Genomic DNA, 72,089 nt, shown 5'->3' with positions numbered 1-72,089 from the left:
TCTGTTTCTCTTTCTGTCTCTCAGTCAATTTCCCAGCACCTATTTCTCCACGCTTCTTCACGCACGATTCCGTTTTATTACATTTGTTCCGTTCATGGCCGTGTTTCTGAACCGTACACAACATCAGATAGTACGCAGCACCTGCAGAAATTGCACATCTGTGTACTCTTTTTCACACTGATCCTACCCCAGATGACGTTCACACACAACACTGCTTGTGTATTCACGTGAGATCAGAGTTGTTTGTGCATGTTTGAGTGCATGTATTTTTTTGTTATGAGTGTCACGCACTACAACACTTTTAAAGGATCACTTAATTAAAATTATGAAGAGGCTGTTTTAAGAGTGGCAAGAGATGATGATAATTTATTTACGTGAATTATAACGCTACACTACAGCTTTGTGTCTTAATAATGTTGTGCTACAGAGCATACCTTCATACCGATGTACTGCATAGTGAAGCAACCTTGGGATTTCGTGAAATGTTTTTGTCTATTTAGATTAAAGTATGATATTTTAGCACCTGTATTAGTTATTCATTCCTGTGTATCACTATAACATTATTTTATTATGAACATGTAAATGTTATGTAATTGTTCTAATTCTTTTGTCCATGTTAATGAAAAACAATATACATATGTAGTGGGTTCCATGGATGCACACACTTGAACTTGGAGGCAACATGTTTATTCTACAACCCCAACACACAGGATAATTACATAGGTGGTAACTAATACTGTTAATTAGACTACAACGGGATAACTACATAACCGGGTCAGGTCAGTAACATACTGCCTGACCCACGATGCCGAACGTGACGACCGAAGCCCGAAAAGCGAAGAGACGTAGCACCGCGGGTTGATTCCAGAAGACAGCCTCGATCAGCTCTCAGGACCTCCCTTTTATGCCCTTGAGTGTGGTCTGGCTCCGCCCTCGGTCACGCCCCTTCTGAATATGACGAGAAGGTTCTGGGCCATACATCACGTGTCCCTCTCGCCACCTTTTGGGCCCCCCTCGTTACCCTGTCCTGGTCACGTGCCCTCTCGGGTTCATGTACCCCGTTGATAAGATAGATGAGACAGCCATATATACTTGGCAAGCACAGCTAAGACACCAGTACATGACAAGCCACCAGTGCAAATAATGTGGGGTTTTTTTCATCGAGAGCATAGCATAGAGAACAGAATGCCTAATATACCGTTAGGAGATATAAAACATGTATAATTTGTTTCAGTGTTTTTTTTTAGGGACTGGATCCCAAGATCTACATAATCATTACAGCCAAATCCATAGATGCCACCAACACCACCACACATCACACATCACCGCTAATGCCCTTCAAATGTTTTATGATAGTGTAATAAACGACTCTGGACCACGATGTCTGGCTCAGTGTCCTTTATTATTCGGTTCGTGCTGTACACCCACACGGCTGTCTTGACTCGGTAGCTTCTCCACGGTGCTGACTCCAATGTCGGCCCGATCCACAACAGCAGCTCCGCTGCTGTTTCTCTCACACAGCCTCCCTTGGCTGTACTCTCTGCTGCTCTTCTCCCTCCGCAGCTCTCACAGCTTCTTGCTCTCTCTCTCTCTCTCTGCAGCTCCTCCTGGCAGCCACACCGCTGCCTCTAACACACAGCCTTCCTGGCTGTACTCTCCTCTCTCTTCGTCGCTCCTGCGACTCTCTGCAGCCACACCGCTGCCTCTAACACACAGCCTTCCTGGCTGTACTCTGGGGTCGGCCCCCGCTCGCCGGCGGTGCCTCCCTCCTCTCGTTCGCCCTCGTGGCCTCACCCTTTTCCATTCACCACCGGACTGACTTCCCCTTCCGGTTTACCCGCTTAAAGCCCCGAACCTTCCCCCCACGTCACATGACTCCACCCCCCGTGACGTCACCTCCGGAAGGTCGCTTACGCCCGCATTACACCACCCTCCCCCGTAGAAAAATCCCAGCCGACCTCGGCTGACCAATAGCAAATCGTAATGCGGCGAACCGAGCTTCCCCCCCTAAAGGACACTAAGCATTTAATGTAACAACAAGAACAACAACAACGCAAAGCACAACAACGCACATCCGCATGTCGTACACGACAGCCCCCCGGCCCCAGGATAGAGATGATGTAATTCCGGGCCGCTTAAGAAACCCCCAATAATTACCCAAATAACCGCGATGGACGCCCCAGTATTTACATTTGAACAGCAATATTATTTACACGTGAAAACAACAACAACAAAAAAATTTCTGCTCTTACCCACCAGCAGTCCTCCCTTGAGGACCAGCACAGACCTCAGACGTACACAGCATGTACCCACAGTCACTCTCAACAAACCAACAAAACCCCTAATCGCACACCCTCGCGTGGAGAGCCACGCTCCCCAGCGGTAACGTTTAACTCGCCGTAACCCTCACCGTGGTCGTCAACCCACAGCAACATCCATTTACCATACTCTCGGCTAGTGCCATTTCGGGGATGAGCAGCACTCGGCCATGCTCCTCCCTTACTATCCCATCAGCGATGGACACACACCAGCCTCTTATAGTCTGACGCTTTATAGCCAAGGGAAGATCAATCCCTCGGCAAGGCCAGATATCAACGACCCCCCCCATGGGGTAATGTTCTCTTATAGAGACAATAACGCCCTAACCCAATCCCGTGAGCCCCCGGCACACCAGGTTCAGTCTGCCACCGCACAACTGAACCATGACTCCCCGAGCCATATGAGCACACGGCCCATTAGTTTAAGACATACCACGGAGGTTTCGCCTCCGGGCTGTCAGGTCAGCCATCAGCCATAGGCCAACGTGACCACCACTCTTGCATCACCCAATCAACAATGGCAGGCATAACAGATGGAATATTTGCCCCACCGAGGTTTTCCCCGCGCGCTCACAATGGCGGCCCCCTTCGCCCAGCGCGTTCGCGCAATATCTCGCGCGCACTCAAAATGGCGGCCCTTTCCGCAAAGCGCATCGACGCCATACCCCGCGTGTGCGCAAAATGGCGGCCCAACGTGCGAACACGTGGCCAGTTTTCTCCATTCGTGCACCCCAGCTTCCCTTTGCTGGGGGTCACAAATTGCATCCCCCGTCTTATTGTAACAATCCCAACAACGATAGACGCACAGCCCCAGCTTGCTGCGCGCAGCAGTCATATCGGGGAATTTTTAACCAATATTTTACCAACCACATTGGTTACACAACCCAACTCGCAAAGCAACTCGTGGCTGCATGCGACCAACCGAATACGCGCCGCAACTTGGCGCCAATTACGGTCCCATTAGCATTAACCTTTGAGACACCCACAACGGCGTCATCACGCACCCTCAAAGCGCGCTCTCTCTCTCCCAAAGCGCCGTTACCCATAATATGCACAAAATCGCGTGTACATAACATCCATACGACCAAATAATAGGGTCCCCCTCGAATTTGTTACCAATTTCCAAACAGGTACGCACAATTAATAACATCCGAATCCCAATAGTCAATCAATGCATCGCACCCCATAACCGTACAGAACGGTGTAACAGCACATACAGTCAACATATCGCGATCACACGCGCACATTTAAGCACAATAGCAACCCGATCTGCAGGTAACCAACACACCATTAATCCAGTCGTAACATTGCAGCAACAACACCAATATTCTCTCTCATGCAACAACCACATCGCACCTAGCACCTCGCAGCACAATACACCAAAAAAAATATATACATTTTCCAATTAAGCCCATCGCACAAGGTAACCCACGAGATGATACAGCGCAAGATACCCGACGCTCCCGAGTTAATAATTAACTTCGACATCAATATAGCAACTCCACACCGCAGCGCACACACACAATTTAACACTCAGCAAGCACAGCATACTCTCCGTCCATTCTCAACACACGTACACACTTTAATTGACACCGAGCAACAAGCAGATAGCGCGTTCATCGTTATTACACACACATACCCACAGTCCGAACCGCGCTCCGCACAATCGAGTCATGAGAGAAAACAAAATCGCCCCCACCCGGCCCTCGAAAGATGGGTGAGGTGTGTGTAAAGGCCGGTTGCGTATCGTTACGACCCGCCCGGGGCTGCAGCAAGAAGAGGATGGCAGGGCGGCAACTTGAGTCGTCTCGCAGAACTCGTTCGGCGACTTGACTGCTCCGTTGTCACGCACCCGAGCCAGGACGGGAGAGCTCTCGCCCCAGCAGCTGTAGCGTCGTCGTCCTCTCCTCGCAGCTCCCCCTCGCAAACAGCAGCTCACAGCAGGCTGCTCTCCCCGCGGCACCTCCAGATGGCAGCGCAAGGCTGCCTCTCCGCCGCGATGTTGAAGATGGCGGCGTCTCCCCGCCGCGGTGAAGACCAGATGGCGGCTTCCCGCCGTTTCTCCCCTGCCACGCCCAAGATGGCGTCTTCGTGCCACGTGGCAGATGGCGCTGGCAGCGCAGGCAAGGCGTCGGCCTGCAGACCACCATCGGCTTTCCCCACTGCCGTCGTCGGCGTGGTGAGCTCACACGGTTTCGCCAGCACGATTTTCCAGGTCTCCAGCTGCGCCATCTGTCTCAATCGTAAGTCGGATGATGTAGCAGATGATGGCACAGGAATATTCTTTCTTCCGAGCCGTCTTGACAAGCCGTTTCACTTCTGACACCAGTGTAATAAACGACTCTGGACCACGATGTCTGGCTCAGTGTCCTTTATTATTCGGTTCGTGCTGTACACCCACACGGCTGTCTTGACTCGGTAGCTTCTCCACGGTGCTGACTCCAATGTCGGCCCGATCCACAACAGCAGCTCCGCTGCTGTTTCTCTCACACAGCCTCCCTTGGCTGTACTCTCTGCTGCTCTTCTCCCTCCGCAGCTCTCACAGCTTCTTGCTCTCTCTCTCTCTCTCTGCAGCTCCTCCTGGCAGCCACACCGCTGCCTCTAACACACAGCCTTCCTGGCTGTACTCTCCTCTCTCTTCGTCGCTCCTGCGACTCTCTGCAGCCACACCGCTGCCTCTAACACACAGCCTTCCTGGCTGTACTCTGGGGTCGGCCCCCGCTCGCCGGCGGTGCCTCCCTCCTCTCGTTCGCCCTCGTGGCCTCACCCTTTTCCATTCACCACCGGACTGACTTCCCCTTCCGGTTTACCCGCTTAAAGCCCCGAACCTTCCCCCCACGTCACATGACTCCACCCCCCGTGACGTCACCTCCGGAAGGTCGCTTACGCCCGCATTACAATAGGGTAATGCTGCTCGATAGTCAAAGTAATGTCCTGCTCAAATGAGCATTGAGGTGATGCTCAGACCCAACTTAGAGCTCTGACCCAGTGGTGGGAAATTCCTGAATCCTATGGCAGGGGCGAGTCTATACACAGAACAACTACGGTTGACTTCCCCCACAAAGTAGTGCTCTGGAGAGATGATAGGCTGAATCACCCCCCCCCCAAACCAGAATTTGAACTTACAACCTTATGATTCTTTAGTCTTTGGTTTTTTCGGTAAAATCACATCGGTATAAAAATAAAATAAAATTTAATCACGACGTATCGATCGCAACACAAGCGAGCGTCATCAGGTGGAACCGATACAGCAGGACAACTGCTGATTTAGGAGAAAGATCAGCTAACAACAAGAGCTTATGAAGGATAATTGGTTCTTTACCCTTCTATCTGGCAACAAAACTGACACCTTTTTACAAGGAGTCATGTTTGCATAGACCGCAATACCTGCAGTCATAATACAAACAAAAGAACATAACTCTGATAATGTGCACTGTCCTTAAAGTTGATTGATCCACACCCGAGACAGCTTTCCTTAGAGCCTAGTCTCATATGGGTTGGACCAGATGACGCCAAAAGGCGCACAACTCCAAGACAATGCACCATCAGAGTATGAGAGCTCGGGGCAAGCATCTACACTATGGGAACCTCATTTGCCAGTAAAAATATGATAATTGGTTCTTTACCCTTCTATCTGGCAACAAAACTGACACCTTTTTACAAGGAGTCATGTTTGCATAGACCGCAATACCTGCAGTCATAATACAAACAAAAGAACATAACTCTGATAATGTGCACTGTCCTTAAAGTTGATTGATCCACACCCGAGACAGCTTTTCTTAGAGCCTAGTCTCATATGGGTTGGACCAGATGACGCCAAAAGGCGCACAACTCAAAGACAATGCACCATCAGAGTATGAGAGCTCGGGGCAAGCATCTACACTATGGGAACCTCATTTGCCAGTAAAAATATGATAATTGGTTCTTTACCCTTCTATCTGGCAACAAAACTGACACCTTTTTACAAGGAGTCATGTTTGCATAGACCGCAATACCTGCAGTCATAATACAAACAAAAGAACATAACTCTGATAATGTGCACTGTCCTTAAAGTTGATTGATCCACACCCGAGACAGCTTTCCTTAGAGCCTAGTCTCATATGGGTTGGACCAGATGACGCCAAAAGGCGCACAACTCAAAGACAATGCACCATCAGAGTATGAGAGCTCGGGGCAAGCATCTACACTATGGGAACCTCATTTGCCAGTAAAAATATGATAATTGGTTCTTTACCCTTCTATCTGGCAACACAACTGACACCTTTTTACAAGGAGTCATGTTTGCATAGACCGCAATACCTGCAGTCATAATACAAACAAAAGAACATAACTCTGATAATGTGCACTGTCCTTAAAGTTGATTGATCCACACCCGAGACAGCTTTCCTTAGAGCCTAGTCTCATATGGGTTGGACCAGATGACGCCAAAAGGCGCACAACTCAAAGACAATGCACCATCAGAGTATGAGAGCTCGGGGCAAGCATCTACACTATGGGAACCTCATTTGCCAGTAAAAATATGATAATTGGTTCTTTACCCTTCTATCTGGCAACAAAACTGACACCTTTTTACAAGGAGTCATGTTTGCACAGACCGCAATACCTGCAGTCATAATACAAACAAAAGAACATAACTCTGATAATGTGCACTGTCCTTAAAGTTGATTGATCCACACCCGAGACAGCTTTCCTTAGAGCCTAGTCTCATATGGGTTGGACCAGATGACGCCAAAAGGCGCACAACTCAAAGACAATGCACCATCAGAGTATGAGAGCTCGGGGCAAGCATCTACACTATGGGAACCTCATTTGCCAGTAAAAATATGATAATTGGTTCTTTACTCTTCTATCTGGCAACAAAACTGACACCTTTTTACAAGGAGTCATGTTTGCATAGACCGCAATACCTGCAGTCATAATACAAACAAAAGAACATAACTCTGATAATGTGCACTGTCCTTAAAGTTGATTGATCCACACCCGAGACAGCTTTCCTTAGAGCCTAGTCTCATATGGGTTGGACCAGATGACGCCAAAAGGCGCACAACTCAAAGACAATGCACCATCAGAGTATGAGAGCTCGGGGCAAGCATCTACACTATGGGAACCTCATTTGCCAGTAAAAATATGATAATTGGTTCTTTACCCTTCTATTTGGCAACAAAACTGACACCTTTTTACAAGGAGTCATGTTTGCATAGACCGCAATACCTGCAGTCATAATACAAACAAAAGAACATAACTCTGATAATGTGCACTGTCCTTAAAGTTGATTGATCCACACCCGAGACAGCTTTCCTTAGAGCCTAGTCTCATATGGGTTGGACCAGATGACGCCAAAAGGCGCACAACTCAAAGACAATGGCAAATGAGGTTCCCATAGTGTAGATGCTTGCCCCGAGCTCTCATACTCTGATGGTGCATTGTCTTTGAGTTGTGCGCCTTTTGGCGTCATCTGGTCCAACCCATATGAGACTAGGCTCTAAGGAAAGCTGTCTCGGGTGTGGATCAATCAACTTTAAGGACAGTGCACATTATCAGAGTTATGTTCTTTTGTTTGTATTATGACTGCAGGTATTGCGGTCTATGCAAACATGACTCCTTGTAAAAAGGTGTCAGTTTTGTTGCCAGATAGAAGGGTAAAGAACCAATTATCATATTTTTACTGGCAAATGAGGTTCCCATAGTGTAGATGCTTGCCCCGAGCTCTCATACTCTGATGGTGCATTGTCTTTGAGTTGTGCGCCTTTTGGCGTCATCTGGTCCAACCCATATGAGACTAGGCTCTAAGGAAAGCTGTCTCGGGTGTGGATCAATCAACTTTAGGGACAGTGCACATTATCAGAGTTATGTTCTTTTGTTTGTATTATGACTGCAGGTATTGCGGTCTATGCAAACATGACTCCTTGTAAAAAGGTGTCAGTTTTGTTGCCAGATAGAAGGGTAAAGAACCAATTATCATATTTTTACTGGCAAATGAGGTTCCCATAGTGTAGATGCTTGCCCCGAGCTCTCATACTCTGATGGTGCATTGTCTTTGAGTTGTGCGCCTTTTGGCGTCATCTGGTCCAACCCATATGAGACTAGGCTCTAAGGAAAGCTGTCTCGGGTGTGGATCAATCAACTTTAAGGACAGTGCACATTATCAGAGTTATGTTCTTTTGTTTGTATTATGACTGCAGGTATTGCGGTCTATGCAAACATGACTCCTTGTAAAAAGGTGTCAGTTTTGTTGCCAGATAGAAGGGTAAAGAACCAATTATCATATTTTTACTGGCAAATGAGGTTCCCATAGTGTAGATGCTTGCCCCGAGCTCTCATACTCTGATGGTGCATTGTCTTTGAGTTGTGCGCCTTTTGGCGTCATCTGGTCCAACCCATATGAGACTAGGCTCTAAGGAAAGCTGTCTCGGGTGTGGATCAATCAACTTTAAGGACAGTGCACATTATCAGAGTTATGTTCTTTTGTTTGTATTATGACTGCAGGTATTGCGGTCTATGCAAACATGACTCCTTGTAAAAAGGTGTCAGTTTTGTTGCCAGATAGAAGGGTAAAGAACCAATTATCATATTTTTACTGGCAAATGAGGTTCCCATAGTGTAGATGCTTGCCCCGAGCTCTCATACTCTGATGGTGCATTGTCTTTGAGTTGTGCGCCTTTTGGCGTCATCTGGTCCAACCCATATGAGACTAGGCTCTAAGGAAAGCTGTCTCGGGTGTGGATCAATCAACTTTAAGGACAGTGCACATTATCAGAGTTATGTTCTTTTGTTTGTATTATGACTGCAGGTATTGCGGTCTATGCAAACATGACTCCTTGTAAAAAGGTGTCAGTTTTGTTGCCAGATAGAAGGGTAAAGAACCAATTATCATATTTTTACTGGCAAATGAGGTTCCCATAGTGTAGATGCTTGCCCCGAGCTCTCATACTCTGATGGTGCATTGTCTTTGAGTTGTGCGCCTTTTGGCGTCATCTGGTCCAACCCATATGAGACTAGGCTCTAAGGAAAGCTGTCTCGGGTGTGGATCAATCAACTTTAAGGACAGTGCACATTATCAGAGTTATGTTCTTTTGTTTGTATTATGACTGCAGGTATTGCGGTCTATGCAAACATGACTCCTTGTAAAAAGGTGTCAGTTTTGTTGCCAGATAGAAGGGTAAAGAACCAATTATCATATTTTTACTGGCAAATGAGGTTCCCATAGTGTAGATGCTTGCCCCGAGCTCTCATACTCTGATGGTGCATTGTCTTTGAGTTGTGCGCCTTTTGGCGTCATCTGGTCCAACCCATATGAGACTAGGCTCTAAGGAAAGCTGTCTCGGGTGTGGATCAATCAACTTTAAGGACAGTGCACATTATCAGAGTTATGTTCTTTTGTTTGTATTATGACTGCAGGTATTGCGGTCTATGCAAACATGACTCCTTGTAAAAAGGTGTCAGTTTTGTTGCCAGATAGAAGGGTAAAGAACCAATTATCATATTTTTACTGGCAAATGAGGTTCCCATAGTGTAGATGCTTGCCCCGAGCTCTCATACTCTGATGGTGCATTGTCTTTGAGTTGTGCGCCTTTTGGCGTCATCTGGTCCAACCCATATGAGACTAGGCTCTAAGGAAAGCTGTCTCGGGTGTGGATCAATCAACTTTAAGGACAGTGCACATTATCAGAGTTATGTTCTTTTACACTATGAGATCTCTACTATTATGTTCTTTTGTTTGTATTATGACTGCAGGTATTGCGGTCTATGCAAACATGACTCCTTGTAAAAAGGTGTCAGTTTTGTTGCCAGATAGAAGGGTAAAGAACCAATTATCATATTTTTACTGGCAAATGAGGTTCCCATAGTGTAGATGCTTGCCCCGAGCTCTCATACTCTGATGGTGCATTGTCTTTGAGTTGTGCGCCTTTTGGCGTCATCTGGTCCAACCCATATGAGACTAGGCTCTAAGGAAAGCTGTCTCGGGTGTGGATCAATCAACTTTAAGGACAGTGCACATTATCAGAGTTATGTTCTTTTGTTTGTATTATGACTGCAGGTATTGCGGTCTATGCAAACATGACTCCTTGTAAAAAGGTGTCAGTTTTGTTGCCAGATAGAAGGGTAAAGAACCAATTATCATATTTTTACTGGCAAATGAGGTTCCCATAGAGCTTATGAAGGGTTTTGGTGGGCTCAACCCCAGGGGTAAGTGGGCGGAGCATGAGGAAATTAGCATGTCAATGGTACAAGAGGGTTTAAAGGGAATTGTCGGGGGGGGGGGGTGGAGTGGAGGAGGGGTAAGGGAAGCAGCAAGCAACAAATCGGAAGGGAAGAGGAGCTTCGGATTCAGTACAGTACACAAAATCCGTGATCTAATCCCATCTGTGAAGGATGTCATTCCTGAAATGCAATATCCTGGAGTCTACAAACTAAGTTGCACTTGTGGTGATTGTTACATTGGGGAAACGAAACGACATATATCGGACCGTGTTCGCGAGGACAAGGCAGATTTGAAACACGGCAGAACTAATTATTTCGCCATGGCTGATCATTGCTATAACGCTGTGAGCTCTCATGATATTGTTTTTTTCCCGAGACCAAGGTACTCTACAAACCGTCAGGCTACTATCAAAGGTTTGTTCATGAAGCCATTCAGATATATAAACATAGACATAATTTCAACTGAGAAGATGGATACAAATTGAGCAATCATTGGAAGGATGTTATTGACCAGGTAAAATCTTAAATGCTTTATGGTGTTGCCTTCATATCCGCTTCCCCTTTTGCTTTTGCAGCTCCTCTTCCCTCCCCACCCCCCGACAATTCCGTTTAATCCCTTCCGATTTGTTGCTTGCTGCTTCCCTTCCCCTCCCCCACTCCACCACCCTGACAATTCCCCTTAAACCCTCCTGTACCAATGACATGCTAATTTTCTTATGCTCAGCCCACTTACCCCTGGGATTGAACCCACCAATGACGGAGACTTGTGTTGCCTCCGAAACGTCGTGATTTTTTATTATTTTATTTTTTATTAATTTTAATTTCATGACTTTACCGAAAAAACTAAGAGAACCCACCAAAACCCTTTTTAAGCTCTTGTTGTTAGCTCCTAAATCAGCAGTTGTCCTGCTGTATCGGTTCCACCTGATGATGGTAGCTTGTGTTGCGATCGAAACGTCGTGATTTTATTTTTATTTTATGTTTTCTACCTATGTGACTTTACTGAAAGAATCAAAGAGTATGGATTCCTGCAGTCACGTAAACCTCAAATCTAGAATGAACCTTCTATTTGCTCGCTGCTCGCTGTATCGCGGAGCCACCTGACCAGTGGCCTTGGCTATGATAACCACTGGATATTGGCCTACATACAAAGCTACAAACCCTTTTGTTGGCCTGGAGGAAATAACATTTTGTAGAATTCATATTTTAATTCCCCCACATAAAAGGTTCATGGTGCTGAGGTATTACGATCAATTTGGTGGAAATCGTGATGCAGTGGTTCATAGGGATCATACCAAATAGTCAAAAATTGTAATCGACTACTTTTTTCGTGGTCAGTTACCTCAGCAACTTTTAAATGTCGGCCTGGTTCACGAAGGCAGGAAACCTCCCCTACAAGCCACGCCCAGCGTGACGGGGCTAATGATGCAAATTAAGTCACAGGCACCGCCTCCTATCCAGCAGCAAATGTGGGAACAGAAGTTATTTTTTTGCCAAATATTCTCGTGCTATCTGATTGATTGAGCAACCAAATAGATATTCGGAAAAGTAATCAATTACTGTACTTAAATGATCGGATAAGCTGACTCTTGAAAAACTTCACTGGATGTGAATGTCTTCACCATATTTGTGCAGCATTTGGATATGAAATCACATTCAGATGAATCTTGACTTGAAGCTTTCGCGACTGCAGGAATTCATATTTTTTCGGTCTTTTGGTAAAGTCACGAAGATAGGTACAAATTAATCTAAATAAAATAAACAAAAAACTACGACGTTTCGATCACAAAACAAGCGATCGTCATTAGGAGGAAAAAATAGGGGGTAAGCTGCTGACACAGACTGTTTTAAAGGTTTAAAATGGGTGTAGCCCAAGGGTCATGAACGACGTGGGCAGGGCTAGTGATGTTAATGTAGGAAATTAGCATGGTAATGATTTTTCGGACAGCAGCCTCCACGATGAAGGCGCGGAGGTGGCTATGTTAATGTGAGAGATTAGCATGTTAATGTAAAATCATAGAGCGGCCTCTACGACGAGGGCGTGGAGGTGGCTATGTTAATGTGAGAGATTAGCATGTTAATGATTTTTCGGACAGCAGTTTCCACGATGAAGGCGCGGAGGTGGCTATGTTAATGTGAGAGATTAGCATGTTAATGTAAAATCATAAAGCGGCCTCTACGACGAGGGTGTGGAGGTGGCTATGTTAATGTGAGAGATTAGGATGTTAATGTAAGATCGCAGAGCCGCTGCCATGTCGAGGTCGGCACGCGAAGGTGGCTGTGTTGGTGTGGAAAAAATTAACCTGTTAATGTAAAACCGGAGAGCCGAAGCCAGGGGAAAAATAAAAACGAACATCAGAAGGTGGCATGATGGTAACATCACAGCCAATTATGACTCAAACTGGTTGATGGCGTCCTTCCAATGATTGCTGAGTTTGTATCCATTTTCTCGGTTGAAATTGTGTCTGTGTTTGTATATGTGGATTGCTTTGTTGCTAGCCAGTGGGCTTACAAAGTACCTTCGTCTTAGAGAAATATATTTCGTGTGAGCCAACCGCATTAAAACAATGATCAGCCATGGCCGACGTGTTGGTCCTGCCGTGTTTCAAATCTGCTTTGTGCTCACGAATATGGTCCAAGATATGTCGCTTAGTTTCCCCAATGTAACTACAGCCGCAGACACAGCTTAGTTTGTAGACGCCAGGGTATTGCATATCAGGGATGCTATGTTTCACAGATGGTATCAGATCACAAGAGTACACATTCAGATACTCAATAAATACACACTATATTGTTTAAATGCCACTCTGTTTTTATTGAACTGCAAAACATGTGATGCTTTCAAAATGTGCATGTAACAATACACACAATTTGATGTAAATTCACTATTTTTCATGTTTAATCTTATTTTGTTCCGGACAATGTATTTTGAGTGGCTAAGCATGATTTGTATGCTAAACGTGAATCCTTTGAGATTTGCCTCTGCTGTGCAGAGACATTATGGAAAAACTTTCCGATTTAAAACGTTTATCAGCGCTTGTGGTTAATGTATTCTGTAAGTCGTTACCAGTCAGAAATAAATATTATTTTTAAAGCACTTAAATATGAAATGAAAAGCATTCATTCGTATATGCACTGTACTTACAATTGGAATTGCAGCATAATATATTTTTGTATTTTTAAGAAACGTCATCATTATAGAATAATAATGTGTAATTTAAATAATAATTAAGTGAAATGTATTTAGAAATGTTGTGATTTGGTGAATCAGAAACCCATTTCCATTTGATAATTTCCATTTTTTTTCTTAAGTACTGTATCTCAGCAGCTGCAATATTTTTACATTTAGATTTAAATCTCAGCCCTATATTTCTATTCAAAGGCTACAGATAAGTGACAAGTATTGTATTCAATGCTAGTTTTTATTCAATCGCATTCCACAAATCATTTGAAATTGATTGAACAATTGTCTGCTTCGTGGGCATCACAAGAGACGTGCAAAAACACAACTCATTTCACATTAGTAATAGGTTTTTACCCTTTCAACTGGTACAAAACTGACACCTTTATACAAGGCATCATGTTTGCAATAACCACAACACAAGCAGTCAAAATGCAAACAAAAAGAAACAACTCTGATGATGATAATGATATGCACTGCAAACATGATGCCTTGTATAAAGGTGTCAGTTTTTGTACCAGTTGAAAGGGTAAAAACCTATTAATATATTGCCACTGGTAAAGGAGGTCTCATAGTGTAAATCATTTCACATTTCTAAAGTTTTCAAGTGAAGGGAAAAGAAACATGAAAAGAATGTCGAGACAATGTTAAAAGTGTGAAAGGTGGGCTTAGACGATGTCTCCTCTATGCATTCCGCCACTAGAAGACACGCCATTAGCCCCGCGAAGGGTAAAATGCCAAGACTTTAAAGGTCTGGCGGATGAAATGTGAGCGGGCGTGTGCTTGCCCGACCATGATGTTAGCACTCGTGCATCCACTTATTCTCCCATCCGAGAGGACCTGAGATCGTGAGAATGTATGCAAAGTGTGCACAATTCAAGGCCTTGAATGTGTTTTTCTCTCCGTGAAATACATGTGCCTGCTGTCTCTGTACAGCGGCTTGAGATGTTGCTTGATTTGACATACTACACGAATCCAAATTGCATTTCATTTCTTTGCCGTCCTTTACTTTTCAGTTTGAGGTTTCGAGCTGATTGTGTTTAACCGGTGAGATAACTCAACAGACCAGGATAGAGAGTCTCATTCGCAAGAGTGACCTTCGGCATCTGTCTGCCGATAGGGGGCGATGATTGCCGTCCGGGGTGTATTACTGTAATATCAATTGAGTAATTTGTGGTGTCATTTTTTTGCGAGTTTGGCCATTTGCGACCCTGACGCCCGGCACAAACAATGAATATCCTAACTCTTACGAATGACGTCAGGTGATCGTTGAACAGATTGCGCGTAGCGTAATTGGTTAATACACGCGCAGTAATAACCTGTGCAATGGAATGAACAAATAAAAGACATGTTGAATGCTATAGTCAGTCAGTAGCGCCTCGGTTAACGGTCACATCGGTTAACAGTTCTTTGAGTGAACGACTCAAAGTTGACGTTTTGTTTCGCCGCAAGGTTTACGCGTTCTGTGCACGCGGTGGGCGCCAATGTCGTCCAATCAGAGCTGAGCCATGCCCTCGGCCAATCAGAGTCGCCCATTTATAAACACGTAGACTAGTGGAAAAAATCCCCCTCTCTCTCGCAGACTTTCATGACATTACTATACGGTATTCGAGTAACACCTTACAAGTTTTATCCGTTCAGAGCTCTAAGTTCGGTCTGAGCATCACCTCAATGCTCATTTGAGTAGGAAATAAATTTGACTATCAAGCAGCTTTCCCCTATCCTTAAACCTTTGAATTACATTGATGCTGCCATCCCTCACCATGGCTTCCTTTCTTCTGAGTCATTGTGTAGTTCACACCTGACCTTCAAAATTTGCTCTTAGAGTATCCCTCCATCTGGCTTTAGATCTCAAGCTCTGGATGCTGCCCTCATGCGTGCCCTCAGTGTAAGCAAACACGTAAATATGCAAGTTGCTTCTGCAGGCATCTTCAGAAGTCGAACAGAACTCCTGAAGATGCCAACAGCAGGGACTACTGCACATTTATTATGCAGGCGAGTGAGTGCCCGTAGAGATTAAATGTCTCCGTCGCAAGTGACACCTGAGGTAAAAAAACAAGTACGGGGTGCCAAAGAACAGCGTGTAAAGTGCGTTCCCTTCCACTTACATCCGCACAAATGTGCACACAGCAAGTGAATTCACAAATGAGCGACGTTTGCTCCACGATGTTCATTTCGGGGGTTGTAACCACGTGGAAGCAGGTGGGGGGGGGGGGTAAAAAGTCCGCGTGCGTACAGGGAGGAGGCGGGGGGGCGTCAAGTTTTGACAGATTTTTGCGTACCTACTAAATGGATGGCCCCTAACGACCCGAAAATACATCGGCGAGCTCGAGCGCGATAACGCCACGCCCGTAAATAGGCAACATTCTGACACAGATACAACAACAACACAAAATCATGTCACTCTGTCCGTGCCGTCAATGCAATGCCGTTCGTCATAGGGCCCAGGTCACATGGACACACAGGATGAGCGATTTGCCCAACTGCATACAGCCCTGTGGCATGTAAATTACTGCCATGTGATGGTAAATTACTACCGTGGGATGAGAGTGCACACTTTCCCCCAACAGCACTGGGTTTTACTCCTCCGCTCCTCGGCTAGCCCCAATCACCTCCTGCCATCACCCTTACTCGTACATATGAAGCGTTTATTCGCGGGCTGTCACTGCGGACTGCAAATATGTCAGTCAACCCATGTCAGCAGGCCTTCGACACTTCACGTGGCCTCAAAGTGCACCTAGCGTGGCACAAAGGGCCCCGTGGTGACATCGCCGCCACTTCGTTGAGAACGGGCCGGTTGTTGTTGAAGGATTGCCGACCAGCCGAACACCACGCTCTTGTTCCACGCATTCACAAGATCAAGCAGACAAGGCCGCGATGCAGCCCATTACAGAATGACCTGTTTGTTAATGTTTAATGTGCACTATGGCTCGCTTGGTATCCGTGGATCTGGGCCAAGCAGGAACTGGGTTTCGTCTCAGGTTTGTTTTCAGCCAGGGAATACATCCATGCAGCCTCCTGCAAGAACAGGTTTGGTGACAGTCCAGCATGACCCATTGTTCCGCCAAGTATTGCTGTCAATTTCCTATTACTCTGGTTAATTATTCACCTTCTCGTCAGTCACCTGCCATTTACAAAACTCGACATGGAGCTCAATAACTCGCAGGAATTGGAGCCATGGCCCACCCACTGAATTCTAAATGAAAACATTGGTTGGTAACACTGCGCTACGAATGTGTTGGAGATTATTTGTTGTTGTTGTTGCTGTTATTTGTGTGCTAACGCCAACAGCAGTGACGTTTTTTTAGTTTGTGTGTTAAATGCGAGCGAATTCTTTGCCTACCCAAATGCCACGATACCGGGCCCCCAATTATCCGAGCAAGTAATTGCGGTGCAAATTATGTTAAAGACGCTGTCGGGTTGTTTATATATATACGGGATGCACCTCGGCGACTAATTTGCGAACTGTTTCATCGACCATTGCTACAAAGTCTGCCGCTGTTTGAGAAGTAAACACACAACCCTGCCGCTGCTCCAAGCACGGCGCAATGCAAAGGCAGCGCTTGGCAGTTTTTATTTTTGCCTTCATTTAATTGCACCGCTATTTGTTTCCGTGCCTGCAGCACGGGGCTTGTGTACCAGGCCACTAACAAGATATTCTCCGTGCATCTGTCACACTGACCCAGAACAAAGGGCTCCTCGTTGCAATTCATCACTCCGACATATTACACTTTAAGGACGTTTACGTGGCCCCCGGTAAGCGAAGCCACGAAGTTAACCCTAAAACAATTTTACGTGCCGCGCTTTGATATGCCTGCAGGGCGCAGTTCCACTACTTTTGGGCTCTTTAATTCCATTATCGCGAATTATTGGCGCACTTTACATGCCACGGCTGATAAAGTGCCGCGAATACTAAATAAGCAAAGTTTGAGCCGATTGATGCATTTTAAAGAGCAAACTCGTACACATGAAACACGCCCGCACGCACATCGGTCGTTAAACGATCACACCAACATATACCACTCGCGTGGCCTAATGTTTTGGAAACAATTTAAAGAACAATACAACTAAAACAGTCCGTCTTTCCGGCAATTTGTGCGCAAAAAGTTTTTGGCCAATTTCACCAACCGCAAGGGATAGACACGAGGGCTTTGTGTGCCCCGCGTTGCGGCTATAATAAAAAAAAAAGTGCCACATTGTGCAGCACATTGTGAAATTAACTTGTTTGTGAATCACAAACAATGCTCACTGGGCGGTGCACACATGGCACTCCAGCTAAACGACTTCTTGAAGATAAGACAGCGACGGCCACTTTCGCCAAACCATCTAATCAATACCCCTGCTCGATGAACTGCTGCTATTTTATGATCATTGCTCCTTTGAGTTGGGAAATCTCTCCCCTTGACTGCTACAATAACAGCCCGTTATTCATCCAGCAAAGTGTAGGAATGGTGGCCCAGTGGTTAGCGCACGGTTCTATGAATCCAGCGACAAGTCACGTTGGACGTAATTAAGCGATTAATATCGACAAGGGTGATTGTTTCGACGTTTGATTTTTGGGATATCATCTTCTGCATCATCATATTCACAGTATTTGCTCACTCTCGAAGACAGAGGACGACTGGGAGGCGCGAGGAACCACAGATGGGAAGGCAAAACCCAGACAGTGGGCCACCACTAACAATTGCCCAAGCTATGCAGTCCTCTATATATTAAGGTGTTATCGGTCAAGATCCGACAATGTCCATCCAGTGCTCGCCGAGCTGCATTGACTTCCGGTTGCCGATCGAATACATTGTACGGTGGCACCAATTACATACAAAGTGCTTGCCACAAATTAACCAAAATAACTTGATGATCTCGTCAAGGGGCATGAACCATCACGGGAACTCCAGCCATCCTCGCAGCAGATTTTGGCTAGCCACAGGACAAAGACGGCCACTGCATCGCGTGGCGTTCTCAGATGCGCTTCTGCCGCCATCTGGAACGCTCTTCCTTCCGATACTGGGACGCCTCCGGAGGCTATGCACTTTTACATCTAGATTGAAAACTCATTTCATTAGTACTGCTTTATTGTGTTTAGTTTGTGTCTTTCCCCCGCACCTCCGATAAGCAAGGTTGTCTACACACGGTGCGAAAGAAATTTAACATGGATACACTCGTAAACAATGGGAGGAAACCGGAGCACCCGGAAAAAAAACTCGAACGTGTGAGGGGGCAACACTCTATCCCATCCAAATGGAACCGGTGGAGTTCACATTTTGTTCGACTGCCCTTCCTTGGCAAGCCAGGGCATGGCACCTCCTCGACGCGCGCGGGAGTTTTGCAACGTTTACGTGATCCACCAACCTTCGTCCTCCACAGTGCTGGATTAAAGGCGTGCTTCGCACTGCGAGTGTTTGTGCCGCAGGAGTTCCCACAAGAGTAGTGCGTTTTGGTGGATAACCTGAAAGGAGCGTGCAAATAAATGTGTATACTGCCATATAATGTGTGGGGTAACTATGGAGTAGTGATTTGTGCATCCCACTATAAACCCGGCTACCTGAGTTAAATTCCGAGCTGTGGCTAACATTAGTGGAGAGTTTCATTTGAATCGGTCTTGGCATCCCGCCTTAACCATCCTGCACTGCCCAGCAGGGTGAAATATGGTCAAAACCCCCCATGACTGCCAAATGGCTGTAAATCGTGCATTGTTATTATTCATCCAGGAATATTTATCCGAGTGTTAAGACTCAGTTTAATACGTAGGCTTTCGCGACCAACATTTACAAAATTGTAAATGCTTTGGATTTACTCTCCAACACACCGGTGCGCTGAACTAATTGGCGCGTTGTTTAGGTGACAAACCTTACTGGCTGTCGGGTGGTGGAGAGTTACGACACATTTATACTTACGTGATCTACACCCAAAAACCGTTATCATGTAAATACTCGAATTCAGGATGTTTCTACATTGAGATGTGGTGACCTCTACCTCATTGATGGCGCGAGGCGTAAGCGGTCAACCAAAAGCCTAGGGCCCAAAATCAGTCAAGAGGCCCCCATTTTCGTGAGAAAAAAATGTGTACATAAACTCTCACCTCGAATTCAATCCTACTGATCATAACTCGTTAATGAACGTAACATAGCACAATCATAATCAGAGTTTTTATTTATCCTGGAGAAATCCGATGAGCTATGAAGCTCTTTTTCACAGGTCTCGCATCTATATTGTGTCTGCATTTCCATTCTCTAATCTCACGACAGCACATCTCTGTTTGTCAACATTTCTCTTATCTCCCTACATCTCTACATCTCGTCTTTATATCTTCTGTCACCTCACTAAGATCCTATGAATTGAATACTCTGTGTGTGGGGGGCGGGGTGGATGAGGGGCAATGGGCGAGGACGGGTACTGTTAAACAAGTGGAAAGAAACTTGACTTGCTGGAGAAAACCGATTCCACGCAGGAATAATAGCAAAACAATCCACTCAAGATTGGTCATCCACCTTGTCAGTGGCGGCTCCTGCAAAATCTCTCAGGGGGGGCAAATGTTTGGATGATTGATAAGGATAAGGTCCACCCATGCAATGGATAAATTAACAGCTTAAGCATGTAAAGGCAACTTAACTACTTTATTATTAATGAAAAATAAAGTGACTCTTACAATACATCTCCTTGTTTGTTTCTATACTCACTATTATTACACTACTTACATCACATTACTCGCTTAATATACTGCTTATTTATACTGAAATTTTGCTCTTCTCTCTTTTAAAGTAGCAAAGTGATCAATTACTCTCTCATTGAAAGCAAGCATGTTCCTGACTAGTTCCCTTTCCATGGAAAGCATAGCCATTGCATTCAGACGTTCCTGTCCCATTACATTTCTCAGGAATGTCTTGATTCTCTTTAAGGTTGAGAAACACCTCTCAGCTTCAGCAGTTGTCATGGGAGTGGTTATGAGGATGTTCAACAGAGCAACAGTCTCTGAAAAAGTATCCTGGAGGTTGTACTTCAGCAAAACCTGGTGCAGCGCTAGTGCACCACAACAGCCCTTGAATTCTGGACTCTCATAAATGACAGACAGTTCAGTCTTCAGCTTCGCCTTATTTAACATAGGGTATGCCCTGACAGTGATGTTCAGAGCCTCAACAGGGAAAGTATGGCCATGCTGTTGAAACATCTCTCCTTGTAGCAGCGTGGCACTTACAAGGTGGTCGGAAAAGGAGAACCTTTCTTTGGTGTGCAATACAGTATATAATTTAATGTTGGGTTTGTCTTTGGCAGTATATAGTAAGGTGTAGACTCGTGTGATGTAAGAGAATAAAGTTTAGATGCAAGCATATTATATTTTTTTTACGACGTAGAATTGTAATGTATTACTTACTGTTAGTAACTCAACGTATTGTAGAGTATATTTAGTATACTGATGATAATATGTAGTTTATACTTTAGTTGTTTACGTGGTGGTTTTAGTTACTGCAGCTACATACTATTAACACTCCTTCCCTTCATTAATGCTACCCTTATCCCCTCCCTTTGATGCTGCTAATCCTGCATAATGCAGGGGCATATGCAGTACTAGTCACATACCTGCATTTCCCATAAATATGCTAAATTCCTCTTGATATTTCATATTCTTTTGTTAAGGCTCCCCCTTTCTTCCCCCCTTCCAACCCAGCTTATATACATGCTCCAAGCACGTGTGCTGTTTCATTCAGACGCTGTCGCCTCGACAGACCTGGTTTTCACCTGAGGACGGCTACTTGCATTGTGGCCGAAACGTCGTGAGAATTATTTTATTATGTTTTATTTTTATTATTTTATTACTTCCCTTCTACGTGACTTTACCGAAAGAACCAAGAAGATGAATTCCTGCAGTCACGAAAGCTTTAAATCGAAATTCCACTAGGTGGCGACAAATAAAATTGTTGACTGAAACGTGCTGACGTATGATGACGTAAGCACGTTAGTGCGAGCCCTCCCGGAAGCCATAGAGAATGCATTGCAGCGCCCGCCTTTCTAAAAAAATCATCTTTGAATGTAAGTCTATGGGACCACTCTGGGCGATTCTCAGCCGGAGTGAAATCGCCCAAAAAGAGGCGGTACTCCACAGAACGTGATATGACGCTGATTGGACTATATCCAGAGGCACAGTAACGGCTAGCATAGCTCTGTGGTTGAATGAGATTGTTAATGTGATTGAAAAAGTCCCTTTCACACATTGGTGGTGCGTCGCCCAATCGCCCTAATGAAGAAACCGCCCCTGCACCTTGTACTGGTTAACTCATACCCCCCGTGTACTGAAAGGTCTCGCGTGTGCAATAATCTCTGCGTGAAACCAGCGACAAGTTCCTAATTTCCAGAAATATACCAGTTTAAGTAAAGCACGGCTTGTTAAAGGCATTCACTGGCTTAAGACAGGATTTGATTTGTTCAATCCCACACGCATGCGCCAGCTTTAGAAGAGCATTATATCATTAAAACTATAGACATGTTCAAACTTAAGACAATTATGGGCTCATGCAGCCGATAGACATGTGCAAGCTAAAGACACGCATGGGCACATTTAACCCAGACACGTGCTCAGACTAAATACAAGCAAAGGAGTTATGCAACCTAAAGATATTCACCAGCTTAAGTGGGGTCTTACAATAAAACTCTGAGCTATGCTAATCCGAACACCTAACCCAAACCCTAACTCTATTCCCTCGACCAAGACTCTGGCCACCACCCCACTGTAAAAAAAAATAATCTGTATATTGATATATATTAGGTACGAGACGAATGGGAAATCAATATTAGGATTTTACAAATAGCAGCATAATAACCAAAAACAACAAACCGAAGTTCTTAAAATAGAAACAAAGACAAGCATGGACTCTATAGATATGCTCAAGGTACAATCATGATCACATCATGCACAAACTAAAGACATTTCACCACATCTCTTTTGACATCAAATATATGCTGTGCTATTATTATTTTTTTTGTCATTGCTCGTGTTTACCCAGGAAAATATCACTCGTTTTCAGGAGGCTCACAGCAATTAGTGATGTTGCGACGTGTCATTTGAAATGAACAATTTACAGGTACGTTTTCAGCAATGGGATGTTTGGCCAGTACATTGTGTGTTGTTTTTACTGGTAGGGACCCACTGGTTCCACCAGCCAACAGGGGATTATTGTGTCCGTCCGTCGTGCAGGGAGGGGCTGGATGGGGAGGGAGAGGCTGGGTGGGGAGGGTGGGGATGGGCTGGGTGGGGAGGGTGGGGCTGGGTGGGGAGGGGAGGGGCTGGGTGGGGAGGGGCTGGGTAGGGAGTGTGGGTGGGGAGGGGCTGGGTGAGAGGGTGGGGAGGGACTGGGTGGGGAGGGTGGGGCTGGATGGGGCGTGGGAGGGGTGGGGCTGGGTGGGGAGGGGCTGGTCACCCCGTGGTGCCCTTATAAAACTCAACGTTTAACCTATTCACCCCGGCTTGTGCCCGCCCTCACAGTCAAGGATATTTGCGGAATACACCACGCCGCCGTTGACCCTGGCCATTGACCGAACAACCCAACGTTCCTACCAGCTCCCTCAGAAAGCACCCCGAGTTGGGAATTAAACCCAGGAACTTCTTTACGTGGGGGCACAAACAGCTACAACTGCACAGCCATGAATGCAGACCTACTAGGAAACACTAATTCCCCTTTTTCCTTTCCCAATATAAACGACGAAAATAACCACTACATATATTTAAATTTAAAGCTTTCGTGACTGCAGGGATTCATATTCTTGATTCTTTTGGTAAAGTCACGTAGAAGAAAAATAATAAAATAATAATAAACAAAATAAAAATTATCTGTTCTTCACCTGAGGACGGCTGCTTGCGTTGTGGCCGAAACGTCGTGATAATTTTTATTATGTTTTATTTAATTACTTTATTATTTCCCTTCTACGTGACTTTACCGACAGAACCAAGAATACCACTACATATATTTCATCATTAAATTTACAATGTACAGCTATGACAGACAACACACTCACCGAAGAATGCGCCATTGTTTGTGTTGTTTGTATTGCTGTTGCTAGAACTTAGCTTGGGGGTTATAGACAATAAACTGACAGACCATGTTGTCATTTGAAACGTTGCCTTTAATATATGTTACTTAAATAAACCAACAAATTTGATCTTATGAAAGGCTCACATCTCCAGCGGGGGTTGTTTTTGTTACGAGCAATTCTGGTTTTTTGAATTTGTGTGGAGTGTTTTACAGCTGTTTTTGTGATGTTTCCCTCTTCATGCCAGTCTTCTTAAATCAACTTAGAAGTTTGCACAATTTGCAGTAATTACATTGGGAACACCTCAATGTGTTCTCCTCATCACTTATCATGCAGCCGTTCACTTACTTTTTCTTTACATAAAAATGTAAATTTAGCCGCAGCAGCCACAAACAACAACCGATAACTTCTGAGAAAAAAGCGCAGCTGCCAATTATAGTGGCTGGAAAACAAGTGGCACAATCGGGGTTAATGCTTACCCTGGCAGCCGGTAGCGTTCAAATGTTCATCCCTGCCATATGGCCCAGGAGAAGGTGGGTGGTGGTGCAGTGGTTAGCGCACTGCGATCTGAACCAGGTCACCAGAGTTAAATTCTCAGCCATGGCTGTCAGTGGCGAGCATTACCTAAACCTGTCCTCGGCCACCTTCTTTTCAGAAATCCATAATGGCTGGTGAGGTGAAATATGGTCAAATCACCCATGACTGGCATGGCATGAAGGAGGTCTTCATTCAGTATTGGATTGACACAATTCTATGCATTATTTTTGTTAAATTTAATGCTGCAGATTTATACTGTATACAATGTTTGAAGGTTTGCGAACGGTAACTTTAGATAGCACATTTTTGGAGGTCATGATAGCATATAAAATGTACCTCGGTGCTATTGAGGAGTAGAATTAACTTGGAATTGTTTCCTAGCAATACATTTGTTTCTAAAGTTAAATGTCTGATGGGTGTATAAAATACAACCGTGATTACTGTTGTTTTTAAAATATTTATGGACTGCTTGAGTGAGATGCATATTTCCATCACCGAAATCAGTTTCACAAACCAGCAAAAAATGCCCTGAAGGCAAGATAACTTTTTGTAGGATCTTCTGAGGCCTCAAAATGACGATAATCCACAAAAACTGATTTATTTCTTCTTTGTTGCTCCAAGTGATTTGAACATAAACTGCCTATGGGGATGAAACGAGTTTGAAAATGTTGAGCGATATGCCACCAAGTAACGACATGTGATTTGCATTGTGACGGAGCACCGTGCGTGACATTACCACATTGAGAAGCATGCGTTTAGATTATTTAGATGATTTTGCTGCTATGAATGTCCACGTGATAATACGCTTTGTTGAGCTCTCATTTGTGGCCAGTTCACTTCTAAAAAATAAGCTAATAGCTCAGTGGGCTTTACCTGGTAATATACGATGAGTTTAGTAATATTTGCATATATATTTTAGGTGATTTGTTTACCTTTCCTATACTATGCACTCCCACCGTGTTTTTGTTGTTGTTGTTGTAACGTTCTGACCCGCCACTAATGGACATCTTGTGAAAACGAGCTTAATAGCTCATCGGATTCCTCCGTTATAAATAAATATTCCGATTCTGATGTGGTAATAGAGCCCTCTGAGGTGCTGTCCCATCTTCCCTGGCTGTCCCCTGGGTCTCGACATTGTTGAATAATTACAAGCAAATGACTCCTCCTGGCAGACTAATACCCAAGGTCACTCTTGCCAATGACACCATGCTGGTCTCTTGAGTTCTAACCTGGTTTAACAAAATAAACTTGATGTTCATGATTATTATTACGCTTGTTTAAAGAGTAAAGCCTCATGCCTCCTCTTAAGGAGGGTTCTACCAAGATTTGCAGTCAGGGGGCAATCATTGCTCTATATTTTCCAAATTAGTAATTTGTACAATAAAAAAACATCAAATTTGGATCATGACGCTAGCACACAATGGTCTACTCTTGCAAATGATATCATGGCCATTAAAACATCGACTGAAGCGGGAGGTGCGGTTTGGATAACACACCTTTTACTAATTATTGGGGCAGCAGTGGAAATCAAACCATGCAACTCTGCAACCAGCGGTGGACGTGCTACGCCTAGGCTTTGTCACATAAGCCATATTGTTATTGGTGTTGCTGGGCGCTGGTTTTCTTTGTCTCGGTGTAACAGGCCGAAGTATACCCACAGGCCGACGTATACCCGAGGTTAAAACGGCCTAGGCTAGATTATACCCGAGTATATTATGGCCTAGGCCAATTTATACTCTGGGGTATATTATGGCCTAGGCCAAATTATGCCCCTCTAGGCAAAATCATACTCCCATTATAGTAATAGTGTTGAGCGATATACACATTCATTCGCTGTGGCCATGATCTCGGCATCTGTTGCCCAGACTCTATCACGAGAGATGCCAGAGGTGTTTACATATTCATTGACATCTTGGTCCAAGTAGTCCTGTAGTTCTTAGTTCCTAACCCTATTCCGTGACTTCCGACAACACTTCAATGGAATTGTACGTGTATTCAACTTCACTGGTTTCGACTGCTTCTAAAAATGCTTCAATTGATCAAATTGAGATTGTTACTTCCATTTATACGCTTTTTAGATATCTATTGAAGTTCGTTGTCGGCTGTTCTCTGTATGGATAATTACCTTTGAACTTTCACATGGGGCATATTCTGGCCTGGAGGGGTATGGTCAGGCCCAGTCTAGTATAAACCCCCGGGGGGTATAGTTTAGCCTAGGACACTTTATCCCCGCGGGTATACTCTGGCCTGGGCCAAACTATATCCGGGCTTAATCGGGGCAGGGGTCATTTTAGCCTGTTACACCGGGCAGTGCCGTGGTGCAACTGTATCACTCCTCTCGCCCGTATTTCCCTGCGCGGACCGCCACTGCCCTTCTATGTTCATGTAGTTCTTCACTGGTGTCAAGCATCTTGAAAATACATTCAGACACTATACATAAGAAAAATTGGTCAGTGTCCTTGTGCATCCCCAATGCGATAAAAGCACCCATCCATCCCAAATTGGCTCGTGACTTATCGCTGCGAAGGGTAAAATCACTTTGGCGGTGTGAACATGAACGTACAGATGAAGGCTGTAACGGGATTTTTTTAATATTTCCATCACACTGCTCACGTGAGACATGACAAGCACAATATGGTCGAGACGAGCAGCGGAGGAGCAATTGAATCGTCTATAAAACCATAAACTATTATTTTTTTAAGCATGTAAAGGCCAACTGAGTTGTACAGCTCTTTTTTCAGAAGCGACCTGGCCACAAATGATAGCTCAACAAAGTGGCTTATTATCATGCGGAAATGTATAGCAGCCCAATAAATTGCAAAGAAAAAAACTGGAGTACCTGGATAAAAATCCACACGACCACGGGGAGAACATTCAAACTCCAAATAATAATGATAAATAATTATTTACATTTTGTAAACCACATTTCATCCAAGGATCCCAATGCGCCGATATACTGTACAGCAGGCGTCAGGGTCGGGATCGAACCCACGACCTCCTGTGTACCCGTCGAGGTAGTTAACATCTCACCACCGTGGCACCATTGTGCTAGATATACTGATTAGAGCGATTGGCTACGTACGGTGCGAAATAAGTTCAACATACATGCGTACGTTGTCGCATCGTAGGATCGTGTGCGATGGTGACAGCTTGGGAGGGATTCATTTTAGAGTAGATTCGTCATGGCTGATATTGACGATGCTGTAAAATCTCTCATCGCTAAGCCCTATTGAATTACATTGCATAAGAATAATATAATTGCCGTAGCTCATTTCCGCTCGAATGTTAAAGAGCTGATTCATCTGTATATTGGAGAGCCCCAATGAGTGGCCACTTCCCACTGGAGTTCTTGGTTTAGTTAGTGAAGGAGAATGTGATTAATTTTTTGTGGGAAGTGAGTCAGTGACAGCGCTCGGCACAAGCAAACCAAAGGTCTCAAGTGGCCCCTGATTCATGAAAAAAAAAATTGGGTGGAAACAAATATCAACTCAATTTCAAAACACTCAAAATAACAAGATAACAAACGTTCAAATCCCAGACAACTCTCACGTCTCTTATCTTGCCTGAATCTCTCATCTCTATCGATAGTTATAATGTGCAATTTAATAGAGGGGCTGTGTGTTGTCTTGATGTACTCTGGGACTATTTTTATTGTTGTTGTTGTTTTTCTGCCTTGGTCAAGCTTTGCAATGAGTGTTGGAAATTCGATAGGAATGCATGTAGTTATGCAATTTGTATTGATATGCACGTAATTTATTTAATTGTATTTATTTATGTTTAGTTGTCTTGCTCGCCTTATCTCTATTTTGCACTCCTATCGTGTTTTTGTACTGTGTGTTGTTGTAACTTGCCGATTCGCCCCTAATGAACGTCTGTGGAAAAAAGCTTCATAGCTCATCGGATTCTTCCAGTCTAAATGAAGACTCTGCTCCTGACGTCACGACATCTCGGCCTCTTGTCGACATTTCTCTCATTTCACATGTCTGCCTCCTCTACACATCTCTCCTCTCACCTCTCCACATCTCAATTTCCATCTACATTTATTCTACCATCGTGACATCTACATCAATTGCCTATATCTCCTCACATCATCCCATCGAGACTTTATACATTGATCGGCAGGGGTTGGGAGGGGGAGTCCCGAGGATCAATTCCTGGCTCCTCATTGAACCAGCACCGCCACTGGCAATCGTAAGTCAGCAATCTCTTGAAGAAAAACAAAAAATGGTCAGATGGCAACGGCCGTAGCTTGACGCTGATGAGAATTGCAGAGCCAAGAGGGGTATTCGTAACGCTTTGTTCCCAGTGTTTATGTTCGTCTTCAGCTTTGCCAAAGACGGGACATGCAGGAAGTTGGCAGCGTGACCGCAGTGCACCTGGAGGCATATGAGAAGGAGCTACAGACAGATTGCAGCTCACGGGGAAAATAACAATAACCACAGCAAGGTTTATAGATACCCCCCACTGAAATGATAAGGGGAGATTATCAAGAAAAGCCACATTATATTTGAGTCTCCTCTGTATGTCCCCCACCAGTCCCAATACGCTTATTAAATCTGATTACACGCTCCCCTCTGTAAAATATGAAGCCATTGCTTTCACAATAGTCAGTGGATTATCCGTAGATGGATCATCCTGTATAACAATATTGACGTGCACATTGTGAGAAGGGACGATGGCAGACGGTCAAGACTAATGACGGAGTGGCAGCCGTGGAAGGGAATGAATCCGAGAAATACGGACACGGAGGAGATGGAGCGTTGAAATCCGTTCAAGTCCTGTTGATAGATGTATTGTTACGTTGCAGGATCGCGAGAGATGGCAGTGGGACTTGGTGAGGCCGTCATCCAGCAGTGGATTGACCATGGCGAATTATGATATTGATCGATAATGTACGATACATTTTGCACATTTAGATATGTAAATAGTTGTAAATACATTTCCATAACATTAAGAACAAATAATATTCAGTTTAACACGTAAGCTTTCGCGACCAATATTGTATTACTTCCCTTCTACGTGACTTTACCGAAAGAAACAAGAAGAAGAAAAAAAAGGTTTTTGGGTTAGATCACGTAAGTATACAGTAAATGTGACGTAACCCTCCTCCCCTCGACACAGCCAGTAAACCTGGTGGAGGGTTACGATACATTTATACCTACGCGATCAAACCCAATATCCTTTATTATGAGCAAATAATAATATACAGTCTAGCCCCTTTGTTAATCCACTGCTAGATGTAAGCCTCCCGACTCCATGTCAGTCACAGAGGTCGTTTGACCACACATCATCAAGCCCATCCGTGCAGTTTGGTGAATCGAATCGGGAGTTGCCCAGGACTGGTTCAGATATCATTCTCCACTGATGTTAGCCATGGCCAGGAGTCGAACTCCAGTGGGAAGGTGCATATCACATCACTACACATAGCACAATGTGCTAACCGCCGTGGCACAGCTCCTCCCATATTGCTGTACATACGGTGCATATACAGTATTGGTATAGCTGGTAACAAAACAATGAAGTGCTTATGACTAAACCCCCGCGATTGCTGCCGATCCCATCAGACCTAAGAACCTAAGCGGGGTTTGAACTTGGGTAGTGCTCGGATGGGTAACTACCATGGGAATAAACAGGCTTCATAGGGCCCTGCTGGTCCGTTGTGGGCAGCAGAGGCCCGTTGCAGATACATTTGTTGGTGTCCTGTGCTATGCTCCCATGTCCATGCTTCCCGCACTGACCAGCTGTGGTGAAGTATGGTCAGATTACCCCCTCACAATCTGTCAGGCGTGGGGAGGTACTCATCCAGCAGTGCGCTGTTTGAACGTGCTTTGCAAGAATAGAATAGTAGAGAATGATGATGATGACGACGACGGTTATACTGGTCAATATGTTGATGATGACGAGGCACAAGATGATTTCCCCAGTATCGGACATCGACACAATGAGAACCCTTGCTGACATCGATCCTCTAAGCGCGTGTGTGCGATGTGGCTTGTCTACCTGCCACCGTGTATGACGCAGGCACTGCTCTGCTGTCACGTGGCCCGTGTCCTGACCGTGCCCTCGCAGAGATCAGAGTAAATGAAAAATTGATCGAAAAAGCAGCCTTGAAAGTCACGTTGTTTTGATGTCTTGAGTGGTTAAAAGAATTCTTGCCAAACATGTCGGTTTGATTGATGCCTTATTCAGCAGCAACAAATAGTAATTTAAGGCTATTTTGTGAGTTCTCAAAATATGTGCACACAGTGTGTGTGTGTGTATCCGTGTTTGTCCGAATTTCGGGAACAGTTGCACAGTGGTTAGCACACTACGAACCCTGCTACCTGAGTTTGATTCCGGGCCACGGTTGACTCGACCTGATACGAGTACCTGGTGCCGTGTGTGTATTTGGGAGACAAAGGCGGCCGGGCACGATACTGGACAAACCACCCACCCCCTCGTTGCACCATGTCAGCCTTTATCGGCGCTCGCTAACAGCAACAGCCCGCATGGGCTACAGAAGTAGTCTATGACCTGGTTTTGTACGTCTGAATGCATCTCTAAGCGTATTAATAAACATTTATCGTCCTCTCGAACGGCGATCACCATCAAATACACACATCCAATAGAACTGCATTGCAAATGGCAACTGAATTATAAACACTCAAGTCCAGCGCTCAGATGCCAATTTTGAACCAGATTGATCATTATTTTCTTGGAGGTGCTTTGTAGCATACGTCTGCCTAATGAGCCAAGAGGAGTCATTAGGAAGAACCCAGGAGCACTGTTTGTCACTCACTTTTGTTCCCACTTTAACCTTCCCACACTTCCAGCTCTTAATTATTATTATTATTTCACATTCCATTATCAAGCTCGAGAAACATTAGGTTAAGGTAATCAGCCAGTTAATGCGTTGCATAATGATCCACTTGCATAGCTGTGGGTCCATTATACTCTAACTGGATCGCTTGTTTTACATGTACTTTTGAACAGGTTCTTTGATCTGGGTAGTCCACTGGGCTATTGTTATTCCGTGCCGAATTGCTGGTGGCTATGCACCGGGCATATCAGAGTATGGCAGTACAACAAGTGGATTAATTTATATCTGCACGGAGATCGAGTTTCCCCCCCTCACACTTGTGAGATTTCTTGGAGTACATACTCTGGGATTCCTCTCACGTGCATAAACACTCGTTCAAGGGAAGTTAATCAAACATCTCAACATAGGACCACAGAGCTCGGGCAATTTGTTGGCACCGGTTCTAGCTGTCTTCCCTCGAGTGTGTGGTATTCCTCTGCGCTAAAAGTTGCACTTCACATATTATACACCGCATTGTGAGCTGCAATTCGCTTGAATGGGACGACAGGAACTGCTCGACTAACGAACGAGTTGGGTTCCAGTGGTCTGTTCATTGGTCCAACTTTACTGCTGTCGATTCCAAATATATTGTACGGCATGTATACTGAACACGAGGAATGACTTTACATATTGTACAGTCTCCTGTAGATGCCACCGGTTCTTCTTACTACCACCCTCAACACTTTCAACAGTCTTACGCTTCTGTGACATGATGGGGGTTTATGATGTTCGTGAAAAGCACGGGGAACGTCGTAGTGAACCGCACAGCGACAACACAACAACAGACAATGGCGGCGGCCCAGGCAGAAATGCTGGGTAATGAATGGGCATTCTGGGTAAGGAATGGGAATGCTGGGTAATGAATGGGAATTCTGGGTAATGAATGACAATGCTGGCTAAGGAATGGGAATGCTGGGTAATGAATGGGAATGCTGGGTAATGAATGACAATACTGGGTAATGAATGGGAATGCTGGGTAATGAATGGGAATGCTGGGTAAGGAATGGGAATGCTGGGTAATGAATGGCAATGCTGGGTAATTAATGGCAATGCTGGATATTGAATGGGAATGCTGGGTAATGAATGGCAATGCTGGGTAATGAATGGCAATGCTGGGTAATGAATGGGAATGCAGGGGTAATGACACCAAACAACTACCACCATCTATTTTGCGGCGGTTAAACTTACGACTCTCGGTCCGAACAGGCAACTGGACATACGGGCAGGTTTGTTCGTATCTCTGAAAGTTCCTAAGTGTAGAGACGTTAAAAGAGTCACTATGGCGTGTGCGCAATCTATGGCACAGGCCTGCAACTGCGTGTCTCGTGCCTCTCTGGCACTGGCATAAGTATGGCAGGGAAGCGGGCTCTAGAGGGCATGGTCCCGTTGAAGTGCAGAGAAAGGGCACGTGAGATTCAGACCATCTCGGTGAACCCGAAAGGGCACGTGAATGGCACGGGGTAGCAAGGGGGGCCAAAAGGGAGCTTGAGGGACACGTGATGCTGGCTCCAGATCCTTCTGGAGAGATCCAGAAGTGGACGTGGCCTATGGCGGGGCAAGGCCACGCTCGGCAGTATAAGAGGGTAGGCCCGCGAGCAATCGAGGCTGTCTTTAAGGAATCAATTCGCCGTACTACGTCTCTTAGGTCGTCGTTCTTCGGTCGTCGGTCTTCGGTCTTCAGTCGTCATGCTCGGCATCGTGGGTCAGGCAGATGTTTCTGACCTGACCCGGTTATGTAGTTACCCTGTCGGAGTGAATTACCTGTATGGTACGTTATGTAGTGACCCTGTTGGGGTCTAGTTAGCTACGTTGTACGTTTAGGGAGTTACCATATTGGGGTTGTTAAATCAACGTGGTGCCTCCGAATTCAAGTGTGTGCCTCCGTGGAACCCACTACAAAAGTGTAATAAAGGACTCTCTCTCAGATGTCGATCTTCGTTGTCCTTTATTGGGTTCGTAGAATCTCGTTACCACGGCGTCCTCGCTCAGGCCCGCGTCCATCACGACGACCTCTCCACAGCCCCTCGGCTGCTCCGATATGCAGTCTCCCTGCTGCTCCGATATGCAGTCTCCCTGCTGCTCCGATATGCAGTCTCCCTGCTGCTCCGATATGCAGTCTCCCTGCTGCTCCGATATGCAGTCTCCCTGCTGCTCCGATATGCAGTCTCCCTGCTGCTTTGTTAGGCAGTCTCCCTGCTGCTCCGCCTTGCAGCCACACCGCTGCTCCGCTCTCTAGCTTCACTGCTGCCCCGTATACAGCTAGCCTCCCACAGCCGCTAGCTCTCTGCGTCTGACACCGATGGCTAACGATGTCGACGTCTCCCACCGCGTGGCGACCGCGCCACTCTCTCCGTCCTGCCCAGCGTGGCCTCCTCCTGTTTCACTCCGTCTCAACTCCTCCTTCCCCTTCCGGTTCTCTCCCTAAATCCTCTCCCCCACGTGACCCTAACTCCACCCACTCCCCACATGACCCAGACTCCGCCCCCCCCTCAATCCTTGCTCGCATTACAAAAGTATAAAAAAATATATACATTCCAAGCCTTGTTTTGCTGCCGTTGCGGTAACAGCCATGCCTGGCTGGGAATGTTAATGCGGATTGCCCTGCAGGCCATGTCGCACTTATGTGCCTCCGAACGCCGAACCTGACATTCTCCCGTAAATGGAACGCACGCGTGGAGGAAGAGGTTCATTCGCTTACACGTTGCTCGAGTGGACTCGTCTGCAGACGATCGTATACTCAGTGGCACGTATCTGTGCAGAAAATATTACACGTGCAAATATTGCACTTGCAAATCCAGGCTGTTGTGCAAGGCGCTGTGTGTAAAGATTTTACAAGTGTGTTCACAGCTGTACAAGGAAGGCAGGGAAGGGAGCCAAACTGTTTTCCTCCTGACCATGAAGGAAAGATCGATTTGACCGTGCGCTTGGTACACGTGTGCTACATAGTTTGTCTGAAATATTCACGTGGCTATTAAATATTTATCTGTTCCTTTACAGGGAGTTCGAGTAATTAATCGCAGTAAGGTGAGCAGCTCCATTGAACATGGAAAGAGTAGAGTTATCGAGCCGTGATCAGGTTCCTACGGGAAGAAAACCACTGGAAATACACGAAGAAGCATGTGTGCAACTTGTGATGGTGATTCCACATCACGTGATGTTGTAGAAAGCAATTTGGAAGCGATGAAGAGTTTATGACTACAGCCAAATCCGGGCAGCAGAGCCAGAAACCAGACTTCCATTTCAATCGCATGAGCATACTTTCCAACCCTACTGATGCAAAAGAGAGGCTTCTGAGTTGTAAATATTTTTTAAACATTTCATTTCAAAGCAAGAATTTGCATCAACAAATTTGTTGTTGCGATCTTTTTATTTATTTTCTTTTTTGTAAGGCAGCAGGAATAGCTCTGAAAATACCACTCCATCAAAATAAATATATACACGTTTTTTTATTGTAATGTTTTACACGAGACTTAATTCATTTGTCACTGAATATTTTCCGGGTCACTGATAGACTGGAGTAGGTCCAGAGAGGGCCGTAAGAGAGGGAAGAGGAGGGAGGGGGGAACTGGCCTTAAATTAGGTGGTGTGCCGGGTATGGAATGATTTTCCAGGTCACTGACCCAGACAGACCAGGCTGAAAATAAATCCCCGGTTTTTGCATAAAATAAAGATGGAAATGTATTAAAATGGCGCAGTGGGGGGGGGGGGGGCACATTAGCATGTGAAAATTGAGACGATGCATTGAGGAGTGATGAGGTTTCGGAGTGTGGCGTTTCTGTGTGCACGCGGGTAGTTGACTCAACGCTTGGCGTTTGCTTTAATCTGGTGTGTTCACAAAATGATAGTTGTCAGTGGGCTGCTTTTGGGATTTTCAACCGTGGCAGTTTTTTTTCTTCCAGTTGTGGTCTGAATGCCGAAGTAAATACAGTCAACAAATTGTGACACATATTCTTGGTTCTTTCGGTAAAGTCACGTAGAAGGGAAACAATAAAATAATAAAAAAATATAAAACAATCAAATTCTCACGACGTTTCGACTGCATTATTATTTTATTATTTCCCTTCTACGTGACTTTACCGAAAAAAACAAGAATATGAATCCCTGCAGTCACGAAAGCTTTAAATCAAAATTGTGACACGTTGAAATAAAATGTTTTTGAAAGGTGATTTTTTAAAATCTCAAGACTCGATTTTTTTGGTTGAACCACGTGTTGTTCGGCAACCTGACCGACATTTCGCTGCACGTGCCGGGAGCGACGAAACTTCAGACGCCATGCCGAACTACACGCGGTACAACAACAAAAACACATCCGAGAGCTACGTAGCACTACCGTGAAAACCTACGCAGCATTACGAAATTGGATTTGGAAGATGATTTGCATTATTAAACACGGGAACCCTTGCGAAACGCTACACATATGTAAGGGGTGGTGGCGAGCGAGCTTAATTGATTAATTATTTACGACGACGCGGGCAGAATAAACTGAGAGTCCCAACGTTGCAAGGGGTACGGTTGTGGGCCCCAATTGACTTTAAGCTGCCAACGGCTGACGCGTTGAAACGCGCGGGGCTTTGACTCGCGTCCCGATTGGCTGCCCACGAGCGCGCGCCGTGGGCAGTCGCTGATTGGTGGAATTTGTTTATAAATAAACTAAAAAAAATCCGGCAAAAGTAAAGGATAAAGAAGGGGTCGGTATGTGACCACCCCCCCCCCCCCCTTGGGGTATTTACCATTGGATTGGCTGAGGGCGAGAAGCGGTTGAGAAGCCCTCCAAAAGGCAAGGGGTTAACTATACAGGGTGCTTCAAAACAATGTTAACACTTACATGAGTCAATCGTTTTTAATGGAAAAAAGAACGGATCATTGTCAACACGTGCCTGGAATCTTCTCCAGATAGTCTCCAGAGCCCGGAAGCACATGTCTCGTGGCATAATTATTGTTGCACATTCTCTGGACAATCATATTTCTGGGCTCACTCGGGACTGTACTCCAACCGCATTTGTGTTTAGGCAATTAATTGCCCTGAGTTAACTCAGGTGGTTCGAGCAGGTACTCCTTTTGACATGCTAGGGCGTGCGGTCGCTGTAACGTAGGAAGGCAGTGAGCTGCGCCTCGGTTTTTGATACTTGAATGGTGACATGCCGCTGATTAATCAATGCATTATCTAATTAGCGTAACTTTAGGAGAGCAGAGGGAAAGGTTCGAATGCACAAGTGGGTGCTGGGCAGTTGCCAAACCTGCTGAAACTGGAGCCTGTTGGGGATTTCTTGGTTGGATACCGTGAGGCTAAGCTCAGTGTCACCCTCAGCTGGAGGCATGGTTGCCACCTATGTAGTACAAAACGAACCAAGACATAATACACGAATAATATATATACGGAATATATATCGCTCAATACCAGAGATATATGTCGTTTATTCTCTTAGTTTTTTCGGTAAAGTCACGCAGGTAAAAAATGAAATTAAAATTAATAAAATAAAATAATAAAAATCACGACGTTTCGGAGGCAAGATGCTTGGAATCCCTGCCTCACTTGATACAGCAAATCTGGCTGTGACGGTCCCACCTGATGACGGAGACTTGTGTTGCCTCCGAAACGTCGTGATTTTGATTATTTAATTTTTATTAATTTTTATTTCATTTTTTTACCTACGTGACTTTACCGAAAAAACTAAGAGTATGAATCCTTGCAGTCACGAAAGCTTCAAATCTAGAATTAATGTCGTTTATTGTTTTTTTATGCGTCTGACAAAAAAAACGGCACTTTTAAAATCCCGGGAAGACTTACAGATTTCCCAGAACAATTCCCTAACCAAAGAGGATGTCCTGGGAAAAACTGGGCAGGTGAAAACTCTAGTTAGGTGGCCTCATGGTCAGTGTCTTTTCTGTTCAGATAGTTTTTTGCTCAGCCAAGACTCTAAGCCTCACATTTGTGTGATTTTTTTGGTCAAGTGCCTGTGAATAAATTGCACTCTCAAATGTAGTAAGTTATTATAACAATAATCTCAATTTTATAAAGCGGCTCTCATATTCAAGCATCTCAAAGCGCTGTATGTTAACAAAAATAAAACTACACTCACAAATATAGATGCGATACATGATAACATCTAAATAAATGACCTCAACCTGAATTCCAGTGATGGAATTAAGAAACCATATTTGTATGTTTTTACATAAATTAGCTGCTACATTCCAAGCTCAGAGAATTTTTATCTTCAATTTGGCTGCCATGAAACACATATTTTTTATGGAGCAGGGTGTGTGGGAAAGTGCAAAGTTAATAATACGTGAAAATTAGGTCACTCATAAGTAGTTCCAGGATGTCTGCTTTCCTGCACCGTTTTGTCGTAGAAAACCCTGTTATAATGTACTTCATTAATTTACTATTTCCATTGTTACGTACTGTGCTCATTTCAGAAGCTATGGCCGTTGGCTTCATATTTCCCATGGCATAAATATTGTCATTCTCTATATAACGAACGATCGACCTTTCTATATTGCTCTTGCGGTTAAATGCAATTGAAAACACAATTGTGGCTTGCGAAGATGCCAATGTCATGAACCTCTTTTTGTGTACACACCTGAAGCTCATAAATAAATGAACCCTTTCTCTCCCCCCCCCCATTATTAATATATTTATTGCATAGAAGCTCATATTTCTTACTCAAGGCAGAGGTGGTCATCACACATGATTGTCCAATAAATGTCAATTTTATTAAATATTGATGGGTAAGGACAGACCGCGCAATCCTCATCTACGAGTCATTCAAAAATACAAAAGAACACCTTTTGTAACCCCACACACGGACTCATGCAAACATAACACACACATACACGCGCACAGATGTATTATGTACTTAAAAATTAAAACACTGTAAAAATATTTATTTTCCATTGTAAGTGGAAATGTAAATGTGATAAATGCTCATGTTGATTCACGTGCTATATGTTTACAGTCGTCATTATGCCATCATTACAAAATAGATACTTCTGTTTTAGAATAATAGAATAATTATGATCAGCATCATTGGCCACATTACTGATTAATACACAATACAACTCGGATATTGTAGTGAAAAGAGCAGGACCTACTCAGCTACTCCAGATTTAAAGTATAAATTTGTAGCCCACTGCATATTTCAAGTGTCATAAAAAAGAAGAAGAATTTTACCATGATCAATCCACTTCTGGATGAAGGCCTCCCCAAGTCATCGCCATCTCTCATTATTCTACAATATAATAATCCATCTATTATTTGCACACGAACAAAAATTTCATCAGATTTAATTAATTAGTATTACGTTGTTGTTGTCGTTATTATTACGCAGTATGAACATTTTCTCTTTTTGTCCTGGAGAACTTCATTTATTATTGTATAGTAATTTCCTCATGTTGTTTATTACTACGTGGCAGTCTTCAGTTGTGGAGTTCCATACGTTTGGAGATGGGGCTCTGGGAACGTGTTGACGTCTTTAAAGTGTCATCTAAAAACCTATCTTCTCAAAAGCCTTTCCTAATTAGTTTTGCTCTTCTTTGGCTCTCATTCTGCCACCAAGTTCTTCTCTCTTTAATATATTTCTCCTTGTCATGCACCCGCGCCTTGAGACGTTTTCTGAAATGTAACTTTAAGTGCTAATAATTTCTTCCAGTTCTATTTATGCATTTATTTATTTTTTATCACTATTCGTTTGTTCTCATCCCTCCGCACCTCCAATGAGCACGGTTGGCAACGTACGGTTGCGAAAGAAGTTCAACATACATGCATATCCATTATTATCACATTCATCACCGTTACGTATGACATAATTCATGTTAACAACTGTTAAATTACTTCTTCAAATTGAGGGGGTGGGGGGTAGTTCGCTATTTTCTTTGCTCAGATGTTGTAAACAAAAAGCCACGCTGCAGCGCCTCCGCTGATTTATGAAGAGTGTCACATTAACCTCCGTCAGTGGAGTGTTACTGTGCGGTGCACATTTCGCCGTGGCTTGGGACATCGCTCGGTTAGCGGCCCGATACGAACGCACTGCATCACGCTTCCTCCCTGAATTATTCTTCTTATTATTATTATTTCGGCTTTATCTCTTAACCAAGGGCATATTTGATAGAACAGCCCGATCCACTGACGTTGCTTTTCCAAGTGCCATCGCGGTAAATACATTTGCGTTGCCGTACCCACGCCTCTCATTCCCTTTGGCAGCGTCCTTTAAAATCATTGCATGACCATTCATATACAGTGCATGATAATACCGCATAGCGCCCTGTTCAGTCTCCACAGATGTTCACATACCTGCCCTTTGCAGATAACCACCTCTAGCCCAGTGCCCATCGAGTGGGATATGCAAGGTTGTGCAGTGAGCTACATTCCTGCATATTATAATGCTTGTCTCCCTTTAGTACACACATCACTTTCAAGTGCGAGGAACAGTCTGACAGATTGCACAATGAGGTTTTAATACAGTGTTTTAAGAATGTTTCAGTTTAACACGTAGGCTTTCGCGACCAATATTGTTCATAATCAACGATTTTTGGGTTTAGATCGCGTTATTTATAAATGTGTCGTAACCCTCCACCACCCGACACGGCCAATCAGTAAAAAAAGTGTCACGTTGACAAAAGACAAATAGTTCACTGCTTTAGCCCACCGGTGTGTTGAAGCGTGAAACCACAACATTTACAATTTGAGTACGACGTTTCGCTGGTAATTGCATCCAGCATCATCGGGCAATTCGCCAGAATGGTGAGGCTCTGCTGTGTCCCCCGTTCTTATATAGAGCAGCAGCAGGGTGACGTCATCATTAACTCATTAACTCATCAGGTGCAAAGATTTGAGGGGGGGGGTTATTGTAATTATATACTTGATTAGTAATAAGGCTATTGTTACGATGCGAGTTGTAGATTAGTAATCATTTGGAATGTGTTCTATTGTGATTATGCTACATTAATAATCAGTTAGTGCTTGTTTCCCTTATAAGGAATTGTAATGCAAAGACTAATTAGAGAATCCATTGAGATTGAGAGAAACAGAAATAACTTTAATCGCTCAGACAGCTACAGGCTTAGTGCGGCCTGGAAGCGTATTATTAAATAAGATGCATTACAATTCCTTATAAGGGAAACAAGCACTAACTGATTATTAATGTAGCATAATCACAATAGAACACATTCCAAATGATTACTAATCTACAACTCGCATCGTAACAATAGCCTTATTACTAATCAAGTATATAATTACAATAACCCCCCCCTCAAATCTTTGCACCTGATGAGTTAATGAGTTAATGATGACGTCACCCTGCTGCTGCTCTATATAAGAACGGGGGACACAGCAGAGCCTCACCATTCTGGCGAATTGCCCGATGATGCTGGATGCAATTACCAGCGAAACGTCGTACTCAAATTGTAAATGTTGTGGTTTCACGCTTCAACACACCGGTGGGCTAAAGCAGTGAACTATTTGTCTTTTGTCAACGTGACACTTTTTTTACTGATTGGCCGTGTCGGGTGGTGGAGGGTTACGACACATTTATAAATAACGCGATCTAAACCCAAAAATCGTTGATTATGAAGAATGTTTCAATCTCAATTTCATATAATACAGATATTTTATACCAAGTTTTACGTGCAGTTATTTGTCAATCCACTGCTGGATGAAGGCCTCCCCCTCATCTTGTTAGTCGTGGAATTTGATTGACCATACTTCACCACGCTGGTCAGTGTGGGTTGGTGAAGATGGGACCCAGGACTGGTTCAGATATCGCTCAGCACCGATGGTAGCCATGGCCAGGAATCGAACTGTGATGATCGTGCGCTAACCACTGCACCACCAATAAAGTATTATGGGAAGACAAAAGTAAATACGATTACTTTGGAGGCTTTAGTTCACGATTCGGGTTCACCTCTATTGACCAATATTATTTTAACCTTGGCAAAGCCAGAAGCCACGATCCTGTGACTTACACATTTATGCTCATCCGTGAGCTTGCATGATATCTGGCTGAGGTGCCATCCCGCCTGCCGTATATATTCGTAAGGCATCACGGTCGCACGTCAGGGTTTCTACATTGCTTGCTTTCCACATCCAGATATTTTACCCGAAATAAATGGTTCACATTTAAGTTGTTGGCCCACTCTAAAATAATGTCGGTTGGCCCAGGCCATAAATCTCGAATATACTGAAAATCTGACTTGAGTTCTGACCTGCACTCTCCTGGCTTCCATCCCCCCCCCCTCTTTCCTTGGCGCCAGCATTTCTCCGACAATACAACCTTGCTTTTGACTTTGCTTGTATTAAGGTCAGCATCACCTAGGCTGTGGGGCAGGAGACAGATAATAAATAACATCCCCAACACAGCGCCGCACTCTCGTGTGTTTCCAAACAGAGTGTTCTTACCCTCGCGAGCTCCCCCACCTCCCACACTCCAGGTCTTCCTCCCAGTGCATTGCACAAATGTTTCTAATGAACACCACTGCATACCCGGGATACAGGGGAATTGCTTTATTTATCTTTCTACCACGTATTTGTCAGGGGTGCGTCGATGGTGATTAAGCATGGAAAGAAGTCAGTGGCCCATTTTTCGTTTACCTGTCAATATGCAACAGCATCAAATGCGATAATTGTTCTTTTTGTAAATCGCCATTTGTGCTCTTCAAACAACGGGTTGTCCTAGTTGTCGCCGTATTTGCCATTATTACCAAAAAATCCAATCTCTCTTTTGGATGAAGGAAAATAAATAGGATTTTTTCTTCCTTTAATTAAAAAAACGCCTTTCATGGATTTTAAATAAAACTGGGATAAATCATATAAATTATTTTCATCATAATTCATGTTTCTAACCGCGTAGAGTTTCGCAACTCTCCGATGTGTTATCGGATCGCTCCGCGTGTTTCTCGGGACGATGTCCGACGTTTCGCTCCACGTGCTGGGAGATTCTTCTTCAGCACGACACGGGGCGCAACGCGAAGAAAACACCTGAGAAAAAATATCCCTGATTAAATGTTATTGCACTTTTTGGATGGAAGCCAACTCTACTCTGTCTCTCTTCTGCTCCAGCGATGGTCCTCAGAGGCAAATACAATTACAGTGAATTTAGTTACTGCTCCAATTTTAGAAACGGTTGCTTTGTGCGTTCATGCGCGTGTTCCAGCACCGGCGTGCGTGTGCGGGTTTTTGCCAGTGTGTGTGCACGTCTGTTGTAGGGAGCGGTAGTGTAGCGGTTAGCGCGCTGCGGTACGAACTTGGCGGCTCGGTTTCGATTCCCGCTCATGGAAAACACCAGTGACGATTATCTGAACCGGTCCTGGGCCTCCCCTAGGTCGAGTCAGCCTCAAATGAGTACCTGGTGCGATGTGTAAACATCGCCACTAGGGAGACAAAGGCGGCCGGGCGTGGTGTTGGCCACCCACCTCCTTGTGTGCCGTTCCGGCCTTCATAGGTGCTCACTAACAGCACTTGCCCCAACAGTCTGTTAAGGCTATACGGGGGCTCTTTGTCTGTTCAGGCATCTATTATTGGGCAGAGACTTTTGAAACTCGTATATAAGAACCTCTGCAGACTGTGAAGACAACAATCATTTCTCTCCGTCTCTGGCACAGGACTTAAACTGCCTTCCGCTGGAACAATTCTCTCACGAACATTAACCCCCTGAGCCACCAACACACCTCCCTGCTGTTTGTGTGTGTGCATCAGTATTGTTACATGCATACATGCCAGTGCACAGCCCTATTGCGAATCCAGTGCTGGATGATGGCCTACCCACGCAGTGCAGGTTGATGGACAGTTATTTGACCACACCTCACCATGCTGGTCAGTGTAGATTGCTATAGACAGAGAACGTAAACAATTTATCTATTATGCATTCAACAATGCTGTTAGTTGCTGGCCACTTGACATTTTTGGGGTCTTTGTACCCGTGCTCAGCATCTGTGAATTAAGACAAAAATCTAAACGTGGGAGCATAGTGCAATACACTAATGTGGTTTGCCGCAATGCTGCCCAACAAAAAGGTCCTGCAGCAGCCTATAACACCTGCTTTGAAATGCACGGTGCTCACAAGCACTGGCCAGGCTGTATTTGATTTGTGCTGCTGGTGCTTTGGCCATTTATAAGTACGGGCTCTACACCACGTATCCATTAAACCGCGTTCTATTTTTTTTTACGTTTCATTTGTGCGTGAGTTTTTCTCTCTCTCTCTCCACAAACTGGCCATATGCATCGCAACAAAACACATTATTTGCGGAAGGCAATAAAATAACACAATTGAGGCAGCATTATGGCGCATATAATCACTTTGATGTTGATTTGCTCACGAATGCAATGCAGGCGGCTTCAGGGCTGAGTTTTACCGTCACTCAACCTCGATTCTCTTAACCGCAAGCTGAGCAACATGCTCATTGCCATCTGCGGTGTGGGAAGCAGAGCGCTGAAAGTCTATGAATATTTCCAACCGCTCGCGTGCTTTCGCGATGGGTGGTTTCTAACGAACGTGTTAGCTCGCTCACTCGCTCGTTCACTTCACCGCACAGGTTTAACACACGGCATATGTGGAGGAGCGCGCCAGAGACCCATCAGCGGCTGTTCAGAGACCGCGAGGAAGAGGAAAGTTATTCGTTATTTACCGAAGGTTAGTTGCCTCGTGGAGTCGTGCTCCACTCTTGCCAGATGCTGTCCGAATGCAAGAAGGCCCTTGACTTTTTTTTTTGTAGGATTGATCAATGAGAGCTCCGGCGGTCTACGTGACTGGTTAAAAAAATGAATGCGCTGTATGTGCTGTATATCTGAATGTTTGTGCACACTTCTCACACTCGTGTACACGTCGCGTGAGTTGTCCTGAACTCCTTGTTCTCACCCTTGAGGCGGCAGTGAAATTAAAACAGGAAAAGGCGCAGCCCTGCATTTCTGTGCTCACGCCAATTCAACTGCAAGGGGCTTCCGCTGGAGGAAGCCCCTATAGACCGGTGTTTTGGCCTACTCTTCCACACTGGCCAGATGATATATAACAGATGAGAGTACCCACACTTTTCCCAACAACACCCGACCTGCCAATCGACTGACTGGGCTGTACCCATTTATACTGCCGGGTGAACAGAGGCAGAGGGATTTAAGAATATTGTACTGGTAGGAACCCACTGGTTCCACCAGCCCACGGGGGATTATTGTGTCCGTCCGTCGTGCAGGGAGAGGCTGGGTGGGGAGGGAGGGGCTGGGTGGGGAGGGGAGGGTGGGGTGGGGCTGGGTGGGGAGGGTGGGGCTGGGTGGGGGGTGGGAGGGGTGGGGCTGGGTGGGGTGGGGCTGGGTGGGGGGTGGGAGGGGTGGGGCTGGGTGGGGAGGGGCTGGTCACCCCGTAGTGCCCTTATAATACTCAACGTTTAACCTACTCACGCCGGCTTGTGCCCGCCCTCACAGTCGAGCATATTTGCGGAATACACCACGCCGCCGTTTACCCTGCCCATTGACCGTTGACCCTGCCCATTGACCGTTGACCCTGCCCATTGACCGAGCAACCCCACGTTCATAACAGCTCCCTCCACAGGAATGTGTTGTTATTGTTTCAATTGCCCCGCTGGGAGATCAAATGGAGCCGGTGACCAATTGATTGCAAGTCGAGTTGTGCTAACCAATAACACAATGGCAGCATCCATGAAGCGATGGTAATGTTTCGAAATGTTTATTTACAATCATGGCATCACACTATTCATTAAACTAGTAATACTAACAATAATGGAATTTATTTATTCAGATCAGCCTCAACTAGTTTGAAAAAATTAGGAAAGTCCTAAATTTGGATATGTGGTCAATTCAATTAGCAAGTGTTTGGCTTAATAAACTGATATAATGTAAGACTTAAGGCGAAGGCTTTATTATTTATTACTCAATATTTTCCAGGGCGCTGCTAGGCCTCCCGACCCTTTCCTGGTCACCCTGCCCTGTCCGTCCTTTTTTTTCAACTCTCCTTTCAGAAACAATAACAAAATACGTTGGAAATGTCCACGAGTCCTCACACTCTCTCTCCTCTCTCTTCTATGTCCTGTTCCCAATTTTGTGTCGAAACATTATTTCATTGACTCTTTTACCCTTTCTGTGCCATGGGAAAAAAAAAGTAGTTCTAGATTTGAAGCTTTCGTGACTGCAAGGATTCATACTCTTAGTTTTTTCGGTAAAGTGACGGTCCCACCTGATGACGGTGTTGCCTCCGAAACGTCGTGATTTTTTATTATTTTATTTTTATTCATTTTAATTTCATTTTTTACCTACGTAACTTTACCGAAAAAACTAAGAGTAAAAAAGGTCGGTTCGTTTTATCACCCCAGCTGTAAAGAGCTAAACGCCTACACTTGGATGGCCATTATGGCCGATTGGCCGTGTGCATGAAAGCACGCCTTAAACCATCCCTCAGTCAATAACTACCGTTAAAAAAAATCCGTAAGCCTGCAATGGTTTTCACAGGTTTTTGACTTCGGGCTGCCTTCCTTGTTTGTTTTTGTATCATTCACCAGCAATGTTTATTTTTTCCCTCGTTCTTCACAAAACCAGTCAGCCGTGTGTTTTTCTCTTTTTTTTATGGAGTTTCCTGCCTTCAGCTTAATGCGTTCCTATTTTCCCATTGCCAAAAACAGAAGAAAAAAATCTCAATTGGCCGCCATTTCCATAATTGGCCTCGGAGCATAACAAGCGGAATGATACAAACTAAAACAGTAACTGTGTGTGTGTGCGATGCGTATTACTGTTTCAGTGCCAAATAATTTTACATTTATGCGTGCCCATGCGGGGGGGGGAGGAGGGGGGTAGCGGTTAGTGCGCTGAGCTACGAACCCGGCGGCCCGAGTTCAATTCCCTCAACAACAGTGGTGATTGATTAATGATCTGAACCGGTCCTGGGCCTATTCCTACTTCGACTCAGCATCAAATGAGTAAAGGTGCGGTGTGTACAACATCGCCACTAGGGAGACAAAGGTGGCCGGTCATGCTGTTGGCCACCCACCTCCTCGTGTGCCTTGCCCGCCTTTATAGGTTCTCGCTAACAGAAATTTCCCCGACAGTCTTTTCATGGCATACGGGGGATCTTTGTCTATAGAGGGGGGTGGGGGAGTGGGTGGGTGAGCTACAAAGTCTATTTTTTTTCAACCCTATCGAGGTAGAGCGAGCAAGGAAGGTGGCGTGAAGGAGAATGGTCACAGCAAGACATTGACAGCCTGTAGCTCGTGCGCGCCTGGCCCCGTGCTACATTTCCTTGGACATCTCGCAGTGGACATCCCGCAGGGCATATCCCAGCTGCCCGAGTCATCTGATAGACCTTCTAAATAAGGCTGAAACGGAGAGGCTTCCCGCGGAGGATACATGCGAGCAGGTCGAGCGAAGGAGCTCGTTCGTCATGAGAACGGCCGATGAAGTTCGTCAATTACTCGCTGGGCATTTGCTGTCGCGGTGCTAAAATTGTGTGACGACTTACCCAGACATATTAGTAATGGACGAGCAATTAAACAATTTAAGACTAAACATGTATTAAGTTAAGATAGCGGATGCATGACCCAGAGTGAGAGTAGTCTCAAACACTGATTTTGACTTGTTTATTGTCATTTGTTGTGCGTATTGCAATGTTTTTTTTACTTACGTGTATTTGTTCTGCAATCACTTTCTTGTCGAGTAAATTATCTCAACTGCCCCTCTGTGCTGGCATCTTGAAATGTACTGCATTGGGGCTCGGTACACCTAATACATGCTGATAATGATAAAAATGATACCTCAAACCGAATTTTGCTCAACACAATGACATCGACATTATCTTCCACATGTCAGAGCTAGCTTGCAGCGTATTCTTAAAAGTCTATCGCTTTCCACCCATGACGATTTGGTATCATCCAATTAAATGCAGCAAGTGCCCCCAATGCACATGACAGGTGCTCTGCTTTTATATGGGACTATTCCACTAGGACTGGGGCAGAGCCGTGACGACTTTGATCTCGCACCTTCATCCTCAGCGCTATTTGCATATCGCATGTGTGCAGCCAGAGCTGTGATTTCGATCTGTCCGCAGGGCAATTCATTCTCGTGTCAATCAGCTCCATTTGATGCTTCTGAATTTTGCACTCTCCTACAAATGCCCTTCTTGGCCGTGAATGACTCTCAAGACGTGTTATTTGACCCAAAAAAAATACACCTGTTCCACTTACCCTTCTCTGCTCATTGCTGAACAATAAAAAAAAATAATGCGATACTACGTTGGCAGCAGTGTACAAGTATAAATCACTAAAAAACATTCGTTCATCGCATTTTCCGTATCCTCCGACTAGCACGGTTGGCTACGTACAGTGCGAAATAAGTTCAACATACATACATGTACTGCAGAGGAATACATAGAAATACATATATAAATCTGTCCCTTCTTCAACAAATCATTCTCTCTGCGATGAAGAAGGGGGAATTACCCAAACATTGTTTACGACGTAATGTATCATATTCTTTGGGTCTTTCGGTAAAGTCACATAGATAGGTTCAAAGAAAATAACAAAAAAAACTACGACGTTTCGATCGCAACGTAAGCGGTCATCATCAGGTTGAAAAAAGAGAGCTTTGAGTCAAGATGTAATGTATCCTCTGTCGGGCAGTCTTATTGGCGAATGTGTTTGGCTTTTGCTAACCTGGGTATATACCGCAATACGACTATTATACAGGACAAAAGCACACGCATTCTTCGAGTAGTTGTACATGAATTTGAAAATAAATTAAAACTTTAGGTAGGTTTAAGTGACATTCATTGTATTGGTATACCTTACATTATATCATCATAGTCTTATAATCAGACCAACGAAGTGGTGGAACAGTGGTGAAGTGGTTAGCGCACTGCAAATGGGGACCCTAGGACCTGAGCATGAATTCCAGCTACGGCTAACATCAGGTGGCAAGCATGGCTACATTTCTCACCGAATATTGTACAGGTCGCTGATAGACTGGAGTAAGCATGCGACTAATTAGCCACGGCCCTAACAATAAGAGGAACTCTGGAAGTGGTGTGCTGGGTGCGAATATTGTTTCTGGTTAGCTGACCCAGCCAGGCAGATCTAGCTGAAATTTACCCCCCGAGTGATAACTGAACTGGTTCTGGATCCCCATTTCACCAACCCTGCATTGACAAGAATGGTGAAGTATGCACAAACAACCGTGACCGACACGGCATGAGGAGGCCTTCATCCAACAGTGGATTCACCAAGTTTTGTAAATTGTAGGGATTTCTTTTTTTTAATGAATATTATTATCAAACCCACGTGAGCGTATCTGCAACTAAGCGCTGAAGATACGTAAATGTGCATTTTATTCAATACAACTTATAACAGCTTAGAAAAAAACAATTCATAGCTGGCGCCTAGCATATTTTTATTTCACCTTCCAACGAATTTCTGCCCTTTAAGTAGTAGAACTGGAAATAGCAAATTTCGATTTAAAGCTTTCGTGACTGCAGGGATTCATCTTCTTGGTTCTTTCGGTAAAGTCACGTAGAAGGGAAGTAATAAAATAATAAAAATAAAACATAATAAAACAATTCTCACGACGTTTCGGCCACAACGCAAGCAGCCATCCTCAGGCGAAGAATGAAACACCCCAAGCTTGGAGCGTATATTTAAGCTGGGTTAGAGGGGGGGGAGGTGGGAAGAAGAGCGCCTAAACAAAATAATTTGCATATCAAGAGGAATTCAGCATATGGAAAATGCGTAGGAGGTGGGCGGGGGGGGGTTCCAAATCAATACTATGCCCGTGCATTATGCAGGATTAGCAGCATCAAAGGGGGGGGGGGGGAGGGGGGGAGCATTAACAAAGGAAAGGAATGTTAATAGTATGTAGCTGTAGTTACTAAACAACCACGTAAAAAACTACAGTATAAACTGCATGACAAACTAAAGTATAAACTACATAGCATCATCAGTAAACTTACTATACTCTACAATAAGCTGAGTTACTAACAGTAAGTAATACATGAAAAATTCTACGTTGTAAAAATTTTTATATAATATGCTTCCATCTAAACTTTATTCTCTTACATCACACGCGTCTATACCGTACTATATACTTCCATAGGCAAAACCAACATTAAATTACATACTGTATTGCTATAAACCACCCTATACCTTATACATTTTTAATATAACACTATGTATTATTCTACCCACCCTAATGTGTATCAAAATGGTTTATTACGTCCTTCCAGTGATTGCTAAGCCAGAATCCATCTTCTCGGTTAAAATTGTCTCTGTGTTTGTAAATGTGGATCGCCTCATGTACGAATCTCTCATGATAGCCAGATGGCTTGCAGAGAACCTCTGTCTTGGAGAAGTCTCACATGACATTGACTTCTCCAAGACAGAGGTTCTCTGCAAGCCATCTGGCTATCATGAGAGATTCGTACATGAGGCGATCCACATTTACAAACACAGAGACAATTTTAACCGAGAAGATGGATTCTGGCTTAGCAATCACTGGAAGGACGTAATAAACCATTTTGATACACATTAGGGTGGGTAGAATAATACATAGTGTTATATTAAAAATGTATAAGGTATAGGGTGGTTTATAGCAATACAGTATGTAATTTAATGTTGGTTTTGCCTATGGAAGTATATAGTACGGTATAGACGCGTGTGATGTAAGAGAATAAAGTTTAGATGGAAGCATATTATATAAAAAATTTTTACAACGTAGAATTTTTCATGTATTACTTACTGTTAGTAACTCAGCTTATTGTAGAGTATAGTAAGTTTACTGATGATGCTATGTAGTTTATATTTTAGTTTGTCATGCAGTTTATACTGTAGTTTTTTACGTGGTTGTTTAGTAACTACAGCTACATACTATTAACATTCCTTTCCTTTGTTAATGCTCCCCCCCTTCCCCCCCCCCCTTTGATGCTGCTAATCCTGCATAATGCACGGGCATAGTATTGATTTGGAACCCCCCCCCGCCCACCTCCTACGCATTTTCCATATGCTGAATTCCTCTTGATATGCAAATTATTTTGTTTAGGCGCTCTTCTTCCCACCTCCCCCCCCTCTAACCCAGCTTAAATATACGCTCCAAGCTTGGGGTGTTTCATTCTTCGCCTGAGGATGGCTGCTTGCGTTGTGGCCGAAACGTCGTGAGAATTGTTTTATTATGTTTTATTTTTATTATTTTATTACTTCCCTTCTACGTGACTTTACCGAAAGAACCAAGAAGATGGAAATAGCAAGATAAGCCTTCCCACGGAAACACCTTGACCGAGAACCAACCCTGCTTTCGGCCAGCTTACAAACTAAAGCACATCTTTGCGTGGCTAAAATCCGGCGGAAAATCTTACGACCGGCGCAGCCGTTACTGTGTGGGGGGGGAGGGGGGGAAACGTTGTGCTTCCACCCTCCAAACATACTTGGACGACCGAGTACATGGGCGACCACCACGAACACCAACCAGGTGTTGTTATAGGCTGCGGGGGCTATGTGGTGGGCAGACAGTGCAGCGCAGCAATATCCATTGTTGTGCTGCGCCTTCTATGCTCCCTGCCTTGACAAACCCGATTTCAGTGTCTCAATCCACCCGTCCCATTTGTCTCTCTCATGGTCCTTGGCCAGTAACTCCTAGGTCACATGACCAAGCCATCTGAGTCAAAAGCCATAGTGCTCAGCCCTTTCGTCAATCCACTGCTGGATGACGGCCTCCCACATTGGCCAAGGTGGAGACCATAAATCTGGGCGTATATTCTAATAGCATAACGGACAATAATATTATACAACTTAATAAAACAAATGTGTGGGGGGGGGGGGTTTATAACCTTCTGGTAGTTGTATCCTTTATGCAAAATTTGTATTTAACTAGGATATGAAAAGAGAGTACGGACCCATTTGTAAGGGTGACCTGGAGCTGGCATGTGCCATTGGAGCGAACGATGGAATAACTTTAATCAGCGCTAAGAACGGCTTGGTCATGGTTCTTTTCCAGATTTCACATAGAACTTCAGCCAGCACATTAGGCCGATGCTCCGACTGTCACGCTAAGCGGCTGCGTGTCTCTGATGAACAAAATGTCCCCCACCTAAATTCCAATTGGCCGCGTGATTACACATCATCGGAAACATCCACGTTTGCGGCCAGCCGCACTGAAAAAACTCGAGCGAAAAACTAAAATATATATAATAATGACGTGCACATACATACCTACAGACGGATCTGCGTGCAATGTGTAACGTAACACCGTGTCTCCCCCAGATGAACATAAATACTAGGAAAAAAATCCTCTTAGATTATCTCAACTTCTGAAAACCGTGACTAAGGGTAATAAAGGTGCAGCCCTGCAATGTATTGCTTACGCCACTGCTAGCCAAAGGGTATAGAGGGAGCTCTACAGAGCCCCTCTAGAGAAGTGTTCTTCACTTATTTTCAAAGGGGGGGGGGGCACTTTCGCCGATAAGACGTCGTCAGTGTGAGGGCCGCCACACATTCGAAACCATTGGAGCTTTCACAGCACGATGGGGTTGTAATTACTGACGAAACGTCGTACTCGAATTGTAAACGTTGTGGGTTTAATCTGTGCTGGACTAGTGACGAATTGGCACGTTCTGTTTCCGTGACAACCCTTACTAATTGGCTGTGTCGGGTGGTGGCGGGTTTAACGACGCATTCATAATTACGCGATATAACCTAAAAGCCTCTATCATGGGGGGGCGTCTTCACGTCTGCGTATTGTCGGGGGCCCGTACGTCAGGAGCCGCCCGTGGACCGCGGGCCTTGTAGTGAAGAACGCCGCTCACGCGGATATTTTTGGCCCACTCTTCCACGCTGGCAAAATGCCTGAGAAGAGTTGCGAGTACCGACGCCTACATCGAAAACATGCCACCACCTGCTGATCGTGTAGCATAACTGACATTTAGTCTGCGGGCTGGACAGAGGCGGGGAATTTTCCATTATATAAATTGCTGGCCCGGGATATCGAATCGAACCGGTGACCTCTAGATTGCAAGTGTAATGTGCCATTACAGCATTCCTAGACTCCCGACTGTCAAGTATGTTATGACTATTATTTGCAAATTCATGGATTTTACGTTTGCTCTGTGGTACATGAATTCCATTTATTTTCTCGCTGCTTGTGTATGTATTACATCTTCGGCAGATAAACACGCCGTGACACAATCCCTATGGACGTATTGTGCAGCGCAAGGCCTGCCCTGATTCATGCATTCAAATGGTTCTACTTATTTGTTAAGAAACACAATCCGCATGCGATAATGATCACATGGCACTTTCAGCATGCACTCTCCATTTACATACAGATACATGACAAAAGGGCAAAGTTCCCCCCCCCCCATCCCCCCTGTATAGCCTTAGACAAACTGTTGGGGTAATTGCTGTTCACAAGGACCTATTAAGGCCAGCACTGCGCTTCGCAGGGCGGTGCTGTCAGCAGCAGGGCCGACTCTTTTTGTCTCTCTATTGATGATGTTCGCACACCGCACCAGGTCACTCATTGAAGTCTCAGCTAACCCAGAGGAGGACAAGCCCCGATTCAGAAATCACTCGCCACTGATGTTAGCCATGACTGGGAATTGAACTCAGATCGCCAGGTTCCCAGCTTAGTGGGAAAACTACTGCACGACCGCTCTCCAGAGGCACACACACAGATAATTACACAAGCGAAATCCACGTGACGTAAAATCTTGACTTCTCTACACAGAAGTGCTCAGTTGGTAACCCCAAGGCTTCACTAATAGTTTACACTATTTTCCTATACAGTGCTGTTCGGAATCTTAAGTTTATTTTACTTGTTACATGGATTATGCCGTTTAGCCAGTTACCTGGCTATGTTACAAGGGAGCCCTCAGTACCGCAACTCAAATAATGTTGCGCAACTAACACGGGAGGTATCTAACGGTCCTAAACGAAACACATGCGAGCCAAGAGCAGTGCAAGTGAAAAGTTCGGTACAGGTGCACGTCAGCTCTGTATTCAAGTCCAACATTGATATAACCACACGAAAATCGAAAAACACAGTGTCAGCAAAGCTACTCACACCCAGGATAAACACCCTGTTTTTATTTTATTTTACCAGGTAAGGCCCACTGAGCTATATAGCCCTTTTTCAGAAGCGACCTGGCCATAAATGATAGAGAAATGCAGTGGCGTATGATGTAGACAATTTTAACAGTCATATACACATGGTTCTGAAATATCCACAAGACCACGGGGATAGAGAGACATGCAAACTCCAAATACACAGGCGTCAGGGTTGAGATCGAACTCACGACCTCCTTTATACCAGTTAACATCTCGCCACTATGGTGCCCTACGGTGGAAATATGTTAACTATGAACAATGGCTTACAAATAAAAACCTGAACAACATGGCCTTTATTGTGCTTTTTTAACAGCACAATAAAGGGCATGAATGCGCTTTATTAGCCGCGATGAAATAACGAGCGGAACAATGTTGTCTTTGACACGTGTGCTTTCGCGACCAATATCATCCACGATACGTGTTTTTTTAGGGTTAGATAGCGTAAATATATAAATGTGTCGTTAAACCCGCCACCACCCAATAGAGCCAACTAGTAAGGTTTATCACGTCAACATAACATGCCAATTCGTTACCAGTACAGCACAGCGTGCTGGAGAGCAAAGCCACAACATTTACAATCGGAGTATGTTCGCTTGTTTATTGCTTTATTGCGAGAACATGAAACTGGTCGCCGTCACGAATTCATATTGCTGCAGACCTGATTAACGTTTTCATTATCGGAGTCACATTGGAAGCGGGCCAACAATAAACCAAAACGCAGCTGCAGAACGGCAAAGATGCCCTCCATAGTTCCACACGTAGGCTTTCGCGACCAATAGTATTCATAATGAAGGTTTTTGGGCTAGATTGCATAAGTATAAATGTGTCGTAACCATCCACCACCGGACACAGTCAATTATTCTGGCAAATCGCCCCAGTATGCTGGATGTGATTATCAGCGAAACGTCGTACTGCAATTGTAAATGTTGTGGATTTACTCTCCAACACACCGGTGGACTGAATTAGTAACTAATTGGCGTTTTGTTTACGTGACAAATCCCGTACTAATTTGCTGTGTCGTGTGGTGGAGGGTTACGACACATTTATACTTACGCGATCTAACGCAAAAAGCCTTATTATGAATGCCCTCCGTAGGTACGCAGACTGTTGGAGCAAATGCTGTTCGTGAGCATCTATTCAAGTACACGTGGGTAACTATTTACATCCCAATTTTAAAACCGTTCACGGGAAAATATTTTTTTTAAACTAACTCTAATCAGACCCCTTGGTTTAAAGTGCGGTCTCCAACTCTGATCCACGGTTTTCTCTCTGGCGACGCTAGGAAAAATGGCCATTGCCCCCCACCGCCCCCCCCCCCCAAAAAGTCACCTCTTGTATACGTTGCCTTTGAAGGCTACAGTCTGCCTCTGAAGAGTGTGTTGAGTTGTTTTGTGTTGTCGGCCAGGCACACAAGGGTACTGTGTAGCCAGCACCACTCCCAGTCCTCTTTGTATCTCCAGTGCTAATAGAGTCTCTGCAGGTCTTTGAGCCACAACGGAGTGCAGTGACACTGCGGTGACTGCTCGTACCCCATAGATGTTGAATTTATTTTGCACCGCACGTAACTAACTATGCTAATCGTACATAGTGCTGTGTATCCGTGCATAGGATTGCATTTTTATGGCCAAAGCTAAAGCATTGCCACATGCAACTTAGTCTTTTTTCACATATTTGGATTTGGATAAATAAGCTGTAAAAAAGTTAATACAAAATATTGCAGCAGTCGATGAACACGTGATCCGAGAAAGGACAAAAACAACTTCAAGATCCTGTTGCAATGAAACACGAGGATCGTGTTTGCCTCGGGTTTGTGCTGTTTGCCGTATCTCGCGTTACAGTTCATATTTACAGGGATTGCCATTACCTTATCTACTTTTATAAATGTCACAGCTTTAAAATTCATTTTTCCCAGATATCATCATCATCATCCACAATCAATCCACTGCTGGTTGAGAAGGTCTCTCTAAGCCGTCGCCATCCCTCACGACCCAACGATCCCACTGAGCACATGCACGCGAGCTGATCTCAACACTCCATCGACGCAGTCGACCTCCTCTCGAGTGCTATTCATTATTTCGCACCTCCTATCAGCACGGTCGGATACGTACGGTGCGAAAGAAGTTCAACATACGTACGTACATTGGTGCCACCATCACCACCACCACTCCTCGCCAAGGCGTTCTACACTCCACCAGATTCCGCAGCTACTGCACAAGAGACGCGTGACCTCCAAGATCTGCCTTGATGGTATCCCACCATCTGGCCTCAGGTCTTGCCCTTGGTCATCAGATCTTTGGAGACTACCAATGCCTGTCACGGTAACAAGCCCCTCCTCCATCTCGCACACTTGTCCTACGCGGGTCAATCATTTGTTCTTCTCTCTCTCTTCTACACAGATCTATAAATGCCATTGTGTCTGAAGAATAGCAGAACAAGAGCTCCTCGATTGCGCTGATTAAATTCAATCACGTGGGAAATTAACGGCGGATTCTCTCTGGATCTCTAAATGTGCTCGTGATCACAGCGATTGATCCGATCCTTTAATGTGGCACACATACGACTCGGATGGCTTTGGAAATTAATTCCACGTCGGTTTTAGCCGGCTTGATCAAAACACATTTCGAATGCACACACGTGGAGAAAGTGATGCGCAAACACACAGATATTTACACAATAAGTGGACACTCACTGTTTTTAGTTGGGTTTTTAAACGATCATTGATGAACGGGTAATCGGTTTCAGAATGAATTAGCGAGCGCAAGGAATCTATAATTGATTCCAGTGGAATCGTTCAAACCCAACTGCGTGCAGCCATCATTCATGGTGCCAGCGGCAGGCCTACGGCACCAGGATGTACAAGTGTCCTCGTTTCTCGGTTACAAGGTACAGGTGGAGCCAGACAAGTGCTTGCTAGTGCCACTTCTTGCAGAAGGGGTTCCACTAGAGGGTGCTCTTGAGGGCATTTGGTCTACTCTTCCACGCCGACCACACTTGTTCGAAGTGGTGGACGTACTCACACTTTAGCCCACTGCCTCCCAGTGAATTTCAGGGGGTCAGATGAGTTCATGACTGGCGAGTGGTGGGGGTCAGGAGGAGTTTTATACCATGGTGAGTGTCAGGTGAGTTGATGGCTTGTGACGGTTAGATGAGTTAATGGCTGGTGAGTGGCGAGTGAGTAGAGCATATCTGACGAGGGACTTGTGATTGCCATGTTCACCCCGTTCACAGTACGAGCTAGCAGCTCGTGCAGTATATATACTAAAACAATTTTATGTTTTACCAGGTAAGGCCCACTGAGCTATATAGCTCTCGTTGAGAAGCGACCTGGCTACAAGTAATAACGCAACGAAGTGGCTTAGCGTGGGGACATTTATAGCAGCCAAATACTCTAAACGCATGCTAATTCTAAATGTGGAGGGAAAACCGGAGGACCACTGGGGTGAACATGCAAACTCCAAATATACAGGCGTCAGGGTCGCGGGATCGAAATCACGACCTCCGGTATACTGGGCGAGGTAGTTAACATCTCACCACCGCGGCGCCCACATACACACGTGGAACGCAAACGTGTGCGTGTGCACCGCGGGTCACGTCCGTCGGTCTGCTTCTGGCAATGAATACAATTTAGGACGCATCGAGGCAGACGGGAAGTCAAAACCGCCGTGGCGGATAGGGAACGTGCCTGTGTGCCAGGGCGTGTGTGTACACCGGCTGGCTGGCTGGGTCATGTAGCCCGCATGCCCAGCCACCGCATGCATAAACAGCTTTTGTTCGGCCGGATAGAAGGGGGGCTAAACGGACGCGGCACGGGCTGGGGAAGAGATGGAGTGATGTGGTACAGGAGGACGTCGAGCTGAGTGGACTTGCCGATGACTGGTACCAGCGGTGTCAACATCGGCCTCTGTGGAGGAGGCTCGTGAAGGACGCTGATAGGCAGTTGGAGGCAGTCGCCCTACAATAACAACGGAGGGCAGAGGAGCGACGCTCACAACAACGAACAGAGTGCCGGGCGTTTAAAATACACCAACTTCATATCATTGCTAACTCCGATGCAACGCATCTTTAAAGTGTTAATTCACCAACACTATCGTATTCAACAGCCACGGCCAATCCACGGCTGGATGAATGTCTTCCCAAGCCGCAGCCAGTTGTTACGATGCAAGAAATCAAGTATTCATTTGGCATGTATTTTAAACGTGTAATAAAATAAAAGTGTGCAGGCCAAAATATTCGATTTGGAGTGGAGCGGTGGCACAGTGGTTATCACACTGCACTGTGAATCCGGTGACTTGAGTTGGATTATGCCATGGCTAACACCAGTCTTCTTCTTCCTAGCGTTGTTCCCGCTGTGGCGCAGGGTCCGCTTTTCGGCATTGTCTTCTCCATTTGGCTCGGTCCAGGGCATCTTCAGGGGATGCGTTGACCGTCTTCATGTCTTCCTTTATTCAGTCCATCCATCGCTTCTTCGGACGCCCGCGTGGACGGCGGCCCTCTGGCTCAATACGCAAGGCAGTCTTGGCCACTGATGACTCTTCACTTCGCATCACGTGGCCGTACCACCGAAGCCTTGCCTCAAGCATCTTGTCCGCAATGGGGGCCACACCAAGTCGCTTCCGAACGTCTTCGTTCCTGACACGATCCCATCGAGTGAGCCCGAGGCTCCATCTGAGCATCCTCATCTCCATGGTGTGGAGAGCTTGTTCGTGTACAGTTGTGGCTGGCCAGCACTCGGATCCATAGAGTGCCACCGGTCGGACGATGGTCTTGTATATTTTTCCCTTCAGCCTATCCGGAATTTTCCGATCACAGAGGACTCCGGTGACTTGCCTCCATTTCATCCACGCCGCATTGACTCGTGACCTCACATCAGTCGTGATGCTACCATCTGAGCTGATGGTGGAGCCCAGGTACTTAAAGTCCGTCACTTTCTTCAGATCTTCTCCGTCAATACTGATGGTGCCGTCGGTTTGGGGGCCACACTCCATATACTCCGTCTTTTTGATGTTGAACCTCATCCCGTTTTCGTCCAAACGTTCCTTCCACAGGCGCGTTTGTCTTTCCACTTCTCCTCTCTCTTCATCTGAGAGGAGGACGTCATCCGCGTAGAGAATTGACCATGGAAGGGGCGTGTGCAGGTCGGCAGTGATCGTGTCCATGCACAGGATAAAAAGGAGTGGTGACAGGGCCGATCCTTGGTGCACTCCAACGCTGATGGGAAATGGCGGTGATATGCCCACTGCACACCTGACTGCACTGGTGACGTTCTTGTATAGGAGTTGCACCCAATGCACGTAGGTTTCAGGGACTCCATGGGATCGAAGCGAGTGCCAGATGAGGTCGTGGGGGACCCTGTCAAATGCCTTTTCAAGGTCGAGGAACGACACGTGCACAGCTTGGTTCTTCTCTCTGTGCCTCTCCAGCAGGAGCCTCGCCGCGAATATGGCGTCCGTAGTGCCACATCCTTTGACGAAGCCGCATTGGTTGGGTGATAGGGTGATGATGTTTCTAATCCTCGTGTCCAAAACTCGCTCAAAGATCTTCATCGCATGACACAGGAGCCGGATTGGCCTGTAATTCGAGCATTCTGCCACGTCCCCTTTACCCTTCCAAATTGGAACCGTCGTGCTGGTCGACCAGGCTTCTGGGACCTCACTGGTGCTCGTGATGGTGTTGAAGAGCTGGGTAAGGAGGGCAGCACCCTGCCTGCCAAGGATCTTCCAGGCCTCAGCAGGGATATCGTCCGGGCCAGTCGCTTTCCCATTCTTCATTCTCCTGATAGCTTGTTCCACTTCGGTGATGGTGATAGGTGAAACCGGACCGAGGACGTGTTCAGCGCTAATAATCGGTGGGTGGGGAAATTCCTGGTTGCAGATTCCAGAGAAGTAGTCGCTCCAGCGTTGAAGGATGGCGGGCGGGTCTCTGAGAGCGCTGTGATTCTCATCCTTTATGCATTTGACCTGACCAATATCCTGAGTCGAACGATGGCGTGCCTCTGCCAGTCGATAGATCTTATTGGCACCTTCTGGGGTGTCCAGTTCGACATACAGTTGGTCGTATTGAGCTAATTTCACCGCTGCAACTACTCGCTTCGCTGTCGATTTGCAGTTTTTGTATTGTTGGTAATCCAGATCTGCGAGCGTTTGGCGCCACTTCTTGAAAGCTAGCTTCTTCTCTTTCACTGCTAGCTGAACTTCTTCGTTCCACCACCATATTTGCTTGTCAATGAAGTGTTTTCCCGGCTTAGTTAGCCCCAGTGCTTCCATTGCTGCTGTGCACAGTTGGCCGGCGAGATCTTCCCAAATCGCATTAGCTGGTCGGATGGTGTTCACGTCAATCTGATTAAAGGCGACTCTCAGCTGATCCTTGCATTCCTTCATCCGCCACCACTTAATTCGCTGCTGTCCAGTTGTTGGTGGGCGATGTCGCTGGCCAATGTCCATTTTTATGTCCATGACCAGGATGCGATGTTGTGGGGCGATGTTGTCCGATGGTATGACTTTAGTGTTTGTCACCGTTTTCAGCTTATCCCGCTTGACAAGCCAGTAATCAATTTGAGTTGATCTCCCACCACTGGCGTACGTAATGAGATGGGACGGTCTCTTCTTGAAGAAGGTGTTGGCGAGGACAAGATCATGGGCTTCCGCAAAGTCCAGGGCTCGGTTTCCATCATCGTTCCGGGTACCATATCCTTGGCCACCATGGTTTCGAGGGTATCCATCCCGGGCGCTTCCAACGTGTCCATTTAGGTCTCCACCAATTACTAACTGCTCTTCTCCATTTATCGATTGCATGTGTCCATCAAATTGTTCCCAAAATTCCTCCTTGGTATCTGCTGGGCAGCCGGGCTGCGGCGAATAACAAGATACCACCCGGAGGCGTAGGTCGTTTGAGTCGATTTCGATGGACATGAGGCGGTCGGAAACACGGTGGACGGCCACGACGCTGTCTCGTAGATTTTGGCTGACTGCGATTCCAACGCCGTTCTTGGTGTTTCTTTCACCGTTGTAGAACAGTTTGTATCCTTCTCCAATCTCCCTGGCCTTTGCTCCACTCCACTTCGTTTCTTGGATGCATACGATGTCGATACGACGGGCCTTTAGGGCAGCTGACAATTCTCGACTTCTCCCTGTCAATGTTCCGATGTTGAGTGTTCCCAGCCGTAGTCGGACTAACTTCTTTAGCCTGCCCCATCCATGAGTAGGTAGCCCTCGTCCACTTCTCGCGTCGTTTGGGCGAGGACGGCGCGCGTTTCCCCCGAGGGGTGCCCTAGCTTGTTCTAAGTTGATTTGACGTTGCCATAGATGCGACACAGACATACTTTGGCCGGTGGGTCGCTCCATCTGACGCCAAAGACGCTCACCGTTGGTTGGAATCAAGCCGGCACCGCGTGGAGGTGGTGATGGGATTTTGCCGGCCCCATGGCTGACACCAGTGGTGAGTGATATTTGAAGCAGCCCTGAGCCTCCTGTTACTATAATTTCATTATTAAAATAATTCACCTGGATAATCCCTCGAGATGGCACATTTTGTTCGCAAGGGTGTGCACGCAATCTGCACACAGCACCAGCATGGTGAAGTATGGCCAGACAACCCTCGTGGCCAACACGAAATAAGAGGGCCTTCATGCAGAGCTGTAAATTTCCAATGTACTCTACATATAAGTTCAACAACAGGATGTGTGGGACATTTCATTGGGATTTAATCGTGTCAAAGTATCGTGATATTTGCTGTAGCCTACGTAAATGAAATTTGAAACCATTGATATTTTGATGCATGTCTTGTATAACCTCTGCATATTTGGTTTTGATTGAAGTGGCGCGTTACAGGCGTACACTCTTTGTTGCATAGTTCAGCAGGATTCATCGCCATTCAAAGAGCGACCTCTTTATTTCCGTGGCCCAGATTTTTGCCCGTGCGTGTGCGTGTGAGCGCATGTGGGGAGCGGGTAGTGTAACGGTTAGCGCGCTGCTCTACGGACCCGGCAACCCGAGTTTGATTCCCGCTCACGGCCAAAACCAGTGGTGATTATCTGAACCGGTGCTGGGCCTCCCCTAGGTCAAACTCAGCCTCTAATGAATACCTGGTGGAATATATAAACATCGCCACTAGGGAAACAAAGGCGGCAGGGCTTGATGCTGTCCACTCAGCCCACCAGCTCGTGTGCCGTGGCCGGTCTTCATAGGTGCTCGCTAACAGCACTTGCCCCAACAGTCTGTGAAGGCTACACGGGAGAGGGGGGGGGGGTTATCCTTGTCTTCGTGTGTGCGTATGTGCGTGACTCAAGTTGACTCAGCCCCCCAAAACGAACGCGCGGCACTTAACCACTTAGCGTCAGCGCTATGCAGCAGCTAAAGCACACAACACCAACACACACACACACACAAGACACCGTGGCATTGTGCCGAGCCGACCAATAGCAGCGACTGCTGCGTGCGACCGTAAGGTCACTCAGCTCTCGGGCAGCCCGAACAGTCCAGACGGTCTGTTGTGCGTGTGTGTGCTTGAGTCTCAAGGACTGCTGTCAAGATGACCACATTCGCGAGCATGTACTTCAACGATCCGCAAAGGCACAATCGCTCTCCGCGTGTTAAATTCTGTAATTGCACGCGGGGACATTATCAGCCGATGCAGCGGTAGAGGCTCGGTGGCTTAATGGGCTCTCCTGGAGCTTAATCGCTCGGCTTTAAACCGGCACAAACAAAGCGCCCTTTTAGCCGCACGCCCGTTCCTACCAGGCTGACACCGTGGTTATTATTTTCACTCGCAATTTGTGTCCACGATAGCACGATAACGCCGCCATCAATTCATGCTAATTGAAAAACAAATGGTGGAGGTCATCGTGCTAATTTTGCATCAGGTGTCAATGTCGAGCTGATGCTGTCGTCAGCCGTAAACTTTCCACTGCTCAGCAAAGGCCTCCCGCATTTTCTTCCATTTCTTTTCTTAGTTGCTGGTGGCATCCAAAAACGATGATTATCATCTCTGCCATCTCCTCCGCTGTCTACCCGCATATCCTTTGCCTTCGCTTGGTCTCCACCCCATGGTTAATGTTGCCCATCTCACGTCAGTTGCTTGTCGTGCATATACGCGCGTTGAACTTCATTCGCACCGTACGTAGCCAACCGTGCCAATCGCACACGTGGAGTCAACTCCTGCATTCGCGGTCGTAGTGACTCGCCCATGTGCCGGCCTATTTACTGGCTACGCGCGACGCGCATCATCCAATTCACATAACGGATGGCGCCGCATGGCTCTCGGGAAGGGGGGGAAAACGCGGGAGTGTGAACAACCTACAGCGTTAGCGGGTCGCAGGGCCCACGCTTGAAAAAAAACGAACCTGTCGGCGCAGGGCTTGAGAAATTGAAATGTAAATGCATTAGGCGAGTTTGAAATACGAGCCGAATTGCGGCGCGAGGAAATGTGTTGGGCTCTGGCATGGCAATGGCCCACGTGTGTGTGTGTGTGCGAGCGAGCGAGCGCGTACGCGCGTGCGTGTGCACCGAATGTAAACCGCCACGACAATGAGCTCCGGGGTTTGGGCTCTGCGTGGCCGTCTCGGGAAGCAGGGATAATCGTTCGGCGGTTTGGGGAAATGCTCATCTACCTGGCTATCGAGCTACATTCCCATGAGACACCTGCGCCGGGTATAATTCATTGTTGTGGCACGGCAGGGCCCAAACTGCCTGTGGTTTTGGCACCGGAGTGAATGGTGGAGGGGGGGCGGTTCTGAAAATGACGTGGAGGCATCGTGCGTTGAGACAGAACCGTGAGGGAATGGGTTTTCCCCTGGTTTGTTTGAAGGCTTCACCAGGTGTTGTTCGGCACAGCGTCTGACGTTTCGCTCCACGTCGTGGGAGCTTCTTCGGGGAACTGAATTGAGCCCTCTCAGCATTTAAACTGCCATCGTGATAGAGCGTTGCGGGCGGCTGCTGCGGCGTTGCTGATTAGCGCACGGAACAAAACGCCGGACATCATGCCTGACACCGCGCAGTACAATCCCAAAAAACGCATTGGAGAGGCGTGCAGCAACACCACGACACACACAAAAAATATCCGACGTACTTGGGTTTGTCCTTGTTTGTAATGAGCATATGGCGCGGCCTTTCCTGTCTGACCCGACGCTGATGTGGCAGTTTTCCAGTGCCGTTTATTCGTGGCTACATTGATGGATCATAACCAGGCCCTGATATAGTTAATAAAAAAACTAATATTCGGTTACATATTGTTATAATTATCGTTTTTGTTAGCATTTGTATGAAAACTGTTGCGTACAGAGTAGAGCTAAATTACATATCGGCAACTGCTAGACTAGCACGTGAAATGTAAATGTGCAGCCCTTTAGAAATCCACTGCTGGATGAAGCACACCCGCCCACCCCATCTCAGTGATGGGGGTTGTTTGACCATACTTCACCATGCTCGTCAATGTGGGCAGATGAAGGAGGTTTAGGACCGGTTCATATGCCACTCACTTCAGATGCTGTCCGTAGCCAGGAATTGAACTCACTGGGTGTAATAACAACTAACGCGAATGTCACATTTTATTATAATGATAATACATTTTGTGAGTGTGATCCATGTAGGAGGCAACTGGAGAACTATACTTGGAGAAAAGTCACGCACCCAGAGAGAGGAGAGAGGACGCGCTCATACGTCCACACGGATAGGGCAGAACTCTCTAATGCCCTCCGACAACGGCCTAAATGCCAGGAATGTAAAGTAACATTTGATTGATTGACTGCATTGATGAACTTCTGAATCCGAAGGCCTCCCCATGCGTTGCTGATCATCGGGGTTTGCTTAACCATACTTCAAAATACATATAATCAGTATAGGTTGGTGAAAGGGTCGGCCCAAGAAATGCATTTACACTCGCTGCTACTTATCTAAATAGGCTCACCACCTTTCCACTATAGACCAAACCCAGACCTATTTCTCAGTCAGCCTCAGGTCTATCGAAACTCTGCAGTACACTGTAATAAAGGTTCAACCCAATAGTGGGATTTATCGAAGCCAACTCATCAGGATCAGGGCGGAGTGCGCAAACTATTTTTCAGCACTACTTAGCCACGATCACATACGTAGTAGTCTCTCTCTCACACACAATGCTCTTTTAACACGACTACACTTTCACATCCGGTTACAATTTCAATGACACAGTAATAACGAGATAATAAAAATACAAGGCCGCACGGCACCCATACTCACACCCTGTAGCCGAGGAAATACTGCATGCGGTAGGGGACTGTTGATCAAAAGGATCAGTGTACAAAGTAGCAGTTGAATGGAACGTGTTGAGTGCCTTCCTCTTCCAAGCCAAAAGTTGATGGGATCGGCTGCTTGGATTTTCTTTCTCCACGAGCTTCTATCCTGTGACTCTTTTCAACTCACGTCCACTGTCCTCCCATCTCTCCCTCGGTCTCCCTCTACTCCTTCTGCCCTACACCGGGGGCATGAACAGATCTCAGCGGTCTCTGTGTGAGTCTGTTGGGTCCTTGTGTGAGCCTGTGGGTCGGCGTGTGAGCATGTGGGTCTCTATGTGAGTATGTGGGTTTCTGTGTAAGTCTGTTGGTCTATGTGTGAGTCCGTGGGAGTCTATTAATCAGTGGGTCTCTGTATGAGTCTATCGTTCCCTGTGTGAGTGTATGGGTCTCTTTGTGAGTCCGTGGATCCCTTGGTAAGTCTGTGAGTATCTGTGCGAATCTATTGGTCTATGTGTGAATCCGTGGTAATCTGTGAATATATGGGTCTCTTTGTGAGTCTGTGGGGTATCTGTATAAATATGGGTCTCTGTGTGAGTCTGTAGGTCCCTGTGTATCTGTGGGTCCCCGTGTGAGTCTGTGGGTCTCTAATCTCCACAGTCCTTCTCATTGCCGTCGTCTTTGTCTCTTCTCAACACGTGCCCAAACCATGCAAGTCCCGCCTTCCTGACCTCCTCGCGAATATTAGTAACCCCCATCTAAGGCTGTGACTTCTTCATTCAACTACCCAATATCCAAGTGGCTCTTAAGCTGTTTTCCATTATTGACTTAGAAAGTGGTGTTCCTGGGTAAAAAATCTGACAGAAACGCAAGCAAAGAACACATGCAAACATTACATGGGCTCACGCGCAAATCTTGATACGATGCTCACGAACATTATTCATTCTGTGCGTGACGCGTACTCCGTCCAAAAGTGGAATGTAACGCACTGTCACATGCCACGATTGGTACATTGCATGGGCAAAATTGCGTTCCCTTTAATTATAACAAAAAAATTCCCAGTGACGGCACCATCAATGAATGCAAATTATGATGCAAATTAGATGTTGCGACTCAGTGGAGCATGACGGTCACACCTTTAAACGAATGGATATGTTGCATAGCAAAATGGGCATTGATTTTCTTCTTCATAGGAATCAATACATGAATTGATTTCTATTGGTCAATTTGATTTGATGTCAATTTCTTGTTTAAAGCATAAATGCCACGACCATTAACCAGCACGGTGAAATATGGTCAACAACAACAACAACCGCCATTCGCCGCTAAGTGGCGGTGACGTCACCACGATGCTTGTGCCAGGCTATGTGCACGATTAGGCCACGTGAAGTGTCGAATTATGATCAACAACCCCTATCACAGACAAAGTATGGAGATATATTCTTAGGTTTTTTCGGTAAAGTCACGTAGGTAAAACATCAAAATTAATAAAAAAAAAATAAAATAAAAAATCACGACGTTTCGGAGGCAACACAAGTCTCCGTCATCAGGTGGGACCGTCACAGCCGGATTAGCTGCATCAAGTGAGGCAATGATTCAAGATGTAATCCCTTAAAAGCAAGTTTTACCTACGTGACTTTACCGAAAAAACCTAAGAATATGAATCCTTGCAGTCACGAAAGCTTCAAATCTAAAGTATGGAGAGGCTTTCATCTAGCAGCGGATTGATAAAGGGCTGTATATTTACTTTTTAGGTTGGCCGTGATTGATATGTGATTTTTGCTTCGCCACTGCACAAGAGTGTATGATGAAATCTAACGGCTGTAAATGTGTGCAAGAGTTAGCGGGTTTGGAATATTAGTCAATACAGTCATTAAAAGTGACAACCAAAATTACGTGGTCCAAAATAGATAATCCACGGACAGTCATGTGGATTTATCATGATGTAACATTTAAACCCAAGCCTGAATATGTTGCATTGTATGCACATATCTTCAATAATGTTATAAAATGTAAAGTTTTAGCCAAACATTGAATAACAGTAATAATAATAATGTAACGTATTAACAATGGCATTTTAAAAGATCACTTTATCACTGAGTCTCAAAACTCATTTTCAGGAGGGTCCTGTGTTGGGATATTTTGCCAATTCCATAAATGAGCGCTTGGAAACACGTGAAAGAAGACCAGAGTATCCATATGATACCCACCATGCATACGAGGGGTTAAAAGTCAAACCTCTGCGTGGATAAATTCGAGCCTCCGTTGCTGTTCTTGCATCGCCTGCATCCTATGACAGTCTCCCATGCAAGTGTTGACCTGGCTCAACTTCGCTTAGCTTTTGAGATATGACGAGATCGGGCACATGTTATTTTAGTGTTTAGTTTGTTGTCCTTCCCTCGCACCTCCGATTAGCACGGTTGGCTACGTGCGATGCGAAAGAGGTTCAACATACATACATAAACAGGGTTGTTTGGCCTCAGGCCAAACGACGCAACTGCAGTTGCAAGCAATATTATTTCATCAAATAAGGTAATTCCACACACGAATTCCAGTAAAGTTTTCGGATGCAGCTTGGCTCACTCATGAACGTCATTTGTTTCCTCTGCGACCGAATTAATTCAGTCTTCGAAGAAGCTCCCAGCACGTGACGCGACGTCGGACGTCACGCAAGCAACAAGAAAACACGTGGTGCAACCTGTAAGCACATGTCAAGGCATCCACAATGCAACATTAGGCACGAGGAAATTATATCAATGCGCCAAACTACAGGTCGACGGTATGACGGGAGGGGGGTACATTTCGTTGGCTTTTGTCTGTGCATTCCGCCCAGCCTTATCTTCCCAACCTTTAATTTGACACCTGTGCGACATCAGACCCACGCTGAGGCCAGGTGCAGATTGGTGTCCGTTCTTCCAGAACAGACAAGACCTGTGCTCGATATTATCTCGTTGCCTGAACCATATCTGTGTGAAACAAAGTGGAATACATTGACTGTAAAATGCGAATCATTATCACCAGCATAATCATCATCATAATGAGCCGAGATCAATCCACTGCTGGATGAGGGCCTTTCAAAGCCGTCGCCATCTCTCACGATCCCGCGATTCGACAATCCACGCGAGTTGATTTCATCACTTCTTCTCGGTGGACATTCTCTCAGATTCCATCCCTTGGCTGCATCTCTGATGTTAGTCTCGACCACCAACCATCATCCCTCCTAACCACGTGCGCATTGGGTCGTTACTATTATACAACACAAAGCGTGGTTCAATATGAGCACGATTTATAGGTCTTTGTTGATGCGTTCCATCCCTTGCCTGCCACTCCCATCATTACACTTCACCATCGACCGTCACAAGCAAAGGCTTGGGCAGTATACGTCTCGAGAAAGTGAATAATATATATATTAATCCCTTCCCTTTAGGTGACAAAAGACAGGTTAGACGAATTTAAAATGTGACGCTGCTCGTTAATTAGTTTTCCACGAGGTCACTTTGCGGGAGTATGGGGTTTTGGAGAAACTTGAGGAGATATCTTTGTCTGGAGGGTTATCAAAGGATCTTGCTGGAGAGTGGATGGTACATTTTTGAGTGGACCATCGGGTATTTTTTCCCCTCCGACCGACGTGGCGGCAGCCTGTGGAGGCCTTCACCTTGAGTGGATTGACCAATGGCTGTTGGTGGTGAAGATCATTTGCATTGTATCTTATGCAATTTGCATTGCATCTTGTGCAATTTTCTGCTTGGCCTCTACTTGATTAATTCTAGTCACATCCGTTTTCTGAGTAATTACATTCCATTTCTTTGTCAAATATGAATGGTCAAGTTAAATTCACCGTCCTGGCTTATCTATATTCATATTTGTCCGAGATTGTTGCTAGCAATATTCTGGATTGGTAACATTTGACAATGTGTTGACATAACCCTTGTTGTTTTCCAAATGACTCCCATGTGTTAACCCAGGTCACCTTTGTAACATAGGCAACGTGTATCATCTCCACGTTAAATAAAGGATGCTACGACGACGACTACAATACGGGAGAGTGAGGTTTGGAGTATATATCAGCAGAGAGTGTGGATCACAACACCCAGTTGTTACTGGCATAAACAAAGTGTGTCAAGACCATACATTTCCAGGCCACCTCATGATTTATGTTATTCTTCAAAACTGGCTCTACAATCTACATCAATCACAAACTTGCCACGAGGCTTTTTTTGTATCTCAAATCTATAACTTATACCAACCAAAGTAATTACAGTCTTACTTTAAAAATACAATTTGAGGGACTGCAGTGCCAGTGATGGGGAAAAAAAGCCAGAGGATGAAAAGACGTCAGCATCTTCAGAGCAGCGATATGGCAATACTGCGTAATGCTGGAACTTACGTCACTATCGGGGGAACAGTTTGTTATTGTGCTGCCCTGTGAACCCTGGCCACACGAGTTTGATTCCTGCCTATGGTGCTCCGGTATCGTTTGGTCGAGGAGCCGCCCACAGCCGACAATGTCAGCACTGGGCGCGGGAGGGCATGTGCCCACAGACGTTCGTCGTCGTCGGTCTGACTACGGTGGAGCGATGCACACGACATTGTCAATTGTGATGGCTGACACGGGTGGCAACGAGTGGCGTCCGACCTTGTCTCTCCACTTCGCCGATGTGCACTGACAATCGCGGTCAAGTGTGGGTTCACGTAGCCCTCGTGACCAGCGCAAACCGTGGGGTGGCCTTCATGCAAGCGGTGAAGTGACCAAGCACTGCACCTGTACGTATAGTTGAAGATTAACTATATATATATAACTTCATACGAGTAATGCGACAACAATTCATCTCCACAGGTGGCCCTCATTCACAAATGGAAACGGAAACATTTAAATGGTTTGGTGATGTGTCTCTCTTACACGACGACCACTGGTTTGAACCGAACCGACCTCAGTCAGAGCTGTGTATTTCCCAACGGGGTGGCGGAGGCTGGGGCTGCCTCGAAAAAAAATTAATTACACATATGTGCCGAAGCACTGCACCTTCAGACTCTTCACCTTTAATGCCACATTTTCATCAGGCACAAGCCACCTGCATCCATTCCGTCGTGTGCCAGTACACTAAATACTCCTGTCATGACGCGGTTAACGTAAGACGCACGCTGGATGACACTCGCAAAGGCTTGGCAACTTCATGACTATGCATACCCATATGCGCACATGTACACTTAGCTCATAATAGCAGGGGCACAGGGACATACACGTGCTGCCATATGTACGCACTTGTAAGCGCGAATGTGAGTTTACCCCAGTGGTTCTCAACAGTGTTGGTACGGCGGCCCCCCAATCCAGAACACTGGACCATATGCCACCCCCCTCCCCGCCCCTCCCACTAACTCGGGTACCATCATCATCAGCATCATCGACAATCCCTCGCAATCGAGGATGATTGTGTTCCATAGAAAGGTGGATGATCTGTGGGTCCGAAGTTGGCTCAAGAGACCAATCTGGGATGGACACATTCTGCCGCAGCTCGGGCACACGTGGCGGGGGTGGAACTGCATTCGTAAGCCGGGCTGCAGCGTCGTGCTGTTTCCGCCCTTCCTTCATTTCCTCTTCCTGTTTCTGCTGTTGAGTTTCAAAATGTGTGGATCTTTTGAAATAGACTCTGTGTGTGTGTCTCCTTCAGGGGTATTCCTGGGCAAGAGTCTCGCATGAGTCGGTGTCGATGGAGTATTTCATCGTGTTGACCTTGAGGACATCCTTGAGGCGCTTTCTCTGCCCGCCTCTTGAACGCGCACTCCGACTAAGCTGGGAGTGGAAGACTTCCTTCGGGAGTCTGCAGTTGAGCATACGGACGACGTGGCCGGATCAACGAAGTTGATGTCGGATGATCGTGGCCTCAATGCTCGTGGTGTTTGTTTGCGAGAGGACGCTGATGTTAGTGCGTCTGTCTTCCCACCTGATTTTAAGGATCTTCGCAGGCAGCGCTGAATGTACTTCTCTAGCCGGTTGAGATGTCTCCTATATGTTACCCACATCTCAGCTCCGTACAGTAAGGTAGTGATCACGACTGCTTGATAAATCATGATTTTGGTTTTGTACCTGATGTCACGTTGCCCAAACACCCTTTTCCTCAGCTGACCGAAAGCTGCACTTGAACATTTCAGTCGATTTTGGATTTCGTTGTCGATGTCAGCATTCTGAGAAAGAAGGCTTCCGAGGTTATGGGAAATGCTCACCGTGGATGTAGATGGTCGGTGCTGGGGACTGCTCATTAAGAACTGGTTTATGGAGGACCTTAATCTTTGAAATATTAAGGATCAGTCCCATTTTCTCATATACTTCAGTAAAAGTTATTACGATTGCCAGAAGATCCGCTTCTGAATGGGCACACACTGCATCATCATCATCATCAGCATACTGGATCTCAACAACTTCTGTCGGGATGGTCTTATTTTTAGATCGAAGTCGGTTGATGTTGAACAGCTTACCATCCATTCGGTAGTTAGCCCCATGCCTGCTCGAAGCTTTCCAATAGTTAGCTGTAGCATCGCGTGTGTGTTGAACTTCTTTCACACCGTACGTAACCAACTATGCTAATCGGAGGTTAATATTGTGCGGTGATAATGATGTGCATTAGTGTCTTGTGGCCGCAACGTGGCGCTGACGTTCCCTGCGCACATTACGCATTTTTCCTGAACGGTATCCATGCCGCAGCCTCTGCCCCCTCACCGCCACCGCTGTAAGTTCATATCCACATTTATTTATAATAAAATGACTTTAAATGCTGCTGCTGCTAACGTTGATAAATGTGGTTATAATCATAATGATTATACGATTACGCGGATGATTATATTGTTTTTCTGCAAGAAAGTCATTTCCTTTAATATTCATTATCTCATTTGTTTGCTATCATTCGAGCAGTTAATACTCATGACAAACTTGGTTAAATTTGTTAATTTTTCAAATTAAAGTTAAAGGCATTGATGCATTAGCTCTCCAAATCTGTCGGTCCGTGTGTCCGTCTGGGGAATGGTAACTCGCAAAGTTGACCCAAAACGAATGGAACTGTGTAATAAAGTTATTATGCTATCAGGGATTTGCCGTATTTAAAACTAGCAAAACTAATCAAATAGTTCCTTTAAAACAAACAAACTCAGCACTAAAATGACTCATCCTACCCTTATCATCCCGTTGTCTCATCACAACCTTTGTACGTACTGCCCTCATAACGCGCACGGCATGACTGCCATCTCTATCGTGGCCGATTAAAAACTTTCTAGGACAAACCCAAGTTGGAAAGCGTGATACATATAATCCACGTGTATGCATGATTTTTCTTGTCTAATTCTGTAGTGCGATTAGGGCTTTGGTATTTACTTTTACACAACAGTTAATACCAATTATAAATCCGCAGTGTCTTAAATCTACAGCTTGTTCTCCAGCAACCCCGCGTGTTTTCATAACGCGAATTGGACACAACGCGATGAATGTATTCGGGAACACGTTCTTGATAACGCGGATGCGAATTGGATATAACGCGATTGAGTGAACAGAACTATCTCGCGCGAGTAAGGAATAAGCGGTCGTACAGCTGCTTCGGCGTAGCGTCACACGAGGCATTGAGATGCTGCTGGATGCTTCTAGATCCACTACCCACCACACGCCACAGTCTTTGTTCAGCCTCCATACGCATCTCACGTGCCATCGTCCACTTTGCTTTACCCTACATTATTTGT

Source organism: Lampetra fluviatilis, chromosome 24, assembly GCF_964198595.1.
Source record: "Lampetra fluviatilis chromosome 24, kcLamFluv1.1, whole genome shotgun sequence".
NCBI classification, from domain to species: Eukaryota; Metazoa; Chordata; class Hyperoartia; order Petromyzontiformes; family Petromyzontidae; genus Lampetra; species Lampetra fluviatilis.
This window is presented reverse-complemented; position numbering follows the sequence as displayed.